This window comes from Ochotona princeps, chromosome 25 (assembly GCF_030435755.1).
Source record: "Ochotona princeps isolate mOchPri1 chromosome 25, mOchPri1.hap1, whole genome shotgun sequence".
NCBI classification, from domain to species: Eukaryota; Metazoa; Chordata; class Mammalia; order Lagomorpha; family Ochotonidae; genus Ochotona; species Ochotona princeps.
Genome location: NC_080856.1, coordinates 10769166 through 10841254, shown reverse-complemented (window position 1 = coordinate 10841254; position 72089 = coordinate 10769166). Strand labels below are relative to the sequence as shown.

The following is a 72089-nucleotide window of genomic DNA, read 5'->3' as shown; positions in this document are numbered from 1 at the left end:
CCTGCACGCATGTGAGACCCAGAAGAAGCTCCTGGTTCTTGGCATCAGATCAGCTCAGCACCAACCATCACAGCCACTTGGGGAGTGAATCAATGGAGGGATGAGCTTTCTCTCTGTATGTACTTCTCTCTGTATATCTGCCTTTCCAAATAAATTTTAAAAAAGGAAAGAGTACTTTTGGTAAAATATTTAATATGTGAATGAATTTAACTAATAAATGAAAAGCACAGGTTTATACTCACTATCTTGATAAAGGAAATGTTTCTCTATTTGATAAATAATTATCATTTCCCAAATGGGAGATCTGACATAAATACAACCAGAAGTACACATGTCTATGAAAAAACTTATTTATTTCTAGATCAGCATAATGAGAGTGTTCTAAGTTTGCCAAAGTTCTGCATTCTACTTCCTTTTTAAGAAAATAAAAATATCAACAAAATTGCTTTTGAAATAAGACATTTATTCATTTACTAATTGTTTAACTAAAGAATGGTTACCTCATTCAGATATAATATGAACAATACCATTCCATAATGTATTTACTATAGCCATCTCTTTAGCACCTGGTGAGCAGGGAAGGCTACCATGGCCCAGAATGCAGAAGGCAACACCTATATGGGCTAATTAGTTCTTGACATGTAAAAATCTGTTTTACCTTTGTCAAGCATAGATTTTCTCAAACAGGAAAGGCTACCCGATAGGCACCGAAAGAGTAATGGAACCAGGAACAGGTGGAAACCATTCTGTACTTTCATCGTTATTTCTCTCCTGGAAATACACACGAAGCTAAAACTTGTGGGGAAAAAAATTGCCATTCTTTTTCTCCCGTGGCTCATGCAGATTAGTTATGTTATTTTTAAAAATTGGCATTAGCGCAAAGTGAAAGTAGCATATTTGTAAAAAGAAAACTGCCTGGAGAAAACAAAGCCTTCCAACCGAGCCATAATTATTTCTTTTTGTCCAGAGACAAATCCTAAATTGAATAAACAACCTCGGGATTTGAACCTTGCGGTTTTGCTGAAGTAATATATGCCCATCTGAATTTAAAGCTGTAATGAAGAGTTTACCTTGAAAGTTAGCATTCACAAAAAGTTGATGAGCACCTATTTAATGTTTCAGGAAGATAAAATATCAAAGTCCGGTGGAGATCTCTTAGTTATATATACAGTGTTCTGTAAGCCAGTATGATACTCAGAATATTAAACAGGAACATCCTTTCCTACGGAAAACAGGGTAAAATAAATCTAAAATTAATGATCGTACATTGTTGTGAAAGAGAATGGAATGACCTATAAAATTTCTCAGTCCTATTCCTGAGTGGAGGCTTTTCAGAGAGTGTGTCTTCCTTCTCTTTACTTCTAATAATCAAGCATTTCCAAACACAAGTTCATTCTGGGATTCTCGAGTATAAAGAGAGATTTTTGGCCACAGGAAGTGCTATTTGAAACAACCCGAAGAGGATTAAGCTGACACTAATTACAAACATACTACTATGGCTTAATAGTTAACAAGAAGTGCCTGGTTCGCTGATGCCATGCTTACATTTTGTACAGAAATGTGGAAATAAAAAGACAAATGCTAAGAAAAACAGTGAAGAAACTTCTACTAAATGCCATGCAACTGCCTGGCACCACTCCAAAAAGGAGATTATTAAGTAATTTTAACAATGGATTTTTTTTTCTTTTAATCTGTTTCTTGAAACCTTTGTGGGCTGTGTGATGCACTGTTTGCGGAGAGACCACTGGGAGTTGAGGGTTGAGCAAGGAAGCCATGAAGAGGTGCACCAATAAAGAAGGAATAGAGAACAAGGAGTTACGCAAAGAATTGTTGATGTGAAGCCCACTATGCCTAGAGAGTGGGTTGGCCGGGAAACAGTAAACCATCCCAGATTCTCCAAGCAGACGCTTAAAAGGGGGTCAGGAACAACAACCTGGCTGTTCTAACAAGTCCATGGACTTTTCAGTTAAGGTCATCTAAGACTTGCAGAAGCTATTGATTATCTGAAGACTGTCACAAACCCTTGAAACTTACCACCCAAAGGAATCTAATAGATTAAGAAGTCCCAAACTGATCTTATCCGGACATGACCATTTATGCGATCATTGCATCTCTGTGATATAGGAATACGAGGTTGGGCAAGGTACACAGAACTTGTAAGTTACTTCTTTTAGTCTCTTCAGGGAGTATACAAATCCCTTAGTTGAACGCAGAACTGGATTAAACATTTCCACTCTGGGACCAGCATTATGATGGAGTGGGTTATCACATACCCTGTGACACCAGCATCCTACATGGGCAGCAGTTCCCAGTCTCAGATAGCGTATGTGAGACCCAGCTCTCTGCTTATGCTCCTGGGCCCTGAAATCCATGAACCAGGCTTGGATGGAGTTCTGGGGAGTCTATCTTCTGCTGGTGCATCCCTGACCATCGGGCCTATCTGAGGTGTAAACCATTAGATGAGGTTCTTTTTCTCTGTTTCAATCCTTCTCTTTCATTTAAAAATTTGTCCTTTAAAAATGTGTATCCAATCAGGCAATGATAGTGGGTTCTTCTGATATTTTTGCAGGACAGACAAGGTTCCCCAAGATTAATTCCAAAAGCTCTGGAGTGTCTTACAAATTGCTATCACAATTTTGAGATTTATATTAAGCAAGGGTTTGTAAATGAACAACAAGTGCTTAAATTTTTCCCATTTGCATGGCATTGATTCAGTGGAGCCTTATTCAATGGCTCTCAGCCTGGGAAAGGGAGAGAAAGGTGATTTTGTTTCCTATGGGGGCACTGAGCAATGTCTGAAAACATTTTCTTATTGTGGTGACTAAAGAGTGTTGTTGGAATCTTGTGAGGAAAGACCAAGAATGTTGTTAACCATCCTGGCATGCATCTCAAAAAAAAAACTGAAAAAACTTGATTTAGTCTAAAATATAGTGGTGTTGAGCATGAAAAACTCTCATATAATCTAATGCTTTAAATTATAAGCCATAATAGTAACGTTAGGAAATGTTTATTTCCATTAATAGCCATTTTTCACAAAGGCAGACTGAAAAACAGACTGATCAAAACTGAAAGTTGCATGAGGAAAAAAAAAGATAACATATTTGTGATTTAAAAAATTAATAAGCGAAAGGAAAGCACTAACTTTACTCACAAGGGCATTTACATGTAATTTTTAATACACCAGAAAAAGAACCTTCTTTCTTAGACACTATGCAGAGAAAATAAGGAACAAAGTGGCTACAATCTAACCCCTCACTCAGCTGTCGGGGGCATTGGGAAGTGAACCAGAAGATCCAGAATCTATCTCTCTCCTCTCTGTGCCTCACCCGTGCGCGTGTGCTCATGCGCTACATCATTCTTCAACAATATTAACAAGTTGTTGCTCATCATGCATATTAGTGCACCATCTGAAAATCAGCCCCCATATCGAAATCCATTGTAATAGGCAGAGGATGCATGTGCCGGTAGGGGTTTCTTAGGGTATCTTTGTGTTCTCACAGTAACAGGGAAATTTTTATTTTATGCAGTGCTGACTAGACAGTGAATCCTCTGGTCTTGGAGGTTCTAGACTGTGCTCTGCCCCTAGGCTCTAACTCTTTTTTCTTCTCTTTCCTGGCAAATAGTCCCTCCATTTAATAACGACGGGAAACTGGCTGGTTATGGCAATTACTCTGTTTTAAGCCACTTGAGAACAGTGGTAATTCATACTGTGTAAGCCTTTACTAATAGGATAAGCAAAATCCTTTAATAGGTCCTCCCCCAAACCTTGTGTGTTAAAATGGGATGTGGATAGGAATTTCATCAAAATACACACTTCTTCTAGTCTGACCCATGAGAGATGGAAGGAGGGACATCAATAAAAACCTGAGTGAATGAACAAGCCTCTTTTAAGCTCCACTGCTACACCCAACAAAGACAGATGAGCTTTCTTTTAAGTTTTAGAGGCACTTTTCATACATTCCTATCATCTTCTAAAAAATTTAAGCTTACCTATTAAGACCCTATTAATTTTGTCATTTCCAGCTGTCTAGCACTGTTATCTGGAAAGTTATTACTTGTGATAACTATTGCAGAAGTCTTAATAACGCCACTGGAAATGTTACTGACGTTAAAGAACAGCAAGAGAAAGAATAAGTGTTCAAACATCTGGGCACAACTGCATTCCATGTCAGAGTGCCTGGGTTTGAGCCTCAGCTCCCCTTCCAGTTCCAGCTTTCCACTAATGCCTTCTGATATATCAGAAGGGCAGGGTACTTGGGTCCCGGCCACTCACCTGGGAGACCCAGAATGAGTTCTGTGTTCTTGGCTTCAGTCTGGCCCAGCCCTGGCGGTGGGGAGTGTGAAGCAATAGGTGGAAGAACACTCTCCCTCTCTCTTGCTCTTTCTCTTTTTCATCTATCTCCCTCTCTTTCAAATAAACACAAATTAAACATTTTTACAAGAAAGAATTGCAAGAGGAGAAGTGCTTACGCCAGGTTTTCAGTCACTGCAAACACCCATGTTAGCACTACTCCCGTAACTTTATTTCTTGGATGAAACCTCTTAATATCTAAGATTGTAGTTTGGGGAAAATTGATTTTTGCCACATGCTCTTCGGCTGTAAACTACCTCTTCTGTTCATTAACTGATGGCTGGTAGCAGGAACTCCCTTAGGGACCTAAGTCTTTCATTCATGCTGAGAAAGCAGCTGTTTTTACAGTTCTCAGAGATTCAGCCTGTTGGAGTGAACGGAGGATGTGGAAGTAGCTTGAAACAGCAGCATGTAGAAGTCCGACTCACCACTTTGAAATTACCTGAACGCAAACAAAACTGAGGAAGTCAAGTTAGAAAAAGGGGTCCGGGCTAGCAGGACCATGGTGGGGCATGAGGGGCTCCAAAGCCCCCAGGGCCAGGAGGCAAACGTGTCGTTTAACAATTCCAAGTGCTGGATCTTGGCTCCCAACAAATTTTTCCACTCAATGCCAGTTCTTTTTTTGGAGTTTGTATCATTTCAAAAAATAGTCTTTTTCTTTCAGCAGAAGTAATTTCTCCAGACTGGTTCACACGGATTTCATGCATGCGTGAAGCTCCAAACCACTGCTACTGTGCAGTAAGATCCCAGCCAGCTGCAGCCACCCCTGGCCCTCAAGCCTGCATTAACATTTAATTTGCACGTGATAACTCCGGGCAGCAGGTGTCCAGCTCCCTTCCCACAAAGCGGGTCATTAAGGATCCGGACACAGGGCTAAACTTGACCTCCTCATTGAGTCGCTGTGCCACCGCCGCCACTGGTAGTCTCACTCTAGACAACCTGTGCTGTCCCGGGAGCCTCGCAGTCGGGCGTCCTACCCTCGCGTCCGGGCAGGCCCTGCAAGCGCCTGTCGCGCCAGCAGGGACCGCCTCGCCGGCGGCGTCCAGTCCCCGCCCCCTTCACCCCAGCGGCGGGCAGCGGGCAGCGGGTGGGGTTCGGTAAGCCCGCAAGCGGGAAGTGGCCGCGCCCGGGCTGCGCCGGGAGAGGAGCGGCAGGGCGGGGCTGGGCCGGGCCGGGGTGCCGCGGGAAAGGGGAGGCCGCGGGTGGGGAGCTGCTCTGCAGCCGCCGCGCCGCGATGGGGCTGGAAACAGAGAAAGCAGACGTGCAGCTTTTCATGGAAGACGACGCCTACAGCCATCACAGCGGCGTCGACTTCGCCGACCCTGAGAAGTTCACGGGCGCTGGCAGCGATCGCGATCCCCACGGGCTCAACTCGCATCTCAAGGTGAGACCGAAACCTGGACTTTCGGTGGGCACAGAACCGCTCCCCAAGGCCCCGGATGCCGGTGGCCCCAGGGTGTACCTGGCTCAGGCTCCTGGGTCAGTCGTGGAGCCCAGGACAGTCTTCCACGCCACCTAGCACCGGCGCTGCCTCCTGCGCAGTCAGGAAAGCCGGGTCAGACTCCTACCGTGACCCTAGCAGCAGGTGGGGTCGCCCAGCCCTGGCCTTCCTCCGGGTTTGCGCTGGGTCCCCAGGGCGGCAGGTGGGTGATGGGGAGGTCCATGTGCCCTGTCTCCGCAGCTGGGCTTCGAGGATGTGATTGCAGAGCCGGTGACTACGCACTCCTTTGACAAAGTATGGATTTGCAGCCATGCCCTCTTTGAAATCAGCAAATACGTGTTCTACAAGTTCCTGACCGTGTGCCTGGCAATCCCCCTGGCCTTCGTCGCGGGGATTCTCTTTGCAGTTCTCAGCTGTCTGCATATCTGGTGAGCTGGGGAGGAGGGGCAGGGTGCCCCGGGTGGGGGGGTATTGAAGGTGGTGGGGGAAGGGCTTGGCTTGCAGGACAAAAGGAAGGTTTCCTGCCACCTGCACCCTGCCCTTGCTGGGAGGATAGGGTTTACATCAGTTCCGGAAAAGTGACCTGCACTGGAGGGCCTGGAGAGGCACTGGACTTGGTCTGGAAAACTGGTTCGGATGGAGAATTGAACCCAGAGGTAGAATGACCCACTTTCTCCCCCTCCCAGGTGGTTTTCCTTCTAATTACACCCCCCCCCCCCGCGGAGCTGAGGGAGGTGAGGCCCTGGAAGGCATAATGACTGCCACAGGCTGCCCTTCCGCCCTGTCCTCCTTTCCTCGGAGATTGTTCCGACTCATGCTGTGCCAGTGGTTCTGGGCCTGGCTCTTGTTGTTGCCATCTGCTTTGTTCAGTTTCCGTCTGTGCTAGAGGTAAAACATAAGCCATTTCTGAGCAGAAGGCCTCTGACAATGTGATAGGACGGTGTTGTCAGGAGGCCTGGTGAAGCTGTGCTGTGCACATGGACAGCTTCCGCCCCACCACTGGCAAGTGGCAAGAATGGGGCCAGCCGTGATGGGAAGAGCATGCAGTTAAGGCGCTGGCCCTCGGCACCAATGGATGAAAACTCCAGCTGCTGCAGAATGACATGACAAGGCCATCAAGTGATTCTCCCACCTGTAGCACACGCATGGGAGTGCATCTAGTCAAAAGGCAAAGAAATATGGAAGCCCACTTGGACATTCATAGGCTGTTTGAAGTAACTCTGTTCACACTCCAAAATATATCCTAAAACTCTGCAGGGGTGCTGAGGTTAAGGCTTCCTGCATGGAGTGCCTGGGTTGGATTCTTGGCTCCCTTCTATGGCCACCCCTGGGAGGCAGCGAGGATGATTTTAGGAGTTGGGTATGTGCCATCCATATGGCCACGACTAAGAATGAGACCCACCCAGTCACCACCATTATGGGCATCTGGGGAATGCGCCAACAAATGGGGATAGTTTCTCTATCTCTCTCTCATGAGAAGTTGCACCACAGTCGCCAGACTGGTGTTCAGGCAGTCCTGATGAACTGTGTAACCTCCAGTTCTTCCATGTCTTTCTTAACCACTTTTCCGGCATTTCTACATCCTGATGCATGCTCAAGATTCATTGTTAGTCACCAAGCCACCATCATTCCTCTTTGCCATCCTCTTCTTCAGTCGGTTAGCTAATTAGTTCAATCACTAAGCTGAATCTATCAGAAGGGCTTGATTTGGGCTGGCCCCTGGACACCACCCTAGCAGAAGATAGGCTCTGCCTGCAGGTTGTAGCACCTCAGAAGAGCAGGTGAGGCGCAAAGAGAATGCTGAGACAACACTGCTCTGCTGAAGAGGAGAGGAATGGGCGCGTGTTTACGGAGGGAACCAAGTCTGAAAATGCGTTACAAGGGTAATTTAACAATTCATCAACTAAGGAAATGGTAGCCAGAGAACAGTAATGTGATCACTAAAGGTTGTAAACAACCGAATTGTTTTGAAACTGCCATAGACAGAAGCCAGAAAAACGAAAACCTTTCCCTTTATACATGGTCAGATTTCCACAGTGCACAGGTAGAAGCATCTCATATTCTATACTTGCACAAGGATTTTTTTAAAGAGCCTAGGCCCACACTTAAAATGTTGAAACCACTCATGTAACCTTTATGCCAATTTTCTCACTGTCAAAAATATGAAAAATATGAAAAATGGCCATGTATCATATTATGAAATGCTAGCTATTTGGAAATACAGAATGCCACACATGCAGTCAAGAAAGCCAGACTTCCCCTAAATCTTTGTGAAAGAACTGAGAAAAATAAACTTATTTACTAAATGGTGAGAAGATATAAATGAAACTGTAGTTAACCAAATGGCACCTCTCTCCAGCTGGCTATCCTGAAAATCAAAATGTTTTTCATGCAATGCTTCCTTTGGTGAATCATCAACCCACTTCATTTCTATCCACGTAAAACATGCTATTCAACTTCTGCTTGTGTTTCAAATTACACTCATGTGGGTCATTAATACTTAACTATCACAAATTTGTCACCAGGCAGCTGCGATTATAAATACAGGGGCAGGTTTAAACAAAAATGCTTAAATGTAGTTTATGCCTTGATAAAATAGGTTTATCATTAACACATCACATTCCCATGACATCATAAAATCAGATCAAGGCAAAGCCTTACAGAAGAGCAAACCCATTTGAGTAAGATTTTTGCTTCATTTCTAATCCATTTTATATAATTTTTGGCAGGGTGATAAATATTGTTTCACCAAGAGGTTGGTGATAATGGAAGTTATAAAAACACATCGTAATGGAACTCTGAACTAAGTCATTTAAAATTCACTTAAGTCACAAAGGTCACTTAAAGTTGTACCATCTAGTAAGAAAGACAAATATATGCACCTGTTGATGATATCTTTTGGAAAAACTGAGGATTAAGAGTAGGTACCTGAGAAACACAGAGGAAAGAAGAAAATGGGATAGAGGAACAGGCAAGGCATGCAGGAAGCCGACTCCAAGGAAAACACACAAGTTGCCCTTTAGGCACAGAAACCAGGTAGATAAATTTGCTGCTTTGCTTCTTATGGTTGCAGAATCCATGCCATCAGTTATAAGAATATTAGTAACTGTCATCTACATTCCTGTTTCTTTGAAAGCAATATATTTTTTACGCATCTGAGCACTAAAGCGGATGCTGTTCATATATTTAACCCTGAATGTCCAAACAAATATAAGTCATTCTATCTCTCGGTTATTTATCCTCGTACCCAGCCATGAGTCAGTGGCCTTATTTGGTTAACACCAAGAATTCTCACACTTGTTTCTTGCTCACCCCAGGATTATGATGCCTTTTATAAAGACCTGCCTGATGGTCCTGCCTTCGGTGCAGACGATATGGAGGAGTGTGACGGATATGGTCATCGCCCCGTTGTGTACAAGCGTAGGACGATGCTTCTCCTCTGTCAGCCTGCAACTCAGTCATGACTGAGCACTAGGAACTCGGGGCTGGAGAGCTGGCTCCTGTCAGCCTTCTGACATTGTCACAAAAACGCTACTGTTCTGTCCATTCCCCAACCGTTCCAATTAGGAAAATTATTGAGATGGGCACCCACACTGACAAATGCTTATTGGCAGATCTTTTCAAGTCATGCTATTCTAATTAACAGCCAAGGACGTCATGTCTAACTTCATACCCCGAATTATACAGGAGATTGGCAATACGTTAATTTTGACAGGCAGTTTTTGTTTTAATGCAGAAGGCTACATTTTATAATGATGAATTTACAGAGATTAAGAGACATTTCTCTCAAAACACTACAATACTTTTGTTCACAACTCTTTACAAAAATACTGGATTTCTTTTCTTAATTTTGGGAATAATCCTTCTTAAATTACTTTTGTAACAATAGTAATAAGGATAGAGATAAGATACTCAGATTCTCTAAACTGCAACAGCAAAAACACACTTTGAAAACGCATAGCAATGATCATAAACTATCAGATTTTAAAAAATGTGAAAATAGGCTCATGAAAAATTTATTCCTCTAAGCTACTGTCAACTGTTAACCTATACGCCTATTTAACAAGATGTTTCATTTGACTGTATATTTTGTACTGAATGTAAATTGTTGCTCTAATCAGATTGCTCTAAAGAAAGTTTATTATATTTGTTATCTTGTTGAACTAATATATAGAATGAAAACCTGTATTCCCCACAATGTAATTTCATTGGTAAGACTCCACAGTAATTATAGAAGCTTTAAGAAAACCATATACAAGACTTTTTTCTTAAATTTTCATAACAAAATCCTAAACATGTTTTATGATTAATTTTTATGTGGTAGTGATGTTAAAATAATTCCTGTATAATTGGAATTTATTTGTGGCAATGCTTTTTTCTTTCCTTTCATAGTTAGAAATTAATACTTTGTAATTCATTCCTGTTAATGTTTAACTTTCCTTTCAATTAATATTGGTGCTATATAATAATATTTAACAATAGAGACTATTTCTGACTATGTATAACGTTAATTATAGTAATTCACATGTAGGCTATTTGTCAATTTGGTGGGTTCATACTACTGAGCTATGTACATAAATTAATAATTTGCAGCAATGAGTAATGAAGATGTTCCCTGTTATAGGTTAAGTAATGCAGTATCAAGTTATGCTTGGATTTTTGTACTGTAGAGTGCTATTGCTGTTATGAGTTGCTGTTGGTTTAAAACTCATTATTCCAAAATAATATAGATGCACTAGATATGCCTCTTATGTGAGTAGGTATAATTTACACGTCTGTGTGTATATTTCAGTGTGTCAATGCTTACATTGCAAAACTACCACCAGAACCTGAATATCCTCACTTAAGTCACAAATCTTCATTCATCGAAGAGTAATGAGATTTTTCAGAATTATCAGATCCAGTGAACATAAAGAAAGATTGAACTGGAATACTATTTGTAACCAAATCAAGTAAATGCTTCAGTTATGAAGTTCATATCCTTTTGAAGGTGGTTAAAAAGAGACATTTCAGAACTGCCTCTGCCATTGTAGCATTCTCTACAGAAAACCCTCATGATGATTATCGCTCGCTTGACTGTACAGATTTCATTATGCTAGTTAGACAGGTCAATCAGTCTCATGGCTTTATAGTTACACTTTGTATTTAAATGCTTATTAAAAATCTTTTGATAGGTAACTAAGCCATAAGTATTTGATGAATAAAACATCTATTTTAATAAACATGGGCTTCCATCTTTTCAAATCATTCCTGGCAAGTTTTAAAGCTAAAGTATACATACACAGCCATGTACCAAAGTCTTTCCACTTCTAAAAAAATGACTTCCAATGATTAGTTTCAAAATGAGTTGTCATTGAGATTTTCCATAACCATTTCATTTCAAATATTCAAACTTTGTATCAAATAAATCCAAGTTTTCTATGTATTCATATTGGCTTTTATCTGAGGCAGCAGGAAGTGGAAGATTATCCATAATAAACTTTTAAAAAATGCACAAATGTTGTCATTGCTTTTATTACATTAAATATGGAACTGATCAATAATAAGCTTTTTAAACTAACTTTTAACTTGTTAAAACTCAAAATAAGTAATAAATACATGATTTATTGCTTCTTCAAGAATGTGTTTGCATAAAATTGTGAGAACTATTATTTAAACCATTATTTTCCTAAACCCTAAAGAGGTTCCATGTGACTTTTTCTATCATTTGGTAAATAGCACGAAATAGTTTTACTTATATCTACCATACTTTTTTCTTACAAAACTTCCTCTTCCTAATACTAAATAAACTGATATTTCTGCTCCTATTTCTTAATGCAAAAGGAATAATACAAGCCATATGTACTTAGATACCTGATGCCCAAAATTATTTTTGGAAAGTGAATATGTAAGGCATAAGTGCTGATGTTGGCCTGGGTTTTCATGTGTTCACTTAATCTGGAAATATGACCAATATCTAATAATAAACTAAGTGTGTGGCTTTTTAAAATGCTTTTTAAAGAACTTTAAAAGTGCCACTTCTTTTTTTTTTTCTAAGATAAATGAATCTTTATTTTATTTGAAAGCTAGAATTACAAAGAGAGAGGGAGATAAAAAGAGAGGAAGAGGTCTTCCATCTGCTGTTCACTCCCCAAATAGCCACATAGCTTGGCTGCACCAGGCCGAAGCCAGGATCCCAGAACTTCATCTGGAATGATGGGGCCCAAGCAATTGGATCATCCTTCTCAGCTTTCCCAGAGGCATTAGCAGGAAGCTGGATTGGAGGTGGATCAGCTGAGACTAAGCCAGTGTCAATATGCGATGCCAGCTCAAAAGATGGTGACCCAACCTATTTGTGTCACAGCTGTTCCACTTCCTATCTGGCTGCCATCCAACTTGTGATCTGGAAAAGCTCAAAAGATGGTGGCACAGCCTATTGTGCCCCAGCTGCTCCACTTCTCATCCAGCTCTCTGCCTGTAACCTGGAAAAGCAGAGGAGGTGGCCCAAGAACTACATGGGATAACTGGAAAAAGCTCTTGGCTCCTAGTTTCAGATTGGCTCAGCTCCAGCCAGTGCAGCCATTTGGGGAGTGAACCAGTGGATGGAAGAACTCTCTTGTCTCTCCTTCTTTCTTTAAGCCTACCTTCCAAAAAATGATAAAATAAATAAATCTTTAGAAAAAGATGGTGCCCCAACCCACTATACTACAAGCTGACTCCAAGTCCCTCTTCTTGATAGTAATCCAGGTCCTATTAATTTGTTTCAATATCTTGTTTGTATTATAATGAAAAGAGCCTCACCCTAGAAATCAGGCAAGTGGATTCCAGACTCAACACTATAATTACTGAAGTATGTTACCTCCTACAAATGATTCAATCCCTGGAGCTCAGTTTTCCTCTTTAAAATTTATATTCATTTTATTAATTTGAAAGGCAGGGAAGGTAGTGGGAGAAATTCCTTTCCACTGATTCACTTTCAAAATGCCCAAATTAGCTAGGTCTGGGCCAGGCTGAAGCCAGGAGCCGGGAGCTGCATCAGACTCTTCAATGTGAATATCAAGGATCCAAGTACTTGAGCCTGACACTGCTGCCTCTGGCAAGCATATTAGCAGGAGCCTGACACGGGGCAGAGACGGGACTTGAACCCAATCACTCTGATATGGGATGCTGGCTTCCCAAGTGATATGTCATCAACCGCAAGGCCTGCTCCAGTTTTTGCTATTTTTTAATGAAAAGTTTATACTAAAGATCTCTTTGCATCTCACTGTTTTCTATGACTTCAACAGGAGAAAGGCTGACTATGTATCCAGAAACTAATCTAGATATTCAGTCCATGAACAGTAAGAAGTCAATGAACTGCCTTTCAATGGCACATTGGCATACTACAATAATCAATTCATGTACTTTTCATTGTCACACTTCCACTGACTGTAACCCTTTATAGCAAGATATATGATAATAATTAATATATTCTAACAGAGAATTATTATTTTCTGCACAAATACTATCTTAATATAGATTTTAAATTAATAAGCATTTGTTTTAAGACTGGTTTTTATACCGCCAATATCATCTCTATTTGTATGGCTAATTTCCACCATCTCCTAAATGCTCCTCAGCCTTGGCTTTATTTTTTTTTTAAAAGATTTATTTATTTTTCTTACAAAGTCAGATATACAGAGAGGAGAGACAGAGAGGAAGATCTTCCATCCGATGATTCACTCCCCAAGTGAGTGCAATGGCCGGTGCTGCGCCAATCCGAAGCTGGGAACCTGGAACCTCTTCCAGGTCTCCCACATGGGTGCAGGGTCCCAAATCTTTGGGCCGTCCTCGACTGCCTTCCCAGACCACAAGCAGGGAGCTGGATGGGAAGTGGAGCTGCCGGGATTAGAACCGGCGCCCATATGGGATCCCGGGGTGTTCAAGGCCACGCCGCCGGGCCCATCCTTAGCTTTAAATATTATGTTCTTTAGTCCATCTTTCTGTTCAAAAAACATGTTTATAGCAAGGATCCTACGTCATTTCCCCTTTAAAACTACCACTTCTATGTGACTGCCCACAGAATGACTATCCAAATTCTAAGCAATGCATCAAAAGCCTTCTCCATCAGCCCCTTGCCATCCTGAGAGATTCTTCATTATTTTAATTGAAAACTCCATTCTATCCTTGTTCCCTGCACCAATCAGCAATACTCTCCTCGTTACTGTCTAACTCATGTTTCCAAAACGTTCTTGTCTTCATATAAAAATCTTATATCAGGGGTTTTGTGCAGTAACTTAGTGGCTAAAGTCCACGCCAGGATCCCATATGGGCACTGGTTCTAATCCCGGCAGCTCCACTTCCCATCCAGCTCCCTCCTAGTGGCCTGGGAAAGCAGTTGAGGACGGCCCAATGCATTGGGACCCTGCACCCGTGTGGGAGACCCAGAAGGGGCTCCTGGCTCCTGGTTTCGGACTGGCTCAGCTCTGACCATTGCACTCACTTGGGGAGTGAATCATCAGACAGAAGATCTTCCTCTCTGTCTCTCCTCCTCTCTGTATATCTGACTTTGTAAGAAAAATAAATAAATCTTTTAAAAATTTAACACTCAGCAGAAGTAAGCTGTTAACTAACCCCACTAGTCTACTGTTTAGGGTTTTGAAAACCAAAAACATTTCTTGGAATTCTGAAATGGTTCCAAATCCCTAACACAATCTATATTTTCTGAATGAATGACTACATGAACAAATGACAAGAAAACGTGGGATGACTGCAGAGCTGAGGCGGGAATCACACACAAATCATTTGCAAAGAGGGCCTAAAATGTATTGATTCAAATAAAAATTTCCTTCTCACTGTGTTCTTATTCATGACGCATTAAACTGGGAGAACCAAAATGTATATAACAATATCAGGTATATTTCAGCCTTTGGGAAAATTCCTGTCATTAGTCTCAATCCTCTTAACTCAAATTTAGTTGAACTCTTCAGGGATAGGAAAACCTAGCAGTCAGGCACTTTAGATACAAACTTCTGTGCTTTTTTAAATGTTGGGGGTTCTCTAAATTCACTTATTTTGTTACAAGCATGCATGCATGCATATGTGTGTGTGAGAAAGAGTGTGTGAGGTGGGGGGAGAGAGATTGAGAGAGAGAGAGAGAGAGGGAGGGATAGAGGGGGAGAGAGAGAGAGAGAGAGATGCTTTGCATCCAAAAGTTCACTCTCCAAAATCCTACAATAGTTGAAGGCCAAAACCAGGAGCCAAGAATTCAATCTAGGTCTTTCATGTTGGTGGAAAAAACCAAAATTCTTGAGGCAGCATCACTACCTCCCAGGATCCATATTAACACAAAGGTTAGGTCAGCAGCCAGAGCTGAGGATTGAACCCAAGATTGATTGTGTCCTAACCAGCATCTTAACCACTAGGGGAAACACCTGCCCATTATTCCTTTTACTATTCGATTTCTCATTTTGAAACTTACAATCTAAAACATCTTTTTATGAAGTTTCATGTTAAAAAGAACACAATCACATTGCATTCTTGCATTTGAGTCCTGAAAGAAATCAACTAGCATGGGACTGGCAGAGTTGTCTAGTGGTTAAAGTCCTCGCCTTGCACACACCAGGATTTCATATGGGTACCGGTTCTAATCCCGGCTGCCCCGCTTCCCATCCAGCTTCCTCCTTGTGGTCTGGGAAAGCAGTTGAGGATGCCAAAAGCCTTGGGATCCTGCACCCATGTGGGAGACCCCAACGAAGCTCCTGGCTCCTGGCTTCGGATTAGCTCAACTCTGGCCATTGCAGCCGCTTTGGGAGTGAATCATCAGTTGGAAGATTTTCGTCTCTGTCTCTCCTTCTCTCTATATATTTCATCTTTAAATATATAAATATTTTTTTTAAATAAATAAACTAGTAATATTGGAATAATAATACAAATAATATCAAGGTTTCTTTAGATTGCAACTCTATCATTTCAAATGCTTTTTCAGCATAACAGGAGCTCATACGGAATTTTTAAAGCTACACACTAAGAAACTTAAACAAAATAAGGGTAGATAGACTTCATGAAAATTTAACCAAGACTAATAATAATTTATTGTGAAGCAAGATTTAGTATTCTTCACCTGCCTTTAGAAAAATAGCATTTCCCAAATGAAAGAATGAGTGTATAAATCAATGACTAAGAAATTTTGTATTTCCCTGTGCAGGGAAGACAAGAAATGAGTAGGTGGAGGATGGGACAGAGGCTTCAGGTTTACTACATATCCAGGTGACATTTTCTAAATAGAAATAAAGGTTGGCCTTTCACAATCTAATCAGTCTATCCTCATCTCTTTGTTCACCCCAAACTGCAGAATGAGTAGGAGCTGTCCTTTAATGTATCCTAAATTATTTATGTACTCATTTTCAACTTCTTTCTATGGACAATGCCTGAAGTGCTGCCTTTAGAGCCATACACCTTTTTTTTTTTAAGTTTTAAAGGAACTTGCTGTTGAATGGGTAACATCTTAATCTATTAGCAGCCATGCAATACTTCCATGTGAATTAATAATGTGAGAAGGGAATATAACTTTCTTTTTTTTTTTTAAAGATTTATTATTATTGGAAAGCTGGATATACAGAGAGGAGGAGAGACAGAGAGGAAGATCTTCCATCTGATGTTTCACTCCCCAAGTGAGCCGCAATGGGCTGGTGCGTGCCAATCCGATCCCGGGAACCAGGAACCTCTTCCAGGTCTCCCACACGGGTGCAGGGTCCCAATGCACTGGGCCGTCCTCAACTGCTTTTCCCAGGCCACAAGCAGGGAGCTGGATGGGAAGTGGAGCTGCCGGGATTAGAACCGGTGCCCATATGGGATCCCGGGGCGTTCAAGGCGAGGACTTTAGCCGCTAGGCCACCGTGCCGGGCCCGGGAATATAACTTTCTACATAAGGGACCCAAACATGAGAACCCTGGGCATCTTATAAGAGCATCATGTCACTTATATGACGTCAGGGATTAACAGATATGTCACTAAGGAGAAAAAAGGACAGAAAAGGAAAGGAAGGAGGCTTAAAATCATGATCTCCATCCTTCACAATTTGTTTTTGGACAATCCTGACCCAAATTCCTGGTGTAGGAGTAGTGAACACTGAGCAGAGATAAACACAGTTGAAATCAGCCACAGACTTTGCTGTTTTTTCCAAAAAGGAAAGTAATTTTTTTGTAACTAAATGAAAACATTTCGGAGATCAGGGAGTGGGAGAATGGGCATGAGAGCTCTGTTGGAATGATGTTCCCTAAAGATTGGGTAGGAAAGCAAAACCAAAACTAAAAACTAAACTACACATAGTGACCATCTGTGTCTCCTCACCTTGCCCTCTTTGCTGTTGACTGATGTGCTGTGTCTTTGACAAAGAAAGACCATACAGCAGTCAAAGACATCAGAAGATACCACTTCAATAATATCCAAAAATAGGACAGGGACTCCTATCTGCTCGCACTTGGATGTGTGAGGTCATTCAGCTTGGCCGTACAGCTGGGTAAGTCATTTTGCCATTATAGGAAAAGCTAGGGAAGGACAATGATGAGAGAAAGGAAAAGACATGACTCAGAGTGGAACTCAGAATGGGAAGCAGCACACAGCCAAGGGCAAGGGGTCAGGAAGAGAGGAGAGCAACAGGTCATCTTTGGAGCATTCTTTTCTTTCCCTGTAGCCCAGTCTCTTGTCACTGAGCACCTACCAGGAACAAAAGGGGAGGGAAGGGCAGTAGACAGGACTTGCCTGTCTAAATGAATGCCACATCTATCCCAGCCAAGTGCAGTCTCAGCTAACTGGGGCAGTGAAACAAGGAATCAATTGGAAAGCTGCAGGGCTGAAATCCCGTGTCCCTGGGAGTAGCAAGAGTTAATGAGCTCAGTTTACTGGAGAGGCAAGCTGGGAGTCCTAGGAGCAAGACAAAGGTGAGAGAATTCCCATTTCCCTACAAGCAACAGGAGCATTTACATTCTCTTTACCTGATGGTCATTCATTTAGTCCGCATTTTAGTCTTTACAATATAGGTTTTTTACATCATCTCTACTTTACAGATGATGAAACAGATGCCTTGGGGTTGAGGAATATACTCAAGATCACACTGGGAGTTAGGATTTGAGCTAAGAGAACTGGACACCTAAGTCTATGCTTGTAATCATTATGGAGATGTTTCTATTCCTCTCTGCAATAGTGCATATTCTGATGACTTGTTATCCCTTCTGGTCAAAATCTTCTGTTCCATCTCTCATTTAATCATATCATGTTTCCTGTTCTAAGTACTTTTTTTTTTCATTACCAATCAATGGATTCAGTTCCATGACCTCAGTGAACAAACTCCACCAAGGTGGCAATCTATGCTCCCTGCATTCTCCTCATTCTGCCCTTTCTAGTCCCCGAGCTTTTGTCAATGTTCTTTATGCTCATTTCCTGGGGTCATCCTTTTTCTAACTTTCTGATCTTCACACTCCAGCAGACATCAGAAAACTATTTTTCAAATTCTGTCATTCTCATTTTTTAAAAAATTGATAAAATTTCACTAGACCTTCACATAGACTTCCCTAATGTGTAAAAAACAACATGGATGATTTGTCTCCTCAGTGCCATATCCTTGACACATTAAAAATCTATTACATCAAGAATTTCTGCTCAGACTGTAAAGAGACCATTTTTTTTGCATATGGTTGCACACTTCATATAAGTTTGTAGCACTTGAGTACAATCACACAACTTATTTTAACTTGGGAATCCTAAAGAAAGCTATTCAGAATTTTTTTCCTAGTATACAATAATTCCTTATGATAAAACTTTAGGCAGATAAGAACTAAATTTAAGCATACAATGGCTCAGTTGTATATTCTTCCCGCTTTTCAACAGGTGTGCATAATTTATTACTGTAACAGCAAGATAAAACAGCATTTTTACCCCTCATAGAATTTGCATGTATATATGTCCATCAGTAAAGATTTCATATTTATAAGTACATACACTTTCTACTTAGGATGCTGGGTGCTAATACAAATTCAATATTACAATATCCCATTTTGCACATGTAAGATGAACATTTTTCTGTAGTGACAGTGAGTGTTGTGATCCCAATGCTTGTTCCTTTTTTCATTCACACCTAACACAGTAATGCTTGCACTGCAATAATGATCACAGTGGGCTGCTATCACAGTGAAAGTTCTCTCTTCCAATGTTGGTTACAACCAGCACAGAGCCATCCACTCATCCTTCCCTTCCCTTCCTCCCCTCCCTCAACCCTGACTTCTCACCCAGTCCAGTGAATGGAATATCTGAGATGGCCTTGAAGAGTTTATCATGCTTTGGCCATGAGACAATGAAAAACTAATTGGACCGCACAAGATGATCTTACTTATTTAGAACTTTGTCTTAGATGATCCCACACAGTCTAAAGTCGTTCTGTATGAAATATGTAAGTGATAATGCACTAGAATAAAGCAATACACTGAATATTTCAGAAATGGAAAATAGACCTGCAAACTTATTTCTCCACAAAGAGACAGCAGGAAGTAATCAATGATCAAAGAAGGGAGTGATATTAAATGTGGAAAATCACAGCACCGGAACATAGAAAACATTGAAAACAATACTTTCTCCAGCACAGGAGTTGGCCTTGTTGATATCATCACAAAAAGAGCACGCAGTTTTCAGTGCTAAAAAATGTAAATAAGATAAAAAAAATCTCCAGAGAATATATAGCAAAGTCAACCAATGTCATGTATTACATGTTCAGAGGCCATAGTAGGTGGAATGGGGTGGGGCAGAGAACATGATCACAGCTCTGGAAATAAAATACACACACACATACACATATACACACATTCACTGTCATGTAAAACAAATAAAACAGCGATTGATTTATTTTTATATATATCCTATTTAGACAACTGGAAGAACCCATGAAAATTAAACATTTGAAAACTAGACCCCTGAAAGTTGTCACAGTTGTTGATAATATTTGTTATAGAGAAGATTGAGGGGTTACATGAAGAATTAAAATGTCATGCTAAGAACATTGTTTATTAAGACAATTTATTTCCTTGGGGAGGGAAGTCATAGGAGGTGGGAGTATTTTTACTGGAATAGGCACAAATGCACACACACAATGCTTGACCATAAAATTTTCAAACAATGAGAAACGGACAAAGAGTATGGCAGAATATTTTCCTTGGAAGAATTTCGAAAATGCTGAGCATCCAATCTATCTGGGAAAGATTGGACACAACCTGTGCTCTGTGCTGCATGATGAACATTCCCATAAATATAGATTCGGTATTGGACAGAAAAAATCTTCCAACGTTTAAGTCTATGATAACAGTCATACAACAGGAGATTCTTTCAGGTCCAGGATGAGTTGAATTATTTTGTAGGAACCCCTAAGAAATGGCTCAGACTTCCTACATGGGTAATGAATGCATTAGCACTAGCTCAATTCCTGCTGCTAATACCTTTTGGGTGGGGCTCACGGAAGAGTTTAATATAGCTCAGGCCCTTTAGTCCCACACACTTGGCTGCTGCTCAGTTTGCAATTCCTGACTTAACATTTCAAGAACCCTTCAGTTTATAGAAATGGGAAGAACTGCCAGTTCCCTGCAAGCAACTTGGCTAACAAACCTGTCGGATTCCCCTACAATAGGGCTTCCTTCAATTTTCTTGCAAATGCTTCTTGGGATTCCCTATAAATCTTCTAGGCTGCAATTCTATTGCCCTTCTCATAATATAAATGTTTGCCCATAGGATCTATGTCATTGCAGAGTTTTACTTCCTAGTCTCATGGTTCTTCTATAAGACAACATCTGCCTTCTTGAACATCCCAAACATAAAGGGTTTCATGTTTCCCCCACATCATTGCTTCCCAAAATTGAACACCTAGGAACTTGTTAGAATGCCAGTTTGGATTCAGTGGATCTGGAATCCATCCTGAGATTCTATATTTCTAACAAGCTCCACAATCATGCAGGAACCACAGCCCTGGAGCCACATTTTGAGTAGTGAGCTCCAAGGAAGCAGCTTGAGCAAGACACAGAAGGAGGTGCTGTGAACAGAAAAGAAACTGACAATCATATCTGCTCTGAAATTAGTATAAAAAGTAAACTCATTATGCTAGAAGGTGAAATTTTTTATAGAAACTGAATGGTCAGTCTAAATTTAATATATTTCCTTATTTTTGCTCCTTGTGGAGTAAAACATTTTACAATTGAGCATCCGTGTTGCAAAGGGAGTGGTGTAGCAAGGCATTTCCCCAGGTGAAAGCAACTCCTGGGAAATCATTTATTTACTAGGGGAAGGACCAAAGGAAAGAGAGTTTCCTGTGTTAAAGAATGGGGCTCTGACTGAAAGCCAGACAGGTCACAAAACAAAGGGCTTTAGGAGGGTTCCTCCTAAATATTTACATTCACTTAAGAAGATATCCCCAGAGAATTTTGGGGTGGTATTCCGGAACTGACTTCATCTTTATTCTTCATCATGTCAGTACAATCAACCCAGAACTTCTTTGTTAATCATTTGTTAAAAGTAAGATGCATGCTTGCTAATATGCTGTTTGAAAGCTCTACTAGGATGCTATAAAATAGTTCGCTTCAGATATAAATCATACCACATGATCACAAATAATGCTATGCTATGTTCTGCTGCCTGAGTTTTCTGAGTCTCACTGTAAATGTTTATGAGGATTTTCACACGAAAAGTTTTCAAAAATTTTGAGGATAAATGAAAATATTTATTTTGGCAAAAACGTCAACATAGATGCATTTTAATATAATAAGCATTTTTTATAATTTTTAAAATGTTTTTGTTTATAGATCTCTCTAACATCTCTAACGGGTGAACATAATTTGTTTAGCTTGAAAAGGAGGAACTGTAGTTATTGTTCCACACTGTAGATCACTCAGCTAAATGCACAGTGGTAACTTGTTTCACCACTTGATCGCTTTCTTTCTTTCTTTTTTTTTAAAGATTTATTCTAATTTTATTGGAAAGGCGGATATACAGAGAGGAAGATCTTCCGTCTGATGATTCACTCCCAAAGTTGCCGCAATGGCTGGAGCTGAGCCAATCTGAAGCCAGGAGCCTTTTCCGGGTCTCCCACACGGGTGCAGGGTCCCAAGGCCTTAGGCCGTCTTTGACTGCTTTCCCAGGCCACAAGAAGGGAGCTGGATGGGAGCAGAGCTGCCGGGATTAGAACCCGCATCCATATGGGATCCCAGCACATTCAAGGCAAGGACTTTAGCCACTAGGCCACAGCGCCGGGCCCTATTTCATGATTTCTAAATACACCAGTATTAGTGATTGGTTACAAGTTTGTATTAAAACTTCCTATCTTTGAAGGATGGTGGGACAATCATTTTGGAAGGAGTTTCATAATCCAGTTATTAAATCAGTCAAGGTAAGTAGGTCACTCAGTTTCATGGCGGCTAGTTTGGAATCTTCTATGTCTACATGATGAATTGGACCTGGAATTTTGCATGAACTTTATGCACAAATAAACAACTTATTGCATTTTGATTTGTCTACCTTTTCAGAAATGTGAGCTTTTTATCAGAAAATGCTGAAATACAAAAATTATACTTCTACCAATTTTGATTTGGACATAAAAATAAATTCTACTTCCTACACAGGAATTTTGATTCAAAGGTCTTTCCAAGAATTAACATTATCTCAATCATATTAAATAACCAGATTGATAGGGCATGCAATAATTAAGCATTTGATAAGAAAATCACAAACTGAAATAGCTAAAGGCCAAGCATAGTATTTTACTATCAATATTTCTGAGTTAATTATGCTGAAAGCCTAATGCAAGACTAGCAAGGAAATACAAATACTGGCACAAGTTCTAAAATTATATATTTGTAATTTGAGTTTGAGCTTATAATCATTGAGAAACACCAGAGCTTGGAGATGTGGCTGGTGACATCCTAGTAGGCTTTGGTTGAAGGGGGAGAAAGGGAAGCTAGGGAAAGATGGCCCTTCAGAAATATTTACTGAGGTTCTCTTCTGATCGCCTTTGGACTTCACTTCCCTGCCTCGCCCTGCCCAACCCAACTCATAAGGGAAGGATTTTTCTAGCAGGAAAACAGAGGTAGGGCTTTTCTCCATTCCAAACGCATTGTTTCCGGAGGGATTCAGGGCATGAAAATATTTTTGAGTGATAAAAACAAGACTTCTGCTTAAGGGAGAAGAAACTAGGGCAAGAAGCCAGTGGTTTGTAAGAGTCAAGCATCCCTAAGCACAGGTCCAGGAAAGCTGGGTTCTCTGCACCACAACAGTCTGCAGAAACTTAGTTTTTCTCCCTATCACATTCAATGCCAAAGGCTCTGGGATGCCTCATCAGGCCTGACCACCTGGATTTATCAGATCCACAGAGAGCACCAAAAAAATAAATAGTGGTATTCAGAAACTATCTCTGGCACTATGGAGCATGTTGAAGAAGCATGAAGGACAGTCTGATAGTCTCCTGCAGAGACCCAAGGACAGCCAGGGTGATGTACCTATCAGTAGGTGCCACAATGCATGATAGGAGAGAAATTCCCCTCCAGAGACCCATCCTGAGATTTCTGGGAAATTCACAAGCCCCTGGAATTTAGCTGCAACCCCAACAAGGAAACAAGAATGGACTGAGATAAAGGTTTTGTCCACTTGTAGAAATGGAGATTTGTGAAAAAAAATAACATTAATTATAGAAAAAGTTATAATTCACAGGAAACTTTGATAGGATCTATATTTTCCTCCTTAAAAACTGGGGCAAACAAAATAAAATAGTAAAATTTGGCTCATTTGTATGACAAGTGTTCATCACGCTTTATGGTGGATGGCTGTATTACTTCATAACAAAGATACTTTGGAGTAATGGTTATTATAATCCTGAATTTGTGGATTGAACTGTGTTCCCTTTACCCCACCATCTATTCCAACCAGGGAGTATTCTCAGTGTGTTCAATGCACCACCTCATTATATGTTCACAACACTCCTAATGAGTAGATATAGAGCAAGATGGCCAAGAAAATATTTGTTTCATATTAAGTTAGCTTTGCATTCCTTATTTGTAAAATGGAAAACATGATTGGTTATCTATTTAAATTAGAGAACTAGCTATTAGCCTATTTTTTTTATTTTTAATTAATATTTAGCATTATGTGACAGTTTCATAGGCTTTGGGAATCCCCCTCCCCCTCTCCCTCCCCTCCCCCCTGGTGGATTCCTCCACCTTGATGCAGCATTACAGTATTAGCCTATTTTTATAACAAAAAAATAGAAAAAAAAACCCTTCCAAATCCAAGGAAGGAAGGTCCAGCAGGCATAGGGAGGGGTCTGGTGAAGCTTCATCCTGAATGCCACTTTTTTCCGCACACAGGCAGGTGTGGGAAGAAGGCCTCTGTGGGATTTTGCAGATGTGCACATAGTAGGGAATGTGTACAGTGTAAGGATGGTAGCCAAGTGAGTAAACATTCAGCTATACACAACAGACCATGAAAATGTTGACATGTTGACACACTTGTATGCAAAGGCCTTTCTCTGAAACATACCCCATTTCCTCTTGGTAACCCCAAACCTCATGCTGATGCAGCAACCACCCAGCAATACTCAGGACCAGCTGTAGTGCTTTCCAGGCACAAGCAGGCCCTGTCGGATTGGTTATAAAGCAAGTCAATGATGGCACAGAGAACCTAGGCTGGAATCCCTTTTCAGAACTCATGGACAAAGCTACATTTTGGGTTTTCCAGGGCTTCCAGGTGGTTTCCTCATAAAACCATCCACGTTCTTGTAGGTAGTCAATTCTTAAACTTCAATAGTGGAGAATCAGACAAAACCAGCTGAGATCATGAAAGGGATCCAAGCAGTGTGTTTGGGAAAGGGAAGCTGTGCCAGGAGAAAGCAGTATAAAGACAGAGATGAAAATCAGATCAACTGGCTTCTTGAGCGTATTCTGTCAGGGGTGGGGAAAGCCTGATCTGTAGGCCAAGTCATTTGGTCCAGTCCTGACAAGTCCAACCATAGGTGGGACTCAAAATTCAATAAGCCTGTAGCAGATAATATATGATCCTGCATGACCCCGCAAATGATGTTATGCCTGCACAAATGGGCCTTGGCAGAACAAAGGTTACCCCATTTTAAGAACCCCATATCCCAGGAATTGTTAGATAGGCACTCTACTTATTTACAAATTTTAAAAGATTTCATCCGTCAATGAAACTCAAGAACAAGTTTTCCTAATGTCTTCAGCTCCATGTTTTTTTATTAAGATAGTTGGTTTAGATGAACTGTGTCTGCTTTAGTTCTATAATTCTAGGAACACAGCTTATCATGCTAGAGCTGACCTTGAAAGCACTTTCTACAAAAAAAGCTAATGTAAATCAGTTACCATCTACCTTTTATTTTTTTTCCCCTAAGTAAATAACTTGGAAAAAGTTATTTACTTGCTTGCAAGGCTAAAGTTATCTGGGTGTGTATCAAAGAGAAATAAATTACTTATATCTCAGCATTTCAAATCTCTTTCCTGTGCTAATAGCATTCTTGTTCATACCGAGTGGGGGCTGTGCCTCCATGTCAGCTATTAGAAGCAGAGTGAGATCTGCTTCTTTGGTGCCAGCTTCTTGCCCAGGCAGGTTCCTGAAAGGGATTGGGGTTTTTCCCTCTCATTAGGAGTATACTTTGCTATTGACAATGCTTCCCTGCTCATTACTGATTCTGTGTGCTGTGTTGATTCCACATGGGCTTCCCCAAGGAGGTGCTTTCCCCCTGTTCGCTCAAGGACCTCCCTAGAAGGTCTTTTCTTGCTGGAATGCAGGACTTGCTCACTCCATGTTCCTGTTGATTTTTTTCACAGGCAAGATTACTCATCGCAGCTGAGGGCTGAATAACAATGGATGGGAACCGGTTTCCACATTTTTCCATACAACAGAACTCCAACTGCTCTCAGCAAACACTGATGGAGGAAGACAGGCTCATTATGTGAGTACAACACACTGAAGCTAATGCCATCCCTTCCAGCATGTTTGTTAGCACAATTTGTTCAAAGAATTTAGACACGAAATTTGGCAGAAATAAATGAAAGAAAACCCAATATTTGTCAGCAGATTTGAACCTTTAAGGATGGACGACTAACACAATGAAAGTCATGCCACCATCTGTTACCCCATGATAGTTGCCCTTTCGTTCCCACCTGAAACATTTTTGTTTTTCAAAATGAGCTGCCTTCTTGCTGTCAATGATAGATTGTCCTTCCCATTTCTTTCTTTTCTATTATTGTGTTCATTCTGCTCTCTTCCCCAACCACATTAGGCCCCTCTTTCAGGGCTCCAACTTCTATTTCTCCTCTTCTTGCCATAATGCAATCTCCTTTACAAACAGCCAGAACTTCTGTTCCCTGTTCCCCTTCAGGTGAACTCCCAGTCTTTTAGTTTCAAATGATAATCTGACTTTAGATTACATATGAATGTAGGAAAACCACATTTTCCATGTCTGGATAGTGAATTTCCTGACCTCTCATAGTCAGAGTAAAAACAATGACTGTGCCATCCACCTTGTGCTGCTTTGTAATAAGGAGAAAAGCCCCCAAATCAGAAACAGATCAAATGATTTACTTGCAAACACATTTTTTAAAAGTCTGTCCAATTAGTAAAAAATAATAATCTCCCCTCATAACCAAGCACATTTAGTAAGTCCTTTCTAATCAGAAACCTAAAGCTCGATTTTTCTTTAACTGTCAATATTTCACGTATGATATCAATATGGCATGACCTGTTCCCGTGTTTCTTTAGTTTCGAAAAAGATCAGCAGTAGAAATATGCAAAAGTTAAACATATCCATTTCTTATTTCAAAACGTTTTGGGAGACTTTTCAGAAGCGGGTAGGAAACATGCACTTCTGCGCGCTGACTCCTTCAAGTTTCTATCCATACCGACGAGTTGTCACCAAAAGGATATACCACACACAGACTGGCACCCCGCGCAGACTCCCTCACGGTGTCTGAATGAGAAACATCCCTAAACCTGAGCCAGTGTTCACAAGTCTCTCTGTGACACCTGGAGACAGAAGCCCGGAGGCTGCGGTGGAATTTGGGCCCAGGGCAAACTGGGCAAACCTTTTCTGACGCCTGAGTTGCCCATACTGGGTATCCATCCCTGCTTGCTTCTGGATTCGCCCCACCCATGCCGGATGATGCATGGCAAAAACACGCGCTCTTCCCAGGACGCCTCTTAGCGGGGTGCATCGCTGGTTAAATGTGGCCCTGGGTTCCAACTCCCTGCTCCAGCATACGAGCGCGGGGGGCATGGCTGGAGCGCTCGCCCACAGATCCCCGCGGCTTTCCACGCCCTCTGCTGCCAGAACCTCGGGGATGTGCCTGGACTCGGAGCTGCGCACGTCCTGGCCAACCGCGCGCCCAACAAGCCCCTGGCGCGTGGCCAGGAGGCTCCCTCCCAGCCACCCACACCCCACCCCCCGGCCAGTGCTTTTTTTTTTTTCCTCTCTCTCTTCCCCCGGTACAATACAAGATCTTCCTTCCTCAGTTCCCTTAAATCACAGTCCAGGGAAACCTCCTCAGAGGCTCCGCACAGTCACGCGCCAGCATGTCTGGGGGCAAATACGTAGACTCCGAGGTAGGCTCCGGTGGGGACGCGCTGGCTGGGCGCGCGGGGGAATGCCTGCCCCTACCCGCTCCCACTCCAAATATTACGGCTGTTTTCCTTGTCCTAGCCCTCTCTTCTCTCGGAAGCTCTCCTGTCGCGTTGGCACCGCAGAGGAATGGGCCTGGGCGGGGAGGTGAAGAGAAGTCAGGAATGTTTGATGTACTCCTACTGGCGAGGGGGCCGGAGGAGCCAGGGAGATGCGGGGGTGCGGAGCGAGGAGAGGGGACCAGGGCACGAGAGTGGCAGTCCCAAAGTTGGGTGTGCACTGACACGGGCATGTTTTCTACACGGGTCCAGACTACGCCTTTGTCGCGAGACCCTCTTGGGAGCTGGCGCTCAGGAGGCTGGGATGGGAGTGGGCACTGTTTATCCGCAGCCCCGGGGTGAGTCCCAGGGAGTCCCGGGCGGGTGCCTGCCTTGGCTGCTCCCAAGCGGCGGCGGCAGCGGCTGCGGCGGCGGCACCGCGAGTGTTTGCACTTTCCAAAGTTCTTGTGTGGTCTCAAGGACCCTTGTGGCCTCTCGGCGTCGGGAAGGGGCGCGCGTGGGGTGGGGGGTGCTCCAGAGGGTGGGCCTCCTCTTACCCTAGTTACAAACTCCCTTTCCCATCACCGCTGGGCACTGACACATCCTTTTCCCAAACTCAGCAGCTGCTTTGCCACCCACCCGCAGCCTGTCTGGCGCAACCTGAGGGTACTGAGTCCGGGCAGTGGTGCACAGGTGACATTTACTTCCAAGGGTGCCTGGCACGTGGATCGGCCCACTGGTGGGGACGTGTGAGCTTGGGACACCACCCCACACAGGTCTAGATCAACCGTGCAGGGACAAGAGAGCTCTGAGGTTGACCAGAGCGGGTGGAGGGTTCACAGGCAGGTGCGAGAAACACGCGCAGCTCAGCAGCCTTGAAAATGCGGGCGCTTCCTAGGTCTGGGGGTTCGCTTCTGATCTTAAGGATCCAGCAGGAAGGGTTTATAAGGCTAGGGATTCTGGGGGGTCGAGGGAAGAGAAACCCAGCAGGTGAAGCGCGCGAGAGCACATTTGCAAAGAGACAGATGGGCGCGCAGTCCGAAGTCGCCCCCTCTCTCCTTTAGGGGTCCCCTCCCGGCACCGCGGCCCGGAGTGCGCAGGGCGTCCCCCTTCCCGGCTGGACGCGTCGCGGGGTTTGCCCTGACCCCTGGCGGCGGGCGGGGGAGGCCGGCTCTCTCTGCCTGGTACTGAGGGGTGTGGTGTCGTCTCCTAGATCCTCTTAAAAAGCTTGCGGCAGGCAAGACTTTTCTGTGCGCGGAACCGTCTTCGTCCACTAGGTCAGTTCCATTTCGAGCTCTAGCTCCAGGTGTTGGCGGTCGCCCGGCTTCCTTTTGATCGCTTTTTTTCTCTCTCTCTTTTCTCTTTGATTTTTTTTTGTTGCCACCTTCCCCTCCTGACCGCCTGCCCCCTCCGCAGGGACATCTCTACACGGTTCCCATCCGGGAACAGGGCAACATCTACAAGCCCAACAATAAGGCCATGGCCGACGAGGTGAACGAGAAGCAAGTGTATGACGCGCACACCAAGGAGATCGATCTGGTCAACCGCGACCCTAAGCATCTCAACGACGACGTAGTCAAGGTAAGCTGAGGCGCCAGGGGCGAGCGTGGTCCGCCAGGCCAGTGGGAGCTCGACAGGCCCGCCTCTGGCCAGCTGCTTTGTGCCTTTTGGGGGCTGTATGAGGAAACGCGATTTCTTTGGGGGCTTGGTGTGCCTGAATGCCAGAGATGGTCGGAAACGTCACCTCTCCCCTTCCCCCCTCTTGCTGGTTAGTTCCGCTGCCATTTAGCTAATGAACCTCCGGGATCTCAGCAAGAGACCAGCCTGCAGGGGGGCTGCGTTCCGTTCCCAGGGCGAAAGTCAAGTGACAGGTCCCGTTACACGCGGAACTAAAGCAGTAAGATAATTGTGGAGGGTCTCTTACGCGGGGAGTCAGAACACAGAACAGTTATGTTTCCCTAGTGAAAATAATTGGAAGTGATTTTCTACAAAATAATCAAATAGATGGAAATGCTTAGGACTAATGCTGTAACTTTTTTTTAAAAAAATCTGTCTCTTGTGCAAAATAGAAAATATTTGCAAACTCCAAAATAATGCACTCCACTTGATTTCTCCCTTAGACACTTCTGGTGAGGTGGAGCAAGCTGCATCGGTCACAGCTCCCCACCAGTCTTCTCTGAGCTAACAGGACATTGAGGTTGCAGCTCCTTGGCTTACTTGCTTGGTGAGATTGAATGTAGATTATTTGACTTGGATTATTAGCCAAATTTGGGTCTGACTTAGTGGTCAGATTTTTTTTTAAATTATCATTAGGTAATTCAACTTTGACCCTTTTAGCAAATCTTAGTTGGAAGAATTCATTATATGAACATCTGGATTGGGAAATCAAGGGCTTGAGCCATCCTTGGCTGGGGCTGTCCTTGTGGGTTACAGAAGGCCAAAGAGGATCCTGGCTTCAAGGATTACAGTATGTAGACCCCATTCTGCAAGACCCTAGGCAGGTGAGCAGTTCCCACGGCAGCTTCCTCTCCATTGATGGTGACAGCTGTGCTGTGAGGACTGTTCACATTTATGAATAATATATTTCATCTGTCACTGGAAGGAAAATGTGACAGTCAGAACTGACTCTGAATTGACGGTCAGAACTGGCTTGCTGGTGTGGGAAAATAAACTTTGGAGCTTTGGTACGTTTTGTAATAGCCAGATGATGGACTATTTAAAAGCAACTGCGGCAGTGCCCAAAGTTGTTTATAAGCTGAAAGTTAGAACTGCTTTAAAAAATTACTAAAAACATTACCTTCAAGTGAGAAGGGCATTTTTGCTTCTCCACGGTGCCTTCCCAAGTAGCTTTAGAAAAGAAAGAAAACTGGCAGGAAAAGAGGCAGATTCCAGAAAGGGCTGGCTTCAGCAGCGCCTCACTGTTGTCCCAGTGCCCTGTGAGTGGGATTCCCTGGAGCAAGCAAAGCTCCTTGCGTGAGTCAGACAGGCCAGCAGTGTGGATGTGGGTCTCCACACATGCCATGACTCAATTGGGAAAGAAAGGCCCCGCTGGGAAAAGAGGCTTCAGCACAGATGGAAAAAAGGAATAACGGGCTTAGGGGAAATGGAAGTTTACAAAATAGCATTTCAAAGAGCAAGCGTGCAGAGCCTCAAATTACAGAAATTAAAATGAGCTAGAGCAAGCTCTTGCTGGCCTAAAGACACCCACTGCCGCCCACTTGCTTAAAGAGCTGTGAGCAAAACAAGAATGTCCAACAGAAAAATCCATCTACAGCAGAACCTGCAGGCCCACTTGTTCAGAGCCCTGCCTAGACAGGGAGAGAGGCCAAGGTTACGAATGCAGATTCTGCCCATAGAACCCCTTGAACACCAGAACGGCCAGGGAAGGGATGCTTCCCTACACCTTTTGGAGATTCCTATTATATACATTTTTATCATGGCATCCAACCACAAACACAGTTAGAAGGTGATACTGTTGCTGTGACAGTAAATGACACCTTTTTAAAAATTGTTACTTTTGACAACATAGACTCTATATAGGAATGCTGATACCCAAAGCTATACTTAAAAGTAACTTGAAACTCCATAGGCTGAGTAGCCAGGGAAATCTCCTATTGAAAAGGATCCAATGAAGTAAGACAAGATCTGTTATAAATAGGCTTGTAGTTCTGTGACAACTGATCCAGCCACCGCAATAGTCCAAGGCCACTTGTGGCTGTTTTGATTTCAAGTCCAAGCAATTAACACAAAGTGCAATTGAATATTCCATTCCTCAGTGTCACTAGGCACAATGCAGAATGTTTCACATGTGTGATCAGTGGCTCAGATAATGAACCTTTCTCTATGCAGAACCCTCCTCTCTGTTGGTATCTGTTGGACAGACATAGAGTTGTCTGTTGGGCAGTGCTGAACAACAGCATTCCCTGCTTTTAAAAAACAGTCTCTATAAGAAATTTAAAAGAACAAATAGTGAAAAAATGGAACTGCAGCACCAGTACCCATAAGATAGCCATGGGGCGAGCTGAAGGACACTTAGAAGCCATATGTGCCATGAACTGACATTTCAAGAAGCTGGGATGTCAGCACCTATTCCGCTAGTCACAGGATAGAAGTTAAAATGTACAATGTATTCTCAGTGAAATTCATTTGTTATCTCAGGAAGAATTTGCTGCTCCATATGTTACAGGATCTATACAGAGATAATATTTACAGGTGCTTTCTCAGATTCCCTCTAACTAAAGGCGCTGCAACTTGACTGCACTCTGAGATTTCTGTCTTCTTCAGCTCCCATTTTCCCTCACGTGTATTGTGAGCATATTTGAGTTTCCTAGACAAACAGAACATTTTCAATGTATAATTCTGAGATCATATTAGCCATTGCTCAGCATGTTAATTAAACTGCTAGAATCCACAAGAGTAGATACTTTGCCTTGTAATCTCTAATTTAGAAACACACACACACATACACACACACATGACTGCCAAATAGTAAATGATGGGCCTTTAAATTATTTTCTTTTTAGTGTTTTCCCTTGACTTCCGGAAACACATAGATTTTCAGTTTTATTAACTCCTGTGATTTATTCTCTCTCACACAGAGTTTACTATTTTCATTTCCTTTTGGTATACTATTCCATGTGGTCTAAACCATAAGCCTTCTCAGCACCATGTTGGACACAAACCAAATAGGCAATACAGTAAGTCAAAAATAACTAATATTGCATAGCAGGAAAATTTTAATGCATGGTACTGATGTTAATTAACTGTTAGGGAAACTACTGTGGATAGGACATTGAGTTACAGCGAAAGAGGAAAGGATACGAAGAAGGTTCGATCTGTAGGGTCGTGGAGGACAGATAGATGCAAATTACTGAGAAGCCATGGAGGACATTCTAAATGCACAAGGCATGAAGGTAGAAATACTCCCCAGGAAAGCTTTAACAGCACCTTGAAGTTGGAAATGGGGAGGTGACATGGCAGAGCAGTAACAGATCCAAGACGAAAAGACTGATCGCAGCCAAATGGCAGCATCCCCAGTTCAGCAGGCTTGAAAAGTTTGGGCTTTGTCACATTAGCCATGACTTCAAGCATGGCCAGGTGTGATGGAGCTGGGCTCTTTGCGAGGTGTCTCTGGTACAGGTACAGGATGTGACGAGAGGCAGCCGGTCTGAATGAGCAGAAAAGAGCTACATGTAATTGTGTCATGGTCTAGGCATGAAAGGAAGGCAGCCCCTGTGGCCCTGGGAACAGAACCATAGAAGCACAAGATGATGGAGAGGGCAGAAATGTAGACTTGCAAAGGAACATAATGATTCCCAGGCTGGTTTTCAATTTTTTTTTTTTTGAGTCATTAAGGACTAACAAAGTTTGAAATGTTTTCACGTGGTTGATGTCCAAAACCAGGTATTTTGAGTTCTAGATTAGCACTGAGACAAATCAGGACATCTGAAAGGTCTTCACTGGAAAATAAAAATATGCTTTTGTAACTTGCTTTTCTAAAAGCTGAATGTGGTGATTCTTACATATGCACAAATGCAAAATTGTCTTCAGCAGTCAAGAAAAGCCCTTCATAGGAGGATCTAATCAGTTTTGGTTTCCTAAAGGCCTCTGTGATCCCTTTTGATCAGAAAGCAGGCTAGAGTAATCGGTGATTATTATCAGTAACGTAATCATTCTTAGAATTCTATAAACACATAATCAAAGCACTATTTTTGACAGATCAGATCATCTCTAAGCACACAACGCTGTGTTAATACTGTGTTCTGTTGGAATTGATGTCAGGTCTGCTTGTTTGTTTGTTTAGCAGATAGTTTTTTAAGACAGGGATTGGTGTTTTGCCATATATGAAATCACGCATGGGATTTGGAATCCGTAGTTTGCAAAACAGCATTACGGTCATCTTTGGTGAGGTACTGTTATCACATTACAGAGCAAAGACCAACAGCAGACTAACCATAGTATTATTCATTATGAAACACCTGAAATATGTCTAAGTTCAGCCAATAATGATATATACTTTAAATGATTATTAAAAGAATTTTTTTCTCGTTTTATCTCTGAGTTGTGTCCAGAACCATTAAAGAATTAGCTAAGCTTTGGTTAACACCAAATAAAATTTCATATTATTTTTTAGTATTGGAGGCAAGGCCAACAGATTATCCTTGAACAGGCTCACGATGTGAGATACCCTTTATCATCGGCATTGGCTACATTTCCAAGGAACAAACAGTACAAACAGCTGTGACACTGAGCAGCATCTCAAACGACCAGTCATTTCCAAAACCACCTGCTTGTACATCCTGCCCACTCAAGTCTGAAATCACACTTTCATATTCCAAATGAAGCTACTTTTCAGCTTGCCCTACTTTTAAACTTACATTCTCTATGATGGAGTGCAGAGAGAGAGAGAGAGCTGGTCCTTACAATGATGTGCTGACCTGTGGGGTTCTGGGACCTTCCAAGATCTTCCTGGCAGTGTTTGTAATAGGGAGGAGAGACAGCTGCTGCCTTTCTTAAAAAAAAAAAAAAAAGATGCTTTTTGCCAAAACACAGAATCTGGGGTGTCCTCCCAACCTTTTCTCTACTAGAATTATGTAAGTACACACACATGAGCAAGCAGTGGCCTCTTCATTGAAAATAGAGAAGGATAGGGAGAGACAGAGATATCTTCCACCTGCTGCTATACTCCGCAAGTGGCCACAGTAACAGGATGTGTCAGGCAGAACCCAGGAGTCAGGAGCCATCCACGTCTTCCATATGGGTGCAGGGGTCAAAGCACTTGCGCTATCTTCTAATGCTTTCTCAGGCAAACTAACAAGGAGCTGGAGTGGAAGGAAATAGCCAGGACTCCAGCCAGAGTCCATATGGAATACTGGGAGGTTGCAGGTGGCAGCTTAAACCACTATACCACAATGCCAGGCTCGCCAACTATATTTCTAAAAAAAAAAAAAAAAAAAAAAAAAGAATCATCAAGGCTGACATTGTACTGTATCAGGTTAACATGATGCCTGAATTCCATATCAGAATCCTACCCACTCCACTTCCAATCCAGCTCCCTGCTAATGTATCAAGAAAACTGTGAGTGTTGGATCAAATACTGAGTTCTTGCCATCCATGTAGGAGATCTAGATGAAGTTCCTGGCTCCTTGCTTCATCATGGTCCATTCCCAACTGTTGTGACCAGTAGAAGGAAGACCTCTCTCTTTCTTGCTCTATCCCTGTATCTGCATTTTAAATAAGTAAAAAAAGTTTAATTTTAAAAAAGTCTCCAGTACCTAGAAGTATGCCTAACATGTAGGTGCTTGGAGATCCACAGAAATAAGGGAATAGTATTATGCCAAGATAGTGAAAGATAGATTTGCAAAGTTTATAACATTCTTCTGTAAAACTTGAAAGTCATACACACATCTGCACAGAAACAGAATTGTTCTTCTTAAAAGCTGTTATTTATTTATTTGAAATTTGGAGTTACAGAGAGAGGGAGAGATAGAAAGACATTTAATATGCTGCTTCACTCCCCAGATGGCCACAACAGCCAGCACTGGGGCAGTTCAAACCGAGGAGCCAGGAGCCTCATTCACATCTTTAATATGCAGGTGTACTGCCTAAATGGCCAAAATAGCTAGGCCTGGCCCAGTCCAAAGCCAGGAGCCAGGAGCTTCATATGGGCATCTAGAGGCCCAAGCAGTTGGGCCATCTTTTGTTGCTTTCCCAGGAACATTAGTAGGGAGCTGGATCAGAAGTGGTGCAGCTAGGACTGGAATCAGTCCTATACTGGATGCTGGCACTGCAGGTGGCATCTTAATCCAGTACGGTACAACACTGACACCAATATTGTTTCATTTGTTTATTTGTTGTTAAGATTTATTTTTATTGGAAAGGCAGATCAGATTTAGAGAGAAGGGAAGACAGACAGAAAGATCCTCTATCCACTAGCTCACTCATGAAATAACCACAATGGCCAGAGCTGAACTGATCCAAAGCCCGGAGCCAGGAGCTTCCTCCAGGTCTCCCACGTGGATGTAGGGTTCCAAGGCTTTGGGCATCTTCTACTGCTTCCCCAGGCCACAGGCAGGGAGCTGGATGGGAAGTGGTGCGGCCAGGACATAAAGCAGTGCCCATTGGGGATGCTGGCACTTTCAGGTGGAAGACTAGCCAGTTGAACCATCATGCTGGCCCCGAATATTAAAATTTTTAAAATAAGTAATTTTAAAAAAGATTTACCTATTTATTTGAAAGGCAGAATTACTGACAGATAGGGAAAGAGAGGTCGATCTACTACGCACTACTTCACTCCCCAAATGGCCAAAATGGCTGGAGCTGGGGTGGTAAGAAGCCAGGAGCTTCCTCCAGGTCTTCCATATCAGTGCAGGTACTCAAGCACTTAGGCCATTCCCTACTGCCTTTCCACATCATTTTCTAGGAGCTGAATCAGAACTGGAGCCACCAGGATACAAATGCACCTTTATGGGATGTTGGTGCTGCAGGTAGAGGTTTTGCCAGCTACACCATGGCACTGGCCCCCAAGGTATACACTGGTAGGAAGCTGGAATCAAAGCAGAGGCAGGACCTGAACCCAGGAACTCATATGAGACAGGGGTACCCCCAACAGTGTCTTAAGAACTAAGTTAGACTTGTTGCATGGTGGGTTCAGCTGCCACCTGCAATGGTGGCATCTTATTTGGTTGCTGGTTTGAGTCCCAGCTGCTCCACTTTCTATCCAGCGTCCTAGTAATATGCCTGAAAAAGCAGCACAATACGGCCCAGCTCCTTTGGCTCCAGCACCCACCCCACACACAGAAGATCCAAATGGAGCTCCTGGCTCCTAGCTTCTGCCTGATGGAGTCCTGGCTTACAGAGACCATTTGAGGAGTAAAATAGCAGAAGGAAGACTCCTCCCCAACCCCCTCCCCCCAACTCTGACTTTCAAGTAAATAAAATCAACTTGGAAAAAAAGGCTAAGCCAAATGCCTTTCCCAGGAGTATATATTTTTAAACAGTTGGCTCCTCCAATGACACCTCAAAATTTTCATGGAAAAATAAGTATTATGACAAAACTGCATGATTTTAGTTTTTACACAAAAATAAACCGGTGTTAATTCTTTTTTTTCATGAACTTTTTGGATTACTCGGGCTTTGGTCCTATACATTTTCATAAAATTGTGGAAAATATTTCAGTTATCTAAATTTCTTGTCCCAGTTTGGTTCATAATTTCTAAATTTCCTTCAAAAATCTGAAATTTGCAGCCTTTTTAAAACCTCATTGTCTCTCTGTAAACCCAGTGAGCAACCCAGATTTGGCTAGGCATCACAATCACTAGGGGAATTTTAAACACACACACATGCACGCACATGCACACACACATGCACATGATATGTATACCTGTATCTATGATCTATCTAGATCTACATATATGTATCATACATCTAGATCTATTAAAGTATCTGGAGGTAGTACTTGAATATCTGTATTTCCCAGAGAATCAAGTAATCATTCATAAAATGATTGTTTTTTGAAGTCGTATATAGAAATCATTGTATCCAAGGTTGGCTTGATAATAGATGTTCTGGCTGATTCCACCCTAAAAGAAGAGTTGAGTTACAAGTGTCATTCTAGATACTTCTCTTAGAATTCCTGAAGGTCAGGCTCACTTAAACCCTGACAGAGAGTTCTGAAGCCCCATGGAGAGATCTAAAAGTGAACCCCACTCTATGGTTCTCCATTCCTTGAGATTCCTTGGGCTTAGAGCCATTGGGTGAACTAGCAATGGGGCAAGCATATATGCTAGGTTGTCTACACCAACCTAAACTAGTCAGCCTCACATAGCAATTAACAGCATTGCTTTCATCAAGATAACACAGTCACAAATTATTGCCCATGACCTACTGCTGATTTCTGGACTTCAAGGGCACTAGATAGTTCCCACTCAACACTATACTCTGGCAAGATCAGGCTGTACCAGAGTTTGATTGGCTGTGATGAAAGGCAGGAGACAGTGAAGTCAGAGACGGGGTTGCGGGGGGAGGAGGCAGTCATGTCATGCTTGGAATGTGAAAATTTTGCACATCCTGCTAGAAAACAGTCTGAGTGGAGACTTGTATCAGTTTAAGCTGCACTGCACTTTGGAGAAGCTCCCAATATGTAACCTTTACTCTCTGTAATTGGTTTCTTACTTTGAAATACAATTAATAAAACCAACATCATTCTATCCCCTATGTTGTCAATCTAAGCTGAAAACGTTTAAAATAGTTTTTAAGTATTTTTCAGTTAGTCCAGGAAACATAAAATCGCAGGCTTTCACATGAACCATTGTTTAGGAGGGGGGAAGTATTTTTAATTTTATCTTAAAGGAAATCTGCATGATCTGTGTACTGTGCAGCTACCCAGGGAATTGGTTGGTAGAACAGATTGACATGTGCACAGAATACATATTTCCTGCCTCTCCTGGGAACTCAGTTAATGTTTCAGGTATAAAATACACCTTATTTTTTTTAATTGACTTTGGAAGATGTCTCTTGTTGGTCATTATTTCATGGTGGGGGAAGAGGACCTTCCTAAATACATAACTGAGTTTCCCCTTAGCCATTGTTATCTGTTTTGGCAATTAGGAGCCAGTTTTAATTCTGAGACCTAAATAAGTCTTGATGGCATGTGCGTGTGCTTCGTGTGCTCTCTTAACAATTTAACAGTATGTGTTTAAAAAAGCTGCATTCAATATATAGACCTCCCGTCCTCTTGGCCCAGCTAGGATACTTCAGTACAGGCCATAGATAGGCTCTATGCTGAAAACATAAATTGTGTCTACAAGTTGTACTAGGTCGCCTCACCAAGTCCCAGCTATCAGACACGCTTCCCTACTTAAAGGCTAGAAAGACACTGAGCTCAGGTAGTGAGAAAGTAAGTGATTGGGAGGAGGAGAAGCCAAATAAAGGAAGTTCCAAGAGAGCCCTTCTCCTTCTCCCTGCGCTGGCATCCCACAAAGTGCCCAACACCCTGCCCCAGGACCCCAGGCCTCTTTCTTTGCACAGGCTGTCCAACCAAATGAGTTGGCCAGGCACAGGCTTTCTTGAGCAGTTGAATCACAGCTCCTATCCCTGAAGAATGTGGAGTTTAATGGACAACCCTGTATATAAACAAGACCAAGAGAGGTCATTTTACTAAAGGATGGCCCACTGTCAAATAGGAAGCACAGAGTTCTCGGCTGTCTCCAAAGCAAAGTACATCTTTACCAGAACAAGGGTCCCAACAGAAGGAGCTGCAGAGACCCACAGCTGCCTGACACATTTCTGGGTGGGCAACAGGTCGGTGTGGTTGGATACCATTAGCATCATCACCAGTATTTTCATTTTGGAAACAAGCCATTGGTCATCCTTACCCAGGTAGGAGGGGTAGATTCAGCTTTTGACTCCAGAGAATGAATCTGCAAAGCCCAAGTTCTTAACCACTGCATTTCCATGCCTTTCACTACACAAGAGGTGGTGATCCAGGCAGACAGGGCAGACAGTGTTGGCACCCAAGAACAGAAAGGAATGACGGCTACCTCACCCTGGATGGGCAGCTAAGTGTGAGAGAGTCTAGATACAGTCTGTGCCACAGGTCCTGTGGTTCTACCATCACACTAGCGTCTGATCCTGGCAGGTGGGTGGGATAAAGAAGAGAGGGACCAGTGGTAAGACCCATGGAAACTCCCAGACCTCAAGGAATGTGGAGGTTGGACAAGTTTCCAACAAAGCAGGGAGGGCTAAGTTCCCAAACTAGAAATGCAGCATCATGAGGGGGGAGTCTCAGTGATTGGAAGTGGCCCCAGACAAGCAGCAGTGCTGGGTGGTGTTGGCTCACCTGACTCAGCCACTTCTGATCACCCAGGCTGGCTGGAGAACCTGGGGTGGGGCTGATCCTGCCCAGATGTGCAGGAAAGGGCAAGTCTGAGGGAAGGAAGCAGGTCCTGACAGGCGTGAAACAGCTTCTTTTAAGGTTCTCTCATTTGCTTGTTCAACTTCTACAGATACACGTGCCTCTGCACCATACACAGTAAAAACAGGAAAACAGCTGAGAGAAATCTTAGTCTCATGTTGATGACAGAAATGCCTATCACACCCTGCAAGTGGTTTTTCTGAGACTTCCTCCCTAGGCATTACGTATTTGTTCTCAAAAAACAAATGCCAGAAGCAAGGGACAGACTTAATAGTGCATTTTACAAGACGCCATTAATCTCTTCAAAGAACAATGGAAACATTCCAGGACAAGGCTTACTGTTGCCTCTCCTATATCATTAGCAAGAATATATAGCTGGAAAGGGGGCTACCGGAACATGTCAAGGAAATGAAACCGTGTGTGCTTGATTTTTTTTTCAACACTTTGATTAAATCAACAGATTTTCTCTCTGACTTCTTTCTCAAGGGTCAGGCTTTTAAGTAGGAAAAGAAATTGTGTAAGGGTAGGCGTTTGATTTAGCAGTTCAGTGGCTGTCTGGGACACCCATTTCCGTGTTGGAAGCCCAGCTAGTGTTATGCTCTGGGATTCAGTAGGTTATGACTCAAGTGGTTGGGTCCCTGACACCCACCTTGGAGACACAAAATGAGATTGGGTCACGGCCATCAGCCTTGCACAGCCCTGCTTGTCACAGCCATTTAGGGAGTGAACCAGCAAATGGAAGAGCTTTTATTCTGTCTCATGTTCTTTTTTCTCTCTTCTGTCTCCTTCCCAGCCTGCGCTCTCTCTCTCTCTCTTTAAAATAAATACATTTTTTAAATGAAAAAAGAATCTTATACTCTGGAGCAATTAATTACCAAGAATTCACCAAACTATTTGGGGAAGCTCTTCTGTGTCTCTAGTTACAAAGGTGTGAGGTTGGGACTCTCACGTCATGTGATTCCCAGAAGGGCCATTCAGCCATGATGTGTCATGTGTCCTGTGGTAGCAGGGCCCGTCCAGCAGAGCTCAGCCATCTGCCGGACCTTCAGAGCTGACCTTCAGCATCTGGGCCCTGACAGAACCAACCACGTCCTCTGTTCCCTCCACCTTCTGCAGCAGTGATCCTAGCCTTTGAGCTATTACGCTTTACTGTTTCATCACTGGGCCAGTTTTTTTGGTGTGTGATGGATAAGGCACTGAATGGTACTGCTGGTATCTCATATGGGAACTGGTCTAAGCCCTAGGTGCTCTGCTTCCCATCCAGCTCCCTGCTTGTGGGCTGGGAAAGCAGTAGAGGACAGCCCAAAGCCTTAGCACCCTGCACCCATGTGAGAGACCCAGAAGAAGCTCCTGGCTACTGAATTAAGATCGGCTCAGCACTGGCCATTGCAGCCAGTTGGGGATTGAGCCAGCAGATGGAAGGTCTTTCTCTCCGACTCTCCTTCTCTCTGTAAATCTGCTTTTGCAATAAAAAAATAAAGCAATATTTGAAAAAAAAAGAATGCACTTGCCAAACACTCCATCTATCTATAGATAGATGAAATTCAGAAGAATCTCTAGACCAGGTGACATCCCTGAGAAAAATCCAAAACCTTCATCCTTGGAGGAGGCAACAACATTGGGAAGCCCAAGCCAGTTCTTCCTTCTCTCTGGCTTTGCTGCTGCTAGACACAAAGCACACAGAGTTTGGAGAAGTGACTCAATGAAAAGCAGCCACTCTTGCTCCACTAGTCCAACAGTATGAAAGTTTATTTTGACCTCTAAGTGATTTTTCATGGGTCTCAGATCTCCTCTCATGGAAAAATAAAGGAAAAAAATATGAACAGCATAATAGTCAAATGACTCTAGAAGAGGCATCAAACATTTCACAAGTGAAAAGAATATCAGGGTTTTTTTTAGACTTATTTATTTTTATTGGAAAGTCAGATATATAGAGAGGAAGATCATCCATCCTATGACTCACTCCCCAAGCGGCCACAACGGCTGGAAGATGAGCTGATCTGAAGCCAGGAGCCCAGAGCTTCTTATGGGTCTCCCATACGGGTGTAGGGTCCCAAGGCTTTGGGCATCCTCGACTACTTTTCCAGGCCACAAGCATGGAGCTGAATGGGAAGTAGGGCAGCTGAGATTAGAACCGAGCACATAGGAGATCCCAGCGCGTTCAAGTAAAGGACTTTAGCTGCTAGGCTACTGTGCTGGGCCCAGGGTCTTTTGTTGGTTTGTTTGTGGTTTTTATGGAAAGGCATATTTAAAGAGAGAAGGAGAGACCAGAGAGAGAAAAAGACCTTCCATCCTCTGGTTCACTCCAATCAGAGCTGAGCCGATCTGATGCCAGGAGCCAGGAGCCTCTTCCGGGTCTCCCATGTTGGGTACAAGGGTCCAAGGACCTGACCGATCCTCCACTACTTTCCCAGGCCATAAGTTGAGAGCTGGATTGAAAGTAAAGCATCGGGAACATGAACCAGTATCCATATGGGATGCTGGCACTTGCAGATAGAGGGTTAGCCCCTTCACCAGCCCTAGAGTATCAGTCTTGGGGTTTTTTATTTGCTCCTTTTTTTGTTTTTGTTTTTGTTTTTCCCTATCTGCTCATTCATTCCACAAGTGGCCACAACAGCCATAGCTGAACTCATCTGAAGCCAGGATCCAGGAGCTTCTTCTGGGTCTCTCACTTGGTACAGGGTTCCAAGGTTTTGGGTCATCCTCGACTGCTTTCCCAGGCCACAAGCAGGGAGCTGGTTGGAAAGTGGAGCAGCTGAAACATGAACTGGTGCCCATATGGGTTCCCAGTGCTTGCAAGGTGAGGATTTAGCCACTTACCCATCGTGCTAAGCCCCCAGTGGCAGTTCTTCAGATACATTCTAACATCCTGTCAGGCCTAGCACATTCCAAATTTTATCAGAGACTGGAGGGTACAAGTTACGAGGATTTTGAACCTACAAATGACACCTTCTTAACATCTGTGATAAAAATGCTATCAGTGGTTTTTGACAACTTACAAATAGCCCATTAAAAATAAGATAAAGACCAAGACAAATTGAGATAATGCCAAAGGACTTGAAATAGAACAGCTAAGAAGTGGAGATAAAAGAAGTAAAACACACACACACACACACACACAAGGTCTCAGAAGGTTGTCATTTTTGCAGGAGCCTGGGATATAGAAAACCAAGATGCCTGATGAGCTTGACAGCTAAGGAAGTCCTTTATCATAAACCCACACCCCACAGAAACATCCTCAAATGAATCCACTGACTGTACATCCTGGACAACTGGGAACTCAAACTGAGTCTGCCAGTTATTCCAGAATATGAACCATCTCAATAGTTTAATGATTACATCGACAGAAAAAGAGTTGCCTTCCATTTTTACCTACCGAAAGTCCACAACAAGCAGAGCTGGGTGAAGGCTGAAGCTGAGAGCTGATGACTTAATCCAAAACTCATGCATGGATGTCAGGAACCCAGTCACTTGAGCTGCCTCTCATGGTCTGCAGTAGCAGGCATCTGTAATCCAGAACCAGGGCCAAGAATGGCTCAGTTCCTGAGTGGAATGTGGGCTTTGTAACTAGCATCCTAACCACTGGGCCAAATGTATGCCCCAATGATATTTTTTAAAAAGCATCATGGTATTTTTTAAAGGGGTATCACATACTAGATTCTCCACCTTTGTCCCAGCTGATCAAAATTACAAAGAATTGGTTCTTATTCTGCTCTAGCAGGGAGGTAAAGACTGTGGAGAAGCCCAAAGGAGGGAGTAAGGAGAGATAAATGGTGAAGAGAAAGTCACAGGGGAGGCTATGGTTAGGTGACTTGTTGGAAGGGCTGTTAAGGAACAATGACCTTTGGGTATTTTCAGGTTATCAGAAAACCTACAAAAAAAAGACATTGCTCAGAGAGTCACCATTCCAGATTTTGAAAAAGGGGAAACCTAGTTCACTTAGTTTTCAGAAATTAAGGTGCTAAGTTATGTGGCATAAGGACTTCCAAGCAATAAGGGTAGATGATCCCAGAAATGTGCCACAGGGACTTGTTCTGTAACAGTTGTGTGTGAAGTCCCTTTCTTGTCTATTTAATTTTTCAAATCCACCTACCTCTACAATTACAACTTGATGTCACTAAACCTTTCCAAACAGCCTCTTAACTATACGCATACGCACACAAATACTGTCCTGTACTCCATGAGGGTACTTGGTGGATCTGGAAACAAAGAGGAGTGGATATGGCATTGTTTTCATCAGTGATTGAGAACACAAGCAAATGGCAAACATCTGAAAGTAGAACACTGCAAAATGCATGCATTGTATGTATCAAAAGGTCAGCATGAAACACCATCGTTATGGTAAGCCTGCCCCTCCACACCCTCCTACACGTTGCATATTCACCCAGCTTTGCAGCTTGCATAAGCCTCCATTGTGAACTCATCAGCAAGTATGACTTCTGCACAGGGTAGCTGTTCTGCAAATCTGGACCAGTAATGCTTTACCCTGACTGCCATCATTTGGGAAACATTTCCAAATACCCGTGAAATTCTAATTTAATTGGCCTCAAGACTACGCAGGATTTTGTTGTTGTTGTTGATTTTGATTGTCCGCTTATTTATTTTTAGGTTCTAGGGTGATGCTAATGTACAGCCAGAATTAAGTCTTGTTGAGATGCTCAGACATTCTTAGTAATAAAGCTAATAATCACAGTAAAACTTTCAAGACAACAGGCCTAAGTGAGGAAATTACTACTATGCCAGGTCCTTAACATTTAATTGGAATACAATAGCTAACACTCAGATTTTTTTTTTTTTAGGATTTATTTCTTTTTATCTGAAAGGCACATTTGCAGAGAGCAGGGGAGCTAGAGAGAGAAGGTCACCATCTGTTGATTCACTCCCCAAATCAGCAATTTCCAAAACTAGGAGACGGGAACCTCTTCTGGTTCTCCCATGTGGGTGCAAGGTCCCAAGGCCTTGGGTCATCCTCTGCTGCTTTCTCAGGCCTCAAGCAGAGAGATAGAATAGATATATAGCAGCCAAAACACAAACCAGTGCTCATATGGGATCCTGGAGAGTGTAGGATTAGCCTGTTGAACCAGTCCGTGTCCCAACACTCCAATTCCTATTACAAAAAAATTCTCATAGGAACTCTGCTATAACAACGTAAGATACAATTTGTCCGTAGGAAGAAATCTCTTATCACAAGTAATCATATAGCCCTTGTTTTCTCCCTTCCTTCTACTTGTTCTTTGAAGCCACAGTCTCCTACCATGCTCCTTTCTTTCACCAGGGCTCATGGCTCAGGCTTCCTAGCGAGGGAGCCAATACAATGCACCTGGTTTTCTCTCCATGGTTCAGCAAAATTCCTGCGATGCTCATTGCTGCAGCAAGCAACACAGGACCTCAAGATAGGGTCATTTCTTCAGTCCTTGACATGAGCAGAGACTCCAAGTCTCTAAGTGGTGCTTTGACTATGCCCTAACCTCAGAGTCAATGAGGAAACCAACCTCAGAGGAAATCTGAATCCCAATGTTCTTTTGAGCTCAGGCCTTAAAAGTGACCTTTCGCCTTTGGAAAGTCACTCTCTACAGAACAGTTCCTTAATCCTTAACATTCAAGTTGTAGAAACAGGTGATCTTGAATCATTTTCATTTCTACAATGCTCTGCTTGCATTTGACTAATCTTGCTAACAGAGTGCGGGGTTGTAACAGTGCATATAGCCCAGCAAAAGTATTTTCATCTCCCTCTTCCTGGATGGTACCAATTGGCATCTTCACCTTGACATTCAGGCAGTGGGGTTCAGTTAAATTATCTTGAGCTTCCTGTTGGCTGAAGGTAAACATGCCACAAACAAACACTGCGTCCTGAACAAACAGCAAGAGTTGGTGCTTCCTTCTCCCTCTCATCTGAGCTTAAAGATCTGGGGTCTTTCTTGTGTGACGCTTTTGCCTCCAACTCATCTGTGTGTGCTCAGGATGGATCAGAAAATCAGTTCCAGGGTTAGCCACAAGCTTTCAGTTTTGTTTTGCTCTGTTTTGAAACCAACTAACTTATCTTAGTTGATGTAACAGGGAAGTGCATAATCACTTGGAACTCCTGGCAGTGCCATGGTCTTCAAAGGGTATAGCTCCATAGAAAGTGTTCACACTTTCTGAGTGCCTGCAGTTGTCTAGTTCACCTAGCTCCTGGAGCTACATTGCTGAAGCTCATTTAACAGCCCATCTGTGAGCAATAGGATCAGATGACTAAGAGCTGCAGAGCAGAAGCAGCCTTCCTTTGAGTCACATTTTCCCACTGCCCAGCTGCAGAGTTTATTTCTCCCGGACCCATATAAAGTTTAGCATTTAGAGCTCTGCATGATTTTTAATCCGTTCACTTAGCACTCCAGCTGTGTGTTCTCAAGGTAAACACCAAGCTGTATGAATTCCAGATCACCTGAATATTCTTCGGGAACTCATCAGCTCCTATGCCAAAAATCTGGCAGTTTGGCTTTTATGTCTTTGGCCTAGCAGTGGAGAGGGTCATGTCTGATATCTGTGTTCAATACCTAGCTCAGTTTGGAATTCCAGACTCCTGTTAATGCCCCTAGTAAGTAGTGGTAATGGCTGAATTGATTGGGCTCCTGTCACTCCTGTGGAAGATGTAGATTGAGTTCCTGGCTCCAGACTTTGGTCTGGTCAGGCTAGCTGTTTGGAGCATTTGGAAAGAAGACTACAAACAAATTTAAAAAAATAAATATAAACAAATAAAAAATACCACTTAAAAAATCTGTAGGTTTGAGCCCAAAATTCATGATAAACAAAAATTGAGTTAATCTTTTTCCTTGTGGTAATCATATTTTGTTTTATTTTCTCAACAGTGTGCCTGTGTTTTTTAAAAAAAATGTAATTGATGAATACAATTACTAATTCCTGGACCAGATAATACCCTCAGAACTCTTCTTCCTGCAGGAGTCATTAGGTTAGTGCTCTTGTTATTAGGACACAGAAAGATATTGGTATTCACTACTGGATTCATTTATTCAGTAGATGGTAATTTAGTACCTTCTGTCTTTCATAGAACATATAGTCTGTAGCAGAAATGATAACCACACACATACGCACATCATCACCATCATCACCATCTTCATCTATTAAGTATATGTATGATAGGTACGCGAAATTCAAAAAGACCAAGATGAGTAAATAGAGTCAAGACTAAAAAGAAGCCTTTGAAGAAAGAACATTTAGTTTAAGGTATTACAAATAACTAAGAATTAACACATAACAGAATGTTCCAAACAATTCCAACAGTACATGAGGGAGACTAAGGCAGGACAGAGCTTGGGACTTTGTTGAGGAGGTAACTATTAAAAAGGAACTGTCCCCCTTCAGTGACTCATAGCTGGCTCATCAGCATGGATCTGTCCATTTCCGTCTTGCAGTTATTCTATCCCTAAACAATTGGTGGTTCATAAATGTTGAATGAATTAATGAAGGCCACAGTACTTGCAAACCAAAAGTGTCTGCTGTAAACAAGCTCTTTGGTATTTGCAAGCTTCGGGCTAGACAGGCAGAATTTCTAGATCCATGGTTTTTAATTAGCTGCAGTTTTGCCTTGAGCCCCCAGAGCATATTTGGCAATACTGGAGATGTTTTTAGTTGCCATAATATGGAACGCACTACTGGCATCTCTCATCTCTTAAGTAGAGGCCAAGCATACTGATATTTACTCTACAGTGTGCAGTACAGTACTCCCTACCCCACACCAGCAACAGACCAATCCTGCCCAAAGTGACAATAGCGCCCACATGGAGAAGCTCCGAGTTACAGGTGGAAACTGGGTCAGGACAAGCGCAGTTGCTCAGCATGCAAAACCTTCACCTGCAAGGGCCAGCATCCCATATAGGGTGTACTAGCTGCTCCAGTTTCAATACAGATCTTTGCTTATGGCCTGGGAAGGCAGTGGAGGATTGCCCAAGGCCTGAACCCCTTCACCTATGTGGGAGGCTGGGAAGAGGATCCTGGCTCCCAGCTTCAGGTCAGCTCAGCTCTGGCCATTATGGCCATCTGCAGAGTGAACCAGCAGACGAAGGGCCTCTCTTGCTGTGTCTATCCATCATTCTGTAAAAATCTGCATTTTTAATAAAAGTAAATAAATCATTAAAAAAATCACACAAATGTTAGGTAATTTTGCATAACAGGTTGAGACCTTGCAGGAACCCAATTGTATATTCATCCTTTTCCTCACTTGCCATGCAGTTGATCAAAGCTAAAGAGATGGATTCCACCTATTGCTGTTTATTTAACACACATATTCCAAGAACTAAACGGAAAAGTCTCTCAGCAGTGAAGGAAGACAAGGGCTATTCGTAATCTGGTATGACTTAACTGGGGGGTAAGAAGAAGTCTGTGTCATCAGACAGTATACTGAAGAAACTGCAAAGAAACCAAGAGTGTCTAAAAAGCTCTGCTTGAAGCAAACATGCCACAGACCAATGGGTAGCTTGAAAATGCTGTAGACATTTCCATGTCTTATATATTTGTCAGAATAGGAAGAGTTTCTTTTTGCCTTAGTGTGGTAATCACTCATATCTGTCTGACGACACGCCCAGAAAGTTAAAGAATAACAAACGCTCACATGTAAACACAGAATTTCACCAGCAAACCAGACCTCCGGATGAATCCTTACAATTGCATGTTTGGATAAAATAAGATTTCCGTGTGTTAACTGAGGGCAAGCCTTTTCCATGGGGAATAGAACTTTCAAAATGTTGAAGGGCTATTGCCATTTTTGTCCCAGGATGGCAGACACATACATGCCCCAAGATTGTTGCCCGTCCCTGGTCAGGTTCACCAATCAAACATCCAACCTCCGTGATCCTTTCCTTGGCCCTTGTTTGGCCTTCTTTTACCTTAGTCATGTTCTGTGTCATTTGTTTGATGACACCAAACATCCAATAATGCCATTAAATCAACGCAAGAAGCCTAAGGAGGAAAAAAGTATCAGAAGATGTTGCCTTCTGCTTTGTGTTGGGCAATCTGCATGTATGTGGGTTTTGTGATTATGAAATTGGCAGTTCCTATGGACAGGAGAGACCAGGTATGGGATGAAGCTCCCAGGCATCTTTGACTGTGAGGCATCAAGTGTGGATTTAGGTCCCTACCTGTGATCCCTATAAGAAAGGGTAGGCAGCCTTCACAGAGGTATGCAAATACTCTGAAATCCTCTTATCATTGAAGATAACCTTTTTTTCCTCTACAAAGGTGCTGTGCATGCATTTCATTGGGCTTACCCAACACTGTCCCAAACTGGATGGCTTAAAGCAACAGAAATGTGTTGTCTCAGAGTTTTGGAGAGTCAAGCCAAATCCTGCTGAGGGATCTTTCGTTGTCTCTTCCTAGTGCGTCTTTGTCATTCCTTGGACTGCTGCCACAGAACTTCAGTCTCTGCCTTGAACATCACATGCCCTTCCCTCTGAATAATTTTACATGGCCATCCTTGTAAGGACATCAAATCACATTGTTTGAGAGCTCCAAACTACTCCAGCATATACTCATCTTAATTAATTACATGTATGAGGACCTTGCATCCAAACAAGTTCACATTTTGAGAAACTGGGGAATTAGAACTTCAGCTCACCTGTACTGTAATTCAATGCTCAACATGATGAAAATTAGGAATGAATATTTTTGTTGTCAGAGCTTAAATATTCAGTATAATGTGAACCCCAAAACATTTTTTCTGAGAAGCGCAAAAGATGGAAAAACCTGTCTTCAAGTGAAAGGAAATGAGGATAAAATAAAAAATGAATCCAAAGCACAGGTAGTTCCAAACACTTAGTACTGACAACTTCTCCGATACGTCCAGGCACTCAATCCCAGGCCAACCTAGGTTCTTCTTCCCACAGCATCCTTGGCCACCATGGTAGTGAATTTCAGTGGCTGATTGGGTGGAGATAAGCTGACACTACTTACTCACTTAATGGCAGGATGTAGACTAAGCAATCAGCTACATGGAGCCATCTCTAGAAAGCCAATGCTTTTCCTTTACCAAACATACATTCTCAGTCTTCCCTGTGCTATCCTTTTGCTGGTTAAAGCACTGGGACCACAGCTGCTGATGTAGCAAGCATTGTCCTAAACACGTTGCATAGGTTAACTCATTTAATCCTCAAGACAACCCTGAGAGGCAGGCACTGTCATACCCACAGGTTACTGACAAGAAAGAGACACAGAGAGATTCTGCAGTTTGAGAAAACACTGAGAACGGGGAATCAAGCCCAGTCACTACAATATGAAATAGAGCACCACACTGTTTTTTTCAAAAGCATCATGCATTCAAACCTGAGTGTTACACTTCTCAGATCCTCCTGCATAACAGAGGGTGAAGTCTAAGGCAGGTTTGTTTCTCAAAGTATTCTCCCCTGGCCACCGAATTAAAATATAGGGGAGGAGGAACAGATGTGTGGACCCTCTACCCTTTGGGCACTGGTTCAGTCTCAAAGTTGAGGCATGGCCATTGTAATACATATCCCCCAGAAAATTCCTGAATATGCTGATGTTTGAGAACCATTGATCCACAAGGAGTGGTTTAGAGGAAAGTGTGATGTCACTTGGTCATCCAGGTCACAAAGCTGTAGGGACCCAAGAAGCTGACTGCCAGTGAAATGGTTCCATGTCCTGCTCAGAGAAGAGTGAGGTTGAGAGGAATGAGAGGAGTATGGAAAGCAAAGGTCTGAGAACCAAGGAAGTCAGCCACGCCATCCTGCTCAAGATCACACGCCCTTTCCAGAGTGGAAGTTGTCACTTGCTGGTCTGAGGAGACATTTCCTATCAGTTTGGATGGGAGTATGGGTGTAGGCAATGAAGAACAGAGTCCATGCATTCTGCATTTCCTGCAGTTCGATTGTGCAGGCCTACACAGGCAGGTCTCTAAGAGCAGGCTGTGGGGTCCAAGAAAGGGTGTGGCAGAAAAACTGAATGAGAAACCAACAGTGCCAAGTGCTGGATTTGATCTAGTTATGGGGCATAACTCCCCTGAGCCTTATTCTACTAATTTATAGCAGAAAAAAATAAAGCTTGCCTTGAAGATATTCCCATAAATAATGGGGCATACATCCACTGAGGCATATAATATATTCTAAAATGTAAAGCATTGCTATGCCGAGGCCACTGTCAAAGTCTCCTGCCTTGAAATGCATCTGACACACTGGGGACTGACAACACAAAAGACAGCTGGAGATGCCCCCTTGCTCTGTGCCTCCTGTCCACTCCCAAGAAAGAACACACGTCGGTAAAATTCATTCTAATGCACATATTATTCCCCATGCACCTGCTTTCCTGCACGGAGGACACAAGCTCAGGCATCGGTGCATGTGTACACATGTGCACCTCACACACACACACACAACAGGAGACAAGTCGAGACTGGAGGTAACAAAGCCCAAAGTAACGATTCTGGCTTCCTCCCAGAAAGCCCCCTCCCCCTAAATGTTGCACTATGTACCCCTACTTCCAAGCTGAGTCTACCAACTGTAGCACTTAACATCACAGGGGTAAAATGCAACCAAGTGAAAACTGCAGTAATCTAGATTTTCTAAATTACTTTTCCTCAAAGCCATGACCCTCTGGGCTTTAACTGCCTGCTCCTCTGAGGGCTTTCTCCACTGCTCCAGTCCCTCAATCACAATCAGCCCGTTTCATTTTGGGCAAGGCTATGATATGGCAGAGCTCTGGCCAATAGGAAATAGCCTTGGAATAAAAGAAGATGCCAAAATAAACAAAGTATACTTGGGATATCACATAAAGAATTTATAAGAGATGCTGTTATGATTAATAAAATATACTACAAGTTCTCCAAAGGATTTGCAGAAAATGAACTTTACAAGTAAAATTATTTTGGTACAAAAACATTTTGAAAATCATGATATGAGGAGTATCCAAAGTTTAAGGAAATTATGTGTTATGAAGTAATTATGCATGGATATCATGTTGGTTTTTTCTCCAAAATTATCTTTTCTGTGGGTCTCTCATGTGGATGACAGCAGCCTAAATACTTGGACCATCTGTTGTTTTCCTTGATCAATTAGCAGGGAGATGAATCAGAAGTGGTGCAGCTGTGACTACCCAGTACCCACATGGGATGCTGGTGTTGGCAGGCATCAGTTTAATCCACTGCACTGTAACACTAGTCCCTAGTCCCCACTTACTACAAACATTTTCAAGCAGTCATATGTCTACCTCCATTCAGTAGAAATGCATAACTCCCTTAGCATATTATTTTTTTAAAAAAAGCTTTTGAACATTCATTTATTTACTAGAAAGACAGAGCTGTAGAGAGGGAAAAAGGGGAGAGAGAAAGGGAAGGAAAGAAAGAGACAGAGAGAGGGAGGAAATCCCCTATCCATTGCTTCACTCCCAAAATGGCCATAATGGCTGCTCGGCTGCTTTCGCAGTCCATCAACTCGGGACTTGAACCAGAGACCATACAGAATTCCAGGGCCACAAGCAGTGGCTTTACCCACTAAGTTACAGTGCTTCCCATGTTCCTTTAAAAATGTAATACCAACCGAAGAAATACATATTTGCAAATTAACATGTATTAACACAGGTATTGTTTTACTGAGCATTGTGGGGGACACTGGGATGGCTGCCTCAAAAACAGACCCTTCCCTAATTCCTGGCAGTGGTCTAGTCACTTATCACCGAAATGACTTTTTCTTCATGGGTAAGTAAAAGACTATTTGTTATTCTTATGATGAACATAACCTAGAACATCATTAGTTTATAAAGAGAAGCGTATGAGTGGATTAGGGTACAAAAAATGGGAAAAAAGAGATTATCCCAAGGCCTTGAGATTACTGGGAAGCAACAAGAAGGAGATGCAAAGAGAACGAGGCTCAGGCCAGTGACTATTGTCCCCTCCATGTCCCACACTCCACACCCCTATCCTCATCATTCATTCACAGGGATAAAGAAATATCCACCTTTCTGCCATCTTGCAGGTCAGTCATGCCAGTGTGCCCCAGTAAAGCATGCCCCTGAAGAAACACATGGACATTGTTAGGGCAAGGTTCCCATGTTCTGGTAACATTTAATTGTACTCTTTCTCAACTCCATCTGCACCCACACACTGACACACATGTTTATTTCATTGACTTCAAAGGCAGCTTAGCATGTTGGAAGTATGTGTGGGAACAAACAATAGAGTTGAAATTGGTCAGGCTCTCTCTGCCTGACTGCGTGGTACACATGCTAGGATTTTAGAAATTTGTACTTGGTTTTTACAAGCATTTGTTTATACTGGGTTTAGAATAATGAATGTAAATCCGGATTTCTATTGTCTGTGTGTTTTTCATAACAGTAATTAGCCATTTATCCCAATCCAATAACACGTATGTATATACTTAAGTTAAAAAAATCCTTTCCAAGAATATTTCCACTACTTTATGCACCAATGTCCAGATGCCAGTAGCCTGGTACTCCCAGAAAGGAGCAAGAAGCAACCTAGGGCCAGCAGACAAGGAGGGAAAAGAATGAAATGGATAAGAAAGAGCCAATATTGATTGCAAAGGGGGCAAGAAGTATTCTCGTACTAATCTATGACATAAGCAAAGGGGGGAAAAAAAACCTTGTTAGAAATACAGATGCCCAGGCCTCAGCCCAGAAAGTCTGAAATGAGTCTAGAAATTCTGCATGTTAACTAGCACCTTCCATGATTGATTATTGTACTGCATTAAGAACTCTTAAAAATTGAGAACCTTGTGGGCCCAGCATGGTAGCCTAGTGGCTAAAGTCCTCACCTTGCATGTAGTGGGATCCCATATAGGCACCAGTTCTAATCCCAGCGGCCGCACTTCCCATCCAGCTCCCTGATTGTGGCTTGGAAAAACAGTCGAGGATGCCAAAAGCCTTGGGACCCTGCACCCACATGGGAGACCTGGAAGAAGCTCTGGGCTCCTGGCTTCAGATTGGCTCAACTCCGGCCTTTGCGGCCACTTTGGGGAGTGAATCATCAGACAGATCTTCCTGTCTCTCCTCCTATCTGTATATCTGCCTTTCCAATAAAAATAAATAAATCTTTAAAAAGAATGAAACTTTCCTGGAAGTCCCACACAAGAGACTTCCATCTGGATCTCGTTGGCCAGAACTGAGTCACATGGGTATCCTAACCCAGTCACTCAGCAAGAAAGCTAAGGTTGTTATGACAAATCTAAAACCAACCATGACTTATTTCTGAGATCAATGGAGTCTTGCCATTATCTGAATCAATTAGGATTTATTAACAGAGAAGTAGGACAAAGAACTAAATTAGCAGAGAAGTAAATCAAGTGAGATTTATTAGCAGTAAATCTTGGGCAGGCAGCTGACAAATCTTATTTTTCATATGCTGCTTATATCTAACACAATCTCAATTTCCATATCTAAAAAGATACGTCCCTATGTATAATAGGCAGCATTATATATGAAATTCCAAATGTCCTTCAAGTTTCCTTCTTAGAAATTCCTATCCAGGAATAAAATGTCTACATTTTGAGACAAAAAAATAATCTGACTCTTTTTATCTTGTGTATATATAAGCTGCTTTTAAAATACTGCCTTCAGATATATTTAACAGGAAGAAATCACTGATATTTATTACATTTGCCAAGTATTATCAACACACAACAAGACAGATGACTTTCCTTGACGTCCGCAGCTAGAACTTTGTCAACTTAGGTTTCCAAAGTTGTAGCATCAGAAGCCTATGCTGCACAAAAGTATTTAATGTCATTTATAAAAAAAAAACTAGTAATATAAACAATTGACTTCTTAGAAAATATCTATTGAGATACAGAGATAACACCAAAACACATTTATGCCTTTGATCTGGGGTGACCAGTATCATTTTTGCCACAGGGCCAGCTTGTTCCATAGATTACAGAAAAGAAAATCAGTTTTTGGTATAACTCAGCCTCATCGGAGGCACCCTAGACTAAGAAGCTAAATGGCACCTACACCTCTTGGGTGTTTTATTTTTAAGCAAGTTTCTAATTCCTTTTCTCCTGCAAAGCCAAGAAAGCAGATAAAGTGCTGCTCCCGGCAAGATCAACCCTTGTCAACATAGTAAGCTACCTTGGAAATGGGACACCAGAAGGACTGTTTTGACAGGAAGTAAAGCAAGCTGAGGTTGCATATGAACACTGGTGATTGTCGGAAAAAAGCATCACTATTCTCTCTCTGTCTCTCTCTCTCTAAGACTTATTATATTTTTATTGGAAAGTCTGATTTACAAAGAGAAGGGCATATAGGGAAAAAGATCTTACAATCACTGGTTCACTTCCCAAGTGGCCACAAAGGCCGGAGCTGAGCTGATCCTAAACCAGGAGCCAGGAACTTCTTCTGGTTCTCCCATATGGATGTGGGATCTCAAGGCTGTCCTCTAGTGTTTTTCCAGACCACAAACATGGAGCTGGAAAGGAAGTAGGGCAGCTGGGACAGGAACCAGTGGAGCCCACATAGGATGCTGGTGCATGCAAGGCAAGGACATTAGCCATGAGGCTACTGTGTCGGGCCCCACCATTCTCTGAATAAATGGACCTATGGAACTCCTGAGAGGTTGGTGATGTGTACCTTTAGATACCTTGGCCTTTTGCCTTGGCCTCAGACCCTAAAGGCCAGATGGTCAGAGGATGTGTGGTGACAGCAGGGTCTATTGGAAGAGCCCAGGAAAGTTACCAAAGACTGAGCTCCAACCCTGTATCGGTCATTAAATGAGAAAGCATCATTGACATTTCTCCAAAACTCATACACTGTGACCTTTCAAGTGAATTCCTCAGAAGGTTAAGTGGAAGTACCTAGAGAAGTGAGTGGGGAGGATGGAGAAGATCCATGAGGTGAGTGGTGTCAGTTCTAGGGAAATCGCATGGAGCACAGGGCTGGATACAGGCCTGGAAATCATGAAGTTAAAATTCTAATTTTGGCTCTCCCACAGATACCCTTGGGACCTTGAGAATGCCAGGCCCATTTTAATCATTCTGTGCCTCAATTTCTATATGTGCCAATTAAAGTGAGAGTCCCAGGCTGGGTGCCCAAGATTATGAGAACATACCATTCGGGGCTACAAAAAGTTACCAGAACTCAAAATGCAAAACATCCCAGTTACTAGATGCCCTGACTTAAAACAGAAATGCTAACAACAGTTACTCCTTTCATAATCAAAATGTGAATGTCTTATGAAGCATATCTTGGGTTGAGGAGCAAAATGAAGCAAATAAAACTATCATAAGAGCTTGTAGTTGCAAGGATGCATAAGCAAAAAGAATACAAATGTCGAATCCAAGTTCCAACATCACCACTTAGTATCAATGCTAAGTGAATGCTCCCAGTTCCCTCATCTGTCAAATGATAGCATATCTCTCAAAGGCAGCGATGATTACAAGTTAGTTCTTTTGAGGGCTGGAATTCATAATCATCGTGTGCTTTTCAGTTAGGGTTTGTTATAACTACCTAAAAAGAAGCCTGGCTATCCAGGGCAAAGCATCTGTTCATGCTACTACTTACTGTGGAGCCCTGTACTCATGCTAGATACCTTGCACACATTGTCTCCTCCACCTCCCATGAAGGCCTGTTACCATTGCTGCTATGGAAATGGAGGCAGAGAGAAGCAAAGCTTGGCTTCTGACTCCATTGTATTTTTTCTTTAGTCTGCCTTCATTTCTTTTTCTCAGTGGTGTCTCATTAGCTGAATGGTTAGTATCCTTGTCAACCACCTTAAATTTTCAAGACGAAAGCAGAAACTGAGTATATTTATAAAACATGTTATTTTGGTCCTGTTGCTGTTCACCCCTGGAGACCTGCTCCATATTCGGTTGGATGTTTGGGAATAAATCATGTTCAGCAGCAGTTTCTGGAAAGCACTAAGAACTCAACCACCCAGAAATTTACAAAGCAACTTAAAATGAAGCCTAAGAATAGTCGACATGTTCATTGAAAAAAGCATTTGTGCTTAGAAAAATGGCCATATCAAGAAACGTTGTACACACTTGTATGTTCACAAATACCTTCATTAACTGAATGTAATTATACAACATGGACCCATTGTACATACAGTAAGACATTGTTCTCAGAGGCCATGCTATCAGAATTATTAGTTCCCAAAAGTGTTTGGCATTTCCCCTTAGAGACAATTTGAGAAATATTTTTTGTAAAGAGATGCTAAAAATCAGTTTCTTTGAGACCCCACTGGAATCTAATATCCACCACTTGCTTGGACAATTCATTACCATTTCCAGGTCTTACATTTTTTTTCTACAAAATGGAAATCCATAGTATAGAGCTGCTGAAGTTAAGTGAGAATGAATGAATTATGAATCTGTTCATAACTACCAGTCCACAAACACTGGGAATACATTCCTCTCCTTGGGCAAGGATTTTAACGCAAAGTTTCTTAGAGTCTATTTTATAAAGAAATGGGAATCCCATCTCCTTTGTAAACTAGTTCTAAGCCTTCCTTGGGAGTAGACATCATGTTCTGATGGGGTGAGGGGCCCGTTCCCATTGTACACTCAAGACATGTGCTGAGCACCACTGCATACTCTCTGGCCCCAGATAAAGAAATCTGTCTAGCAACTTATTTTGACTTTACCAAACTCCCTGACCAAAAAAACAGGGGGGGCGCAGCTAAATGAAAGCAATCTTATTTTTTGTATTGCTGTAGTTGGGGAAAGAATACTGTTTCAGAAAACAACCCCATAATAGACAACTGAATAAGCTACACAGAAACTACTTTGAAGTATCAATAGTATTTGCTATCTGTTTCCTACAACCTCTTAAAACAAGCTGGGTGGGCCCAGTGAGATAGCCTAGTGGCTAAAGTCCTTGCCTTGCGTGCACCAGGATCTCCTATGTTCACTAGTTCTAATCCCTGTGGCCCCACTTCCCATCAAGTTCACTGCTAGTGCCCTGGGAAAGCAATCGAGGATGGCCCAAAGCCTTGGGACCCTGCGCCCCCATGGGAGACCTGGAAAGGGCTCCTGACTCCTGACTTCGGATCGGCTTAGCACCAGCCATTGTAGTTGCCTGGGGAGTGAAACAGCAGATGGAAGATCTTCCTCTCTTTCTCTCCTCCTCTCTTATGCCTGACTTTCCAATAAAAATAAGTAAATCTTTAAAAATCAAGCAGCTAAATGTTTGCTGTGGAATCTAAATAGGCAAAGAAATAATGGAATGACACTAATCTACAGAACTTCACTGACAGAATTGTGATCTCACCACTTTTACATATAATACAATATGTCAGGACACTGGCAATAGACAAGAAACAGCATGTTCTAGAAAATAAAAGTTTCAAAATTGGTAAGAATCATGTACTTTTTCCAAGAGACATTTTATTGTGTCGAATCAAAGGTGGCTCTTTGGCATGGAGCAGCTCCACGAAGTCATCCAAGTCCTCATTCCTTAATCCTGAGTTTGGCTGGACATTGCTGGCAGTCATCAACTTAGTTGGATTTCAAATTACATTAGATCTCTTCATACAATTGCCACTGCCAGGTAGCTGAGCTGGCGCTGTCCTTCCTTCCTATTGGTAATTTTGTTTTTAATCATTTGTTTCAGTTTGGTTTGTATAAGTTTTTACGGAGGGATAAACCTCCTGAGAAACGTTTAGGTGAATCTACACCTGCAAGAGAGTCTCACTGGGAAAGAGAGTGAGTTCACATTGTGTCCCATGGGCACTCTATGTTCGGCTTCAGCAACCCACCTTCTCCCCCTCCCTCTTCTTTTGTAAACTGGCAGTGGCCTACCTTCCCAGATAGATAGGAAACCTGGAACTTTGTGTACAGACACAATGCATGTAGAAGTACTTGATAACTACTAGGTTTTATGTGATTGCCAATTCATTTCATTGCTTCCTAGTGATTATCAAAAGGGACTTCTATGTAATTCATCATACATGCACCGCTACTCATTACTGTCATTACTCAAAACTTTATTCTCAGTTTGTTTAATTCAAAAGTGATACTCTCTCCGGTTAGCTTTCATTTGTATCTGCCTTCTCTTTGATATTTTCTGCTTGCTCTTCATTTCCTCTTTGTTCTGCCTAACAGGAAAGCGGATGCACCAGTTCCTCTTAAGATGAACTTTCTCTTTCAAGTAATAATGTCCTGTGAATTCCTCCCTTACGTGTCCTGGAATTCCTTCTGTTCTTTCTTTATCATGGCCACTTTCCTAGTCTTAACCAATTCATGTCAAAGTTGAGGCAGAGCAGTTTTCCTGAACAGTGGCAGCACATCTCTGCTCCAGAGTCTTCCACAGAGAATCACTGCACCCAAAATGCTATCTGATCTGTCTCCAACCTGCCTCTGCAGCCCGGACCACACAGCTCTGCCCTGCCTGTGACACCCACCGTTCTCACCCTTGCTTGGGCCTGGGTCTGTCCCCATTGTATTTCCAAGGTGCACTCCCCAGAGCTCCCATCCCAGCACCCCATGGCATCTTTTTCGGTATTTTCCTAATGTGATTCCAACTGTGTTAGAGTATCCTTAATCGGTTTTGAGCTAACTGTTCCTTAACATTGTGTGTGGCTGTCTCAGTAGCAGTTTAATGACAGCAAGTTCTTTACTTTTTACTGAATGCCTTGTATCCATCTCCATGTTGCTGGATTTTACTTTAAAGCAAGGATTCTGACCGTTATAACGATTTCATTTTTTCCCAGAGTAGTCACTCTTAATTTTCCACATGGTAAAGAAACATCTGGAGAAGAGATTCTAAGCAATGTCCACATCAGAAGGCACGAAGACATACAGACGACATCTCAGGGCAGAAACGGGTGCCAATTTCAAAGTTCAAGTAGCTAGTACAACAGCAGTTTATGAATTTCTTTTCTTGGTTCAGAATGAAAAAATCACTTTTCTCCATTTTCCTGACAATTCACTGTCTATTCTAAGCCCAGAGAGGCAACCAGGTGGCAATGAGGCCCAGATACCTGTATTTCCGATGAGTCCTGGGTGATGTTGATGCTGTGGTCTCTTTTAAGCAACCAGATTACTAGTTCCTCTACTGTTACTACAGTTAATCACCTGAAGCTGGATTCTTTGTAAAGTTAAGTGGTTCATTCAGCTCATTGCTTTGGGAATTGAAAGCTCAGAGCACATGGCATGGTTCTGTCAAGGGTCTTCTCTGGCTGAGGCACAACCATGGCAAATGTCATCATGAAAGGAGTGGATGTGTGAGATAGGAAGACAGAGTGGGCAGAAGCTTATCTTGCTCCTTTTTAACAAACAGCATTTCCCATGACAGTTACAGGAATCTCCTTCCAGGGCAGAACCCCGCCCCTCCCCCATGATCTAGAAGTGTCTCACTGGGCCCCACCTTTTAAAGATCCCATCACATCTCACACATCACCGTGCTGAGACCAAGCTTTCAACACATGAACCTTTGTGGGATAAACTCACACCATGCTCAGATCATGGGAGCAGCACACAGAGCTGGCACAGGAACACCGTCGCACAATTTTGGATGATACTGAGTAGCATTTTTCTGTCTCTCTTTGTATGTCTTCCATCCCATGCTCACATTCTGTTACTTTCTCCATTTAGATCGACTTTGAAGATGTGATCGCAGAACCAGAAGGAACACACAGTTTCGACGGCGTCTGGAAGGCCAGCTTCACCACCTTCACTGTGACGAAATATTGGTTTTACCGTCTGCTGTCTACCCTCTTTGGCATTCCGATGGCGCTCATCTGGGGCATTTACTTTGCCATTCTCTCTTTCCTACACATCTGGGCAGTTGTGCCCTGCATTAAGAGCTTCCTGATTGAGATTCAGTGTATCAGCCGAGTCTATTCCATCTACGTCCACACCTTCTGTGATCCGCTCTTTGAAGCTATTGGCAAAATATTCAGCAATGTCCGCATCAGCACACAGAAAGAAATATAAATGACGATTCAAGGGTAGAAAGAGTCCTGATTCTCTTGTTTTCCTTTTAATTTTCCTGGTGCCAATTCCAAGTTTCAAGTTGCTAATGCAGCAACAGTTTATAAATGATGTATCTTGGTTCAGAACAAAGAAATCACTTTTCAGTTTTCATAGCCATTATTTGTCTCTTCCGAGTTATTTCGTTTATTTTTGGCAGGTTGCATGTCTTAAAGCCAAGCCAACTTTTTTTTTCTTTTCCTTACCTTTTGATTTGTATGGAGATTACTGTTTTGTTGGCTGGAATATGAGCATATTGTTGAAAGATAATTTGAAAGAGATAATGAAGAACTGAGGCAAGAAAAAAAAAGTAAGAACCAACAACTTCAACTGCTTACCCCAAAATGTTGATTTTTTTTTTTTTTTTAGAGGAAGGGAAGAATTCCAGGCCACAACCACTAAGTATACAGGTATGCAGATTTAAACAGATTCGCTGCCCTCAAACAATTCTAGTGAATAACTATGGGTCACTTTAGTGATCTAGTGGGATCTAGTGCTCCTTACCGAATTAGAAAACAATCTTGTGCATTCGAATGGCCTGACCTTGCCTTATACTTCTCAGAACTATATGATACTACCCGTGCCTGAATATTTGTTAAATAGATAACAAAACCTAAGTGCCTTCCTGGTTTTTTTCATTGTCCTTTTCAAGTATAATCCAATTCTTCAACTTTTGTTAATTTTGCCACCTCTTTGAAGACCAAAATTAGAGAATCCATTCCCTAGTTCCCTGTGCCTGTCTCGGCCAGAGAACAGACCTGGTACAGCTCAGGTCTGCACTTGATCATGCAGCATCTTTAGTCATGTTGACAACAGGAGGCGTTAGTCCAGTAAAGCGAATTACAGTGGACAAATGGGGCTGAGTCCTCTCTGGGTTGGCAGGAGTGGAAGCCAACTTTCCCTGCCTCTCATTAGCTGAATGTAGTCAGCATGTCTATTCAGCTCCATTTATTTTCAAGAATAATCACGCTTTCCTGAATCCAAACTAATCCATCACTGGGGTGGTTTAGTGGCTCAACATTGTGTTCCCTTTTCAGACAATCAGTGGGCCTCCGTGGACAGACTGTCAAAATGGAAGCCATTGTGCAAGATTGTCAGCAGTGTTGTAAATGCCACGTTTCTAAATAAAACGCCTGTAACTGGGCTGTTAGGACACTGGCCCCTCCCTCTGTTAGGACTTTGGCTCTTATCCAAGTATCACTTTGCTCAGAAAGAAGATGGGGGAGGTGCCAGTAGCAAAAGATTGAGATAATTTGCTGGAATAAGTTCAAATTCGTCTGAGCTCAAACTGAGGAATTTCACCTGTAAACCTGAGTCATGCAGATAGCTGCCTAGTATATCCAAAAGCTTTTAATTCCTTCTGTTTATATTGTGATTCTGCTCTTGGGGACTTTCTTTAAACCTCCAGTTACGTTTTCATTTGTACTTTCATACACTTATTGGAACTCCGCTTGATTTTTTTTTTGCCTCTTCCGATTTCCCTGATCCTCTAATTGCCAACCTGTTACCTACTTTGATGTTATGCATTTTAAACAGACACTGGCATGGACAGTTTTATTTTTAAACTGTGTACATAATGGAAAATGTACAATACTACATATTTTTCGATCATAAAGATACTTTTATCTTCATATGATGAACACCACTTGGGAGAAGGCTTTGTGATTCAGTCTGTAAACAGTATCCCAAGAACTGTCTATTCTACATAGATGCTCAGTACCCTGTACCAATCAATTGCTGGTCCAAAAGATTGCTGAGATTTTATATGCTTACTGATATATTTTACACATTTTTTATCCTGCATGTTCTATAAAGATTACAAATTCTGCACAATAAAGATGTTTAATACTTAAACTGTTAGGTTTAATCTCTGTGTTACTTCTATGTAGAAAACATGTTCACAGAGTGTGTGTACCTGGGTACAGTGTGAAGGGAGTCGGGGTAAAGATCTCCCTCTTTTCAATAATGATGAAGTCATTTAGGTAGGATGTTTTTGCTATAGTTATCACCACTCATGGGTTAGTTTAGATAAAAATTATAATTAATAACACTTTTTTATAATATTTCACCCAACCTGAACCTCTGACAACTTTTTGGGATGGATATTAATACCATCATTTAGCATATGACACAACTTGCACTCACAGGACAGGTAAGGCCTTGAACTTTATTATGACATCACTGGCATCTCTTAAGAGGTAATTGGTTTTGTGCTTGATACGTTTACCTTCAGAGTCTCAGGGTTGTCAAGAGAAACAGAACCAACAGCCAATGCGAGAGAGGGGGAGAAATGATCAAGCAAGATGACAAAGGGATGTAGCGCTCAAGATGATATGAACAGATATAAAGGCAGAGATAGAGATGACTGAGGTAAAGACAGGAACTATGTTTATTATAAGGAACTGATTCACACAGTTACAGAGGCTGCAAAGTTCTACGCTATGCAGGAAGAGCCGGCAAGTTGGAGCCCCAGTGGAGCTGATGTTGCTCAGTCATAGGAAAGAAAAATGAAGACCTTGAAAGAACTGGTATGTCCCTTTGAGATCAATGGTAAGAGAAAGCTGACTTCCCAATGTTTAGGGGGCCAAAAAGAAGGAATTCCCTTTTTACTTGGGGAACAATAAGCTTTTTTTTTTTTCTTTAGTCAATTGGGTGAGGCTTTCTTGTGTTAGGAAGGTCAATTCACTTAACTCAGTCTACCAATTTAAATGTTAGTCTCCTCCACATGTACCCTCAAGGGCAGGCCCAGAATGAAGTAGGACCAAATACCTAAACATCCTGTTGCTCAGGTAAGTTGAAAAATGAAACCTTGACACTTTCAAATCAAATTTTGCAAAGGCTCTCTAGTCTTTCTCTCATCCTGAAGTTCCTCTCATACAATTTAGAGTTTCTCTCTTGCTGGGCTTTTTTTTTTTTACATTTTTTTTTTGTTTTGAATTTTATGGTACAATTCCCACCCCGACTAAATGTTATTACTATTATTATTATTACATAATTATTATACATATTATTACAATAGTATAGTCCTTTATAAGCAGTCATAATGACATCAGTCTGTTATTTAAGTGTGTACAGACAATGTCAGACAGTCCAGTATCCCATCGTCTAGAAACGTCCAACAGTTCCATTGTGAGTCCATCTTTGATTTGGAAGTAGGAATACATACTGCATTGTATCTTCACATCTGAATATAACAGTCTCTATTACACCATCACCATTCATTCCTTTAAATGAGAAGCCATGAAAAACAAAGCCAACAACAGGTATGAAGTTAAAATAAAAAACTTACAGCACATGGAGTCAAAAAACACGCCACTGAATAACCAGTGAATGGGTGAAGAAAACACAAAAGCCTCTAGGATAAAATGATGCCACTGTGCGATCCATTAGCCAGCGATGAATTTCACAAGAGAAAAGAAACTACTTGGAAGAAATGAAAATGAAAACAGAAATATCAAAACACATGAGACACAGCAAAAACAGTATGGAAAGCTGGGCTTTTAAGAAAGCACGGAGGCTACTTAGTTGGTAACCCAGTCTGGATTTAAGTTTACCCAATAAATCCACTGCTACTAGGCACATGGAGACATGGCTTTGATCAAGGAAGATTTGACATCCTGGCTGAAGTTAGGCCTCCAGCTCAGGCAGAATGAGTGAAGCGACTTTAAACAAAGATTATTTTTCTTTGGTTTCATTATTTCAATCTCTAAACACGTATCAACAAGATCAAGAGTTAGTCGCATTTCATTTTAGTTGGACACATGAAATAGTTATACATGAACAAATTAACAACATAGTTTCAGACATCACACATTTAGTAAATGGTTGTTACATAACAATGTTCATCAGCCCAGTAGAGTGGGGCTCCCTAAACAGCTGACTCGTATCTTCCCTGATGTGGTTGCTAATATTCAAATATTCTGATTCTTAAGCTGTAATAGTTATTTGTGAAAGTGAGGGAAGAGTAGTTAAAAAAAAACCAAAAAAGGGTAAAGCCATAAAAGAAAAGGTCATGACTATGAATACATAACAATAACTTTCTACATATCAAAACTAGTACAAATAAATTATAGAATGATAAAAGGAAGAACTTGAGATGTGTAATATGTACTATCTGCTATGTTTTACATATAAATACACATATATGCCTAGCACTGTACTGTACTTGAAAAGAGGTACAGAGATCTCATAAAGAAAAACATGAGTATGCTAACTGAAATGTATGTAAACAAATGAAAAGGTAATTCATGTTAAAGAGTGCACATATAAAAACTTACATTCATCAACAATGACATGAAAACAATCAAAACAATGAGATACGATTTTTACTGAAGTTGCAGAGATGAAAAATAAAGACGCATTCACATTGGACAGGAAAGCAGGTACACACATCTATTGTTTCTGTGGAGGTGAGCAAGAGAAGCATTTTTGGGGACAATTCAATGTCCACATTACTAAACCCACAGATCCACTTACTAAAAAATGTAGCAGAGCATATTAAGGATCATCATCAGAGATGTTCATTATGTGATTGCCAACAGTATCATAAATTAGAAACAACATAAATATTCAAAAACTGGGAATAAGACATATTTACTTTTTGGTATTTTATGTAATGGGATATTTACTGTGCAAATATATCTATGATATGACATTATTAAATAGTGAAGTTTAACAACTGTCCCCTGTATATGTAACTAACTATTGCCTGCCTAAAAAGCTAAGGGAAGTAGATTCAGACAAGTGCATCATTTCTGAGTTCCTGTCACGTTGTGAACATTATCGATCTTGAACAAGATTTCAAGATAGCTATTAATGTCCTCACTTTACAAAAAAGGTTCACACATCTCCTAAGCATGCCAGCTACCATCACATCCAGAAGTGTCTGGCTCCCAAACTTGCTCCTTCCTCCCTCTCCTCCAGCTTTGGGCCATGCCCGAGTCCAGAGCCACTTTCTTCTTCAGGAAGCTTTCCATTCCCACTGGCTTACAGAATCATCTTTATTCACCCTGAAACAAAAAAACTTGACCCAATCTTTTCCCTCCCTTCTGCTCTGCACAGGAACCCCTATCTATCCAAATCCATTACCTCCATGTGTTGTGAATGATACCCCTTTTTAGCTTCCCAGGATCTTTGCTCCTTTGATTGTATCCTTTAACTTTTTTGCCATCAATCTCTTCTGGCATTCTGGATTGTTCCCATTAGCCTACAGATGCCATGTATATCTTTTTCATTTCTTAAAGAAGTACTCCCTTGGCATCAGATCCTCTTCCAATTTTCTTCCACAGCCAATCTTCTCAAAAGAATTATCTATACTATCTGTGTCTCTTCTATCCCTCTCTCCCCTTTCCTTTCATTCTGTCACTCTACCTTCCAGACAAACTTTTTCTTTTGAAGGAGAAGCAGCACTGTGGCGTGGGAGCTAAGCTTCCATTTGCAACACCAGGTTCCTCTATCGGAGCGCTCGCTCCAGTCCTGGTTGCTCTGCTTCCTTATCCAGCTCCCTGCTAATGCACCTGAGAATGTAGTGGAAGATGGCCCATGAACTCGGTCTCTTGTCACCCTCATTGGAGATTCAGATGAAACTTTAGGCTTCTGGCTTCAGTCTGGACCAACCAGACATTGAAGCCATTTGGGGAGTGAACCAGCAGATGAATGATTGTTTATCTCTCATGCTCTATGTGTGTTTCATTTTGTCATGTAAATCAATCAATCAATCAATCGTTAAAAATTATCTGCGGACATACTGTGACAACAATTGTGTGTGTGTGTGTGTGTGTGTGTGTGTGTGTGTGTGTGTGTGTGTGTGTGTTTTACTTCAGGTACCCATACAGAGGCATAGACACAGACAATGTCATCATTAGTTTATGTGCAGCTCTCTCTTTAAATGTTACTTACAGTATTATTTATTTATCATTATAATACTTACACATTTACAGCTAAATCAAAGAATGAGAGTATTGATAAAAACTCGTAGCTATATATTTGTTCTTTCTCGATTACATCTACTTAACTCTCTTTGTATGCAGTTGCCATTCTTCTGAGCATCATTTATTTGAAAAGACTCTGCTTTCGCCAGGGAACAAGTTTAGGCTTGTCTGGCAAAGATTAGTTGATTACAGATGTGTGAGTTAATTGGGGGGGCTTTCTGTTTGGTTTTGTTGGTCTAAATGTCTATCATTGTGCCCCTGTGCCCTTACCAACTTGTTGTAGCCCTTGTTTCTGTGCTCTTGCCTCATTCCAGCTGCAGCTTCCTCAGTGTAAGCAGCCATCATTGAAATCGTGGCCTATCACATATATCCGGGCTAGTCTTCCTGTCTATGTTTGGCCCGTATATGACTCATACGGCTATTTTGATATATACAAGGACACAATTTGTTACACAGCTTAAAAATCTTTCACCCAATATATAAAACTGAATCCCTTTACTAAGGCCTACAACATTTTATATGATCCAGGCAGGTATGTATACACACACACACACACACACACAGATTGAGAGAGAGACAGAGAGAGAGAGAGAGAGAGAGAGAGAACACTTAGGACCTCCCCATTGTGTCACGAACGAAACTGAATCCTTGTCCCAAGGCCTACAGTGTTTTACATGATCCAACTCCAGTCTGTCTCTCCACGCTCATCTCGTACTACCACCTCCTCATTACCTGTACCTTGGACACACTGAGCTCCTTCGATACCAAGAATGTGCTGTGCCCTCTCTGATCCGGGACCTTGCACACACCTCTCCTTTCTGACAGATTGCCCCGTGCCTTCCTCTCTGTCGTGTTACTTGTTTCTCATTTTTTGGTCCCAGCTTCAATGTCACTTCTCAGATAATTCTTCCAAGACTTTCCCGATGGAAGCAAATCTTTTCTTAATATCTGTTTCAGCCTCCCATTTATCTCTGTCACAGCATGTATCATATTAAGCAGTTGGTTTATTCAAGTTTTAACAATTTTCATCTTTGTCCTATGAGGCAATAATAAATGTTCGATGGGTGAATAGATGGGTAGTCACATCAGGCCATTCTGAAATACATTACATCATTATCAACATCAGTCTTGTCATTTATTTATCTTCTCCCACTTTGTTCCTCTATGATTTTCTTCTCCATTAAAATGTCCTCTATTGCATGTTTGAAAATTCTGTTATGCCAACGTACATGAGTTTCCCTAGTGAAAATTCTAGCAGAGACTACCATGGATGTTTGATACACACTTTTTCCTTACTTGAGTAATAGCAAACACATGTTGATGCAGCTATTAAGAAAAAAAAAGTTTCCCCAGCAGCTGTTGGTTTCATCAATTCCACTATGCTATGACTCACTCAACCCTCCACAAAGCTACAAAGTTACAACTTGCTAAGGAAGTAAGGACTTTTTTCTGTTGTGATGATAGAGGAATGGTAAAAGACACACAGAAAGTGAGAAAAATCAACTGGAATGAGTGATTTGATACTAAAGCAAATTGAGTAGTTCATACATTAAAAGGAAAAACTGCACATTTACCCCATATTTAAACAGAACGACTACAAAATGGGAAAATTGTCATAAATGGTGGAGTATCTGCAACAGGAAAAAGGGAGTTATTTGTTTAAGTAGGTAGCAGCTGCCAGTCTGAAGCACTCTACAAGTGGCCAAAGAAACCTATTTCTCTGCCACTTGTATCAATACGATGCTGAACATTAATGAGACAATCAATATCCAAGGCAATAGTCAACGCTCCTTTTGAAAGAATACTTCTCCAGTCCTCCACCAACTTCCATAACCTCTTTAAAAAGTAAGAGTTCCTCACCTGTCAGCTCTAAAACGGAAAGCTGTGTTGGCTACAAAACATTGTGAGTTCTCAGTGAACTGTATATTGCAATGCGTTCCTCAGTGGATGGAACTTGGCTAAGAGTGACAGCATTTTAATAGGGATTTAAAGCTTTGCCTCATTACTTCTCACATTGCTCTCAAAATAACAATGGCTGACATTTATTGAAACAAGGTGAACAACCAATAATGTGCTAAACATTTTACAAATATTTTTCACAACAGTTCCATGTCTTATATATTATTGTCTAAGTCGAGTGAATACAATGGTTGTTTCAGAGATTAGGAAATAGAAGCTCAGAACGGTCAAATACTCAAGATTATTCACTGAGCTCAACAACCATAATTATTAGCTTCAAAGCTTCTCTTCACGGAGAAACTCTTCATGTGCTTGGGAGATAGTGCCGAGTGGTAACATCATTTGGCAGTATTACAGTGTCATCAATGAGGAAAACACAGATGGTTAAAAGCCATACAAATACTGTACTCTTTAGTTCAAGGCTGGTTCTCTCTCTCTCTCCCTCTCTCTCTCTTGATTTATTTATTTATTTAGGAAGTCAGATTTACAGAGAGGAGAGACAGAAAAATCTTCCATCTGTTAGTTCACTTCCCAAGAGACTGCAATGGGCATAGCTGAGCCAATCCGAAGCCAAGAGTTAGGAGCTTCTTCCGGGTCTCCCACACGGGTGCAAAGTCCCAAGGCTTTAGGCTGTCCTCCACTGCCTTCCCAGACCATAGGCATGGAGCTGGATGGGAAGTGGAATAGCTGGGATTAGAATCAGCGCCCAAATGGGATACCGGCACATGCAAGGTGAAGACTTAAACCATTAGGGTTTAAGTCCTACAACTCTCTTTACTGTTGTCGTTCACTTCATCCTTCAACAGAAACAAGAGCTACAATTTGATACTCTAAGGAATAGAAAGAAAGGCAAAACAGAGATGAGTAAGACAAAGGCTGTCATCTTCCTGGCGCTTGGGAAGTACCTACAAAGGCATTTTCACAATGGAGTTAACATTGTACCATTTTTATGAGAAAATAAGTTTTTATAAAACAAAACTTAGCTGATAATTAACTTCATAGTTCAACACAATAGCATGCAGAGAAGTGACCAGTTTCTTTCAGTACCACACAAGGACATCAGTATCAGAGGAATAGTTCACATCATTTCTCTTAGGACAGACAAGGACTGGCTTAATTTCCCTGGTGTTAACTGTCATCAGAACACTTTGACTAAACGTTTCCATCACTGAGAAAATCTGAACACCACTCACTGATTCGGAGAACTAAATACATTCTCCATAAATATCTAAGACTTAAGTGAAATGTCACAGCTTGCCTTGGTGATTATCACTTAAATGTGTTCTAGCAACATTTTTGAAGATACAGGATTAACAGAAGAATGACCAAATGTAAGAAACATCTATCAAATGAGCAAATACCAATTAAAATATACGATCATCTTGCAAACCCACAGTCTTGTTCTAACAGACATGAGTAATGAGCTGAGTGGGATGAGTAGGGGAGAAAGGGAATGTCATTTGCATTCCTGAAGAAGAAAAAAATTTAATAGTGAGGTTATTGGCATTTGGACAAATATCCTGAATGATATTAAATACTGCTCATGCAAATTACATGAGCCTTCAGTATATATATTGGACTAGAGGTGTTTCTTTATATTATCTTATTTCACGTTCCAACTTCAACCTTAAACAATAATAAAAGCAAATAATAAAGCATCGTGTGGCAGAAAACAACTTTGAACTTACAGGCAGAAAGTGTAATCATATCTCCAAGCAACTTAACAATCATCTGTGTCACATAGAAAAATCACATTTGCTACATTTACCAACTGAGCAGACATTACAGAACTTAGTTTCAGCCAGCCCCTTATTACAGGACGCTCCTTTACAGTGTGCTAGTTCCCATCTTTCTGACATACTCAGTCATTTCTCTTGCCTCCTTTCATAAACCATATTTTTTCTTGTAATCATCCATATGAATCAAGCCAAAAATTCCCCAAATCCACCTAACTGTTTATTTCAAGCATTCATCAGTATCTGACTTCCATTTTGTGTTTCTGTATTTAGGGACTGAAAGGAGACATCTGATTGACTACAATTAGATTATAGATTGATTCCCCTCTACATTTTTCTTTTTCATTTTCCCTGATTTAACCAGTGTCAGCTAAGGGAGCTCAGTTGCCTGGTTTCAAGGGTTGCCTGATCAAGGACATGTGGAGGGAAGGGGATGCTAATAGAAACAGGGACCAAAAGAAAAGGAAGGCAAAGAAGAAAACAGGGATGTAATAAGGAAATGGGCAAACCCAGCCACTTGAACTCTAAACATCTGTAAAATCTTGATTATCCAATCTCTCCCAGGAATGTGCACCCCTCCATTCCCATGAGATAGGAGGGAAGATTTACTGATAATCCCATTTTACCGATGGGAAGCATGAAGTAGCTGGGATGTATAACCTACCCAGGCTCATTAGTGAGTCACAGGTAGAACTAGAAGTAAATCCAGATTGAAATCTTAAGCTGCCAGGTGTTTCTTTAACAATTAAGGCTGTAAAAACAGCAAAGCCTAAAGCCAGCACAAGAACTGCTAAACTGATTTTAGAGGCATAGAGGTGCAAGGGGAAGGAAATAACAAGGTCACTAAAATGAGGAAATAAGCCAGCTTAAAATAAATCTCTATTTCAGTATAGTCATGCTTTCATTCCTGGGCAACTTGCTCCTTCTCGAAGAACCTTCATACCAATGAAGAAAGAACACCAAGGTCAAATCCTTGACCCCAGACGGCAATGGTGAACGCCTCTGCTTCCAAAACAGAATCAAAAAACATTTCTCTCTTACATCTCAGAAAACACAGAGTTCATATTCAGCCACTACTCATAAATATGTGATCATAATCTAGAGGATGTGACTATTTCATTAGCCATGAGATTTAGGTGAAACATACAAAAGGGAGAGGAGATGCAAATCAGACAATGCCAGAAGAACCACTACAAGATGGCTTTTGGGCACGCTTAGGGCTGTGGGCCATTACAAAACACCAGCATCCACAACTGCTGCCTAACCCAGGGTAGCACATGGGGCAGAAGGGAGGTCTCTTGACCGTAGCAGAACACAGCGACATCAATGGCATGAGATCCAATTGTCTGCCCTAAGATCAACGTTGCCAAAGGATTTTGGGAGCTGTCACAGTTCTCACTACATTTGTAAAACAGAGCAAAGGGAGTCCGGTGTTTTGAAGATGTCTATGCAAAATTATAATGATTATTTATTTTGTAATACAGTTACTAAAGTATTTTCTGTGTTGTTCTACAAACAAGGCACGCACTTTGAGATGACAGAGGGAAATAGTATAATGGTTTTTTCCTCTTGTAATTTTCATAGGCAAAAAAGCAGCTTTGCTCCCCAAGGTTTTGAAGCATCTTATTCTTTATTGAGTTGCAAGATTCAGGGTGGCAAAGACCAATTTTTAGCATCACTAAGCCCACAGAATGTAGTGTAGTGATGAGCACAATAAATATCTGCCCAACTAAGCAGATACTTTGTTACAGAATTCACCCTACTGTAAAATTGTTGTTACAGAATGCATAGTATCAGGTTCTGCTACAGATACCCTACAGTTTGCAGTTCTTACAAAGAAAGAATCAACTGTGATCCTTTTTTATCTTTCTCACTCTAACAAAATATTCTGCAATAACGAAAGTGCTCCACTTGCAAGATAATCCATTTTCCTGCTAATTACTAATGTTAAGCACATTTTCATAAACGTATATATAAATATGCCACTTACATACTATTTTGTACAGAATATTTTGCCCATTTTAATAGTCTTGACATTCTCAGTATTTAACACATATTTTTCCTACATTTTGAATCTTTATTATATATATATGTACATTGTCATATTTCCCGAAACTGTAGCTTACTTTTCATTTTTAAAATAGTTTCTTTCAATATTATTATTTTAACAAAGTACAAATATTTTAAAA

General features: G+C 41.9%; 2 protein-coding genes across 3 annotated transcripts; both read left to right on the top strand.

Moving 5' to 3' along the window:
- The first annotated feature begins 5458 nt into the window (after positions 1-5458).
- Positions 5459-11290, top strand: CAV2 (caveolin 2). The gene is made up of 3 exons (XM_004592470.3): positions 5459-5735; positions 6033-6220; positions 9110-11290. Exons 1-3 carry the CDS (start codon positions 5586-5588, stop codon positions 9258-9260), a joined length of 489 nt encoding a protein of 162 aa, XP_004592527.2. The 5' UTR covers positions 5459-5585; the 3' UTR covers positions 9261-11290.
- A 15938-nt stretch (positions 11291-27228) lies between these two features.
- CAV1 (caveolin 1) lies at positions 27229-60571 on the top strand. 2 transcript variants are annotated; one of them, XM_004592471.3, is made up of 3 exons: positions 27229-27386; positions 28857-29021; positions 59898-60571. In XM_004592471.3, exons 1-3 carry the CDS (start codon positions 27357-27359, stop codon positions 60237-60239), a joined length of 537 nt encoding a protein of 178 aa, XP_004592528.1. In that variant the 5' UTR covers positions 27229-27356; the 3' UTR covers positions 60240-60571. The 2 variants fall into 2 exon arrangements, with proteins under 2 accessions (XP_004592528.1, XP_012784526.1); XM_012929072.3 differs by lacking the exon at positions 27229-27386 and adding an exon at positions 28637-28717.
- Positions 60572-72089: the final 11518 nt, after the last annotated feature.

What these genes read in the sequence shown, in the direction of transcription:
- CAV2 (XM_004592470.3), top strand. Translation starts at nt 5,586, where the DNA reads ATGGGGCTGGAAACAGAGAAAGCAGACGTGCAGCTTTTCATGGAAGAC. An exon ending in GGCTCAACTCGCATCTCAAG is followed by an intron (nt 5,736 to 6,032) that starts GTGAGACCGAAA and finishes CTGTCTCCGCAG; the next exon opens with CTGGGCTTCGAGGATGTGAT. An exon ending in CTCAGCTGTCTGCATATCTG is followed by an intron (nt 6,221 to 9,109) that starts GTGAGCTGGGGA and finishes TGCTCACCCCAG; the next exon opens with GATTATGATGCCTTTTATAA.
- CAV1 (XM_004592471.3), top strand. Translation starts at nt 27,357, where the DNA reads ATGTCTGGGGGCAAATACGTAGACTCCGAG. An exon ending in GCAAATACGTAGACTCCGAG is followed by an intron (nt 27,387 to 28,856) that starts GTAGGCTCCGGT and finishes CCCCCTCCGCAG; the next exon opens with GGACATCTCTACACGGTTCC. An exon ending in TCAACGACGACGTAGTCAAG is followed by an intron (nt 29,022 to 59,897) that starts GTAAGCTGAGGC and finishes TTCTCCATTTAG; the next exon opens with ATCGACTTTGAAGATGTGAT.